The sequence below is a fragment of the Ochotona curzoniae genome, unplaced genomic scaffold (assembly GCF_017591425.1).
Source record: "Ochotona curzoniae isolate NIBS_2020 unplaced genomic scaffold, NIBS_Ocur_1.0 contig_2210, whole genome shotgun sequence".
Taxonomy (NCBI): domain Eukaryota; kingdom Metazoa; phylum Chordata; class Mammalia; order Lagomorpha; family Ochotonidae; genus Ochotona; species Ochotona curzoniae.
Genome location: NW_024465369.1, coordinates 13932461 through 14004549, shown reverse-complemented (window position 1 = coordinate 14004549; position 72089 = coordinate 13932461). Strand labels below are relative to the sequence as shown.

The 72089-nt window shown below is 38.1% G+C and overlaps 1 protein-coding gene and 1 long non-coding RNA gene across 5 annotated transcripts; one reads left to right on the top strand and one right to left on the bottom strand.

Annotated features, from left to right (window-relative positions):
- Positions 1-25852: 25852 nt before the first annotated feature.
- Positions 25853-32093, bottom strand: LOC121150591. Its single transcript, XR_005883002.1, has 2 exons — positions 31531-32093; positions 25853-27845 (listed from the first exon to the last, which is right to left on the bottom strand). It is a non-coding gene; the product is annotated as an uncharacterized LOC121150591 (long non-coding RNA).
- On the top strand, positions 31738-71359 carry ORC4 (origin recognition complex subunit 4). Of its 4 annotated transcripts, none has more exons than XM_040971551.1 (14): positions 31738-31755; positions 40353-40425; positions 43535-43611; positions 44417-44507; positions 48242-48317; positions 49068-49153; positions 51195-51243; positions 56173-56324; positions 59040-59213; positions 66259-66345; positions 66975-67083; positions 68133-68228; positions 68310-68377; positions 71068-71359. In XM_040971551.1, exons 2-14 carry the CDS (start codon positions 40369-40371, stop codon positions 71254-71256), a joined length of 1311 nt encoding a protein of 436 aa, XP_040827485.1. In that variant the 5' UTR covers positions 31738-31755; positions 40353-40368; the 3' UTR covers positions 71257-71359. The 4 variants fall into 4 exon arrangements, with proteins under 4 accessions (XP_040827485.1, XP_040827483.1, XP_040827484.1 ...); XM_040971549.1 differs by lacking the exon at positions 31738-31755 and adding an exon at positions 32479-32597; XM_040971550.1 differs by lacking the exon at positions 31738-31755 and adding an exon at positions 32489-32607.
- The last annotated feature ends 730 nt before the right edge of the window (positions 71360-72089 follow it).

Sequence of the window (72089 nt, the reverse complement as noted above, 5' to 3'; positions counted from 1 at the left end):
TGGCCTAGCAGCTGAAGTCCTCGCCTTGAACCACGCCTGGATTCCCACATGGGTGCCGGTTCTAATCCTGGTGGCCCTGCTTCCCATCCAGCTCCCTGCTTGTGGCCTGGGAAAGCAGTTGAGGATGGCCCAATGCTTTGGGACCCTGCACCTGCGTGGGAGACCCAGAGGAGGTTCCTGGTTCCTGGCTTCGGATTGGCGCAGTAGCGGCTGTTGTGCTCACTTGGGGAGTGAATCGTTGGATGGAAGATCTTTCTCTCTGTCTCTCCTCCTCTCTGTATATCTGACTTTGTGATAAAAATGAATAAATCTATTAATAACAAAAAAATTAATGCTAAAATGTTTGAAGCTCTTCTCAGAATCAAAAGAGAATACTAAAAAAAAAAATCGCTAAAAAAATCACAACAAAACTACAGACCTATATATATACAAATCTTAGCATGTTATGAATATAAATTCAATAATCTTCAGCAGAACACTACTAGAAACAAAAAGTATATATGCAAATGATGGCAAGTGGAATTTTCCCCAGAAATGCAAGGTTTCTACAATATATGAAAATCAGTGAATGCAACCACATTAAAAAAAGGAAAAAGAAAACCATAGGTTCACATTAATAATGAAGAAAATCACGTGACAAAATACAATATACTTTCAAGATTATAAATGCATGCAGAATGAAAACAACAGATCTCAACAGTCTCATAGAAGGAAACCTCTTTAATAGACCTTCAACCTAAACAAACTGTGATGAAAACGCGCAACTAACACATTTAAGGTACTCTAAGTTTCCCGCCAAATCTGGAACAAGCAAAAGACCTTTGCTGAAACCTCTTCTATTCAATATGGTGCAGAGCAGCCAGGGCAAAAAGAAATGAAGAAGAAAGAAAAAGCACCCATATTAGAGAGGAAGGGATAAAAACTATATGTGCAGCTGAAATCATGCTATTAATAAGAGACACTGAAGAATTTACTGAAAAATGAGCTGTAGATCAAGACTCAAACAGCAATTTTACTTCTAAATGCTGACAGTGAGCAAACCAAAGACAAAATTAAGTAAACAATTCCATGTACAATAATCAAAATTAATAAAATATTGGGGAATTTTAAAAAATACATATTCATTTCCTTGAAAGTGTCTGACCTTTCACAGAACTATTTGTTCTTATTATTTTCCATGATGAAGTTTTGTAGGTATAGGGATTCCTTCCTTACCTCTTCTCCCTCCTTCCCTCTTTTTCCATCCCACCATTTCCTCCTTCCCCATATTATCACAGTGGTGTAGTCCTTTAGTAACAGGTACAAGTTTAATATTCTGCTATTTCAATGTATCTTGACATTATAGTTACAGGTAAAGGGAGAATATCTAGTATTATATTGTCAAGGTGTATTTAACTATTTTATTGGGAGTCTTCCTTTAATTTGGAAGTAGAGATGTATATTGAAATAGATGAACTGTAATGACCTAGTTTTCAATCTTAGAAAACAAACTTCCAGGGGCCTGGCCCTGTAGCCTAGCGCATAAGGTCCTCACCTTGCATGTGTCGGCATCCCATGTATGGGTACCAATTCTAATTCCAGCAACCCCACTTCCCATCCAGCCCCCTGCTTTTGGCTGGGAAAGCATTCAAGGATGGCCCAAAGCCTTGGAACTCTGCACCAGCGTGGGAGACCCAGAAGAGGCTCCAGGCTCCTGGCTTCAGATCGGCACAGCTCCTGCCATCGCAGCTACTTGGAGTGTAAATCAAAGGATGAAAGATCTTCTCTGTATCTCCTTCTCTCTGTAAATCTGTTTCCAATAAAAATAAATAAATAAATCTTAAAAAAAATCCAGGGACCAAAACTAAGGCATATTAGGTTAAGGTTCTGCCTGCAGAGTTGTCATTCTCTATAGCATCCTGGCTGCAGCACTTCCCATCCAGATACCAACTTTGCAGCCGGGCAAGGCAGCAGACAGACAGACCACGTCCTTGGACCCTTGCACCACTTGAGAGCCCTGGAAGAAGCTTCAGGCTCCTGGCTTTAGACTATTCCAGCTCCTGCTGCTGAGGCCACCTGCGGAGTGAACAAGGAGATGGAAGATTGCTCCATGTCTCGCCTTCTATTTGTAATTTTGTGTTTAAATCAAAATAAACTGGATCTTGACCAAAAAACAAAAAAACAAAAAAAACAAAAAGCAAGATTGCCTAGCACAATGATTCAACTGGCTAATCCTCAGCTTTGCAGTGCTAGTACAGTTCATGTTCTGGATGTTCCACTTAACATGTAGATCCCGTTTTGTGGCCTGGGAAAGCAGTGGATGGTTGATTACCCAAAACCTTGGGACCCTGTATCTATGTGAGACTCAGAAAAAGCCCCTGGCTTTTGCCTTCAATTGGTTCAACCACTTCAGCCACTTGGGGAGTGAACCAAAGGATGAAAGATATTTGTCTCTCCTTCTCTATGTAAACCTGCCTTTTCAACCAAAATAAACAAATCTTTGGAACAATCAGCCAAAGAAAAATAGAGCAACTTACATTCCCTGTGAAGTGATGTAAGGGGAAAAAGCAATGAGCAAGGAGGCTGGAAGTCTAAATTGAAAACTAAGAACTCTGCAGGCTAGACTGAAATTGGGATTTTATGTAAACCAGTAATAATACATATTCTTGAAAGATTTTAATTATGGAAGTGACATGATTAGATTTATGTTTGGGAACAAGTAACTGAAAAATGACAATAGACAAAACAGAAGAAAAAGGTAGACTCAGATTAGTTAGCTTAGGAGACTAGCTCCTAGCATTTTCTAGTCACGAAATGGATTACAGAGGTAGTAATATGCATAAATAGAAATATAACTAAACAAACATACAGGTTACAAAATAGATATATTCTACAAGATTAAGGCTGACTAGTAAAATAAAGCAAGCCGTAAGGGACTGAGACAATTACAAATGCAGAATTACTGCAAACAAGGAATGATATTACCCAAAACAAGTGAGGTACGAATTGTTACTGAATGTAATTATAAAAATGCTAAGTTTAAAGGACCCTTGGGATTTACTACTACCTAGAGACTCAAGGAAATAATCATATGCTTAAGCATCAAATTATTTTGATGTGCTTATGTGGACTTCTCAAACAATGATAAAATCTTGGAAGATCTTGTGGTTCCTTTAAATTGCAGCCACTAACATATAGAGAGACCTTATTAAAACAACAAGCTCTGGTGAACTGATTTGATTCGTATTGACTATGATTGTACAGATAAATTAAGATACAACTTTATTATACAATGTAGGAGAATTAGTCAAAATTTCTATGTAGAATAAATCTGAATATACTTTAACAGCATACAAGTAACAAAGACAAACAAAACCTGAGGAATGACCTTGAGAAAGTCAAAAGAGGCTGTTAACTTAATCATATGTAGAAAAGGATATCACATGTGTCACAGAGAGAAAGATGAAATGTTATGCACAGTGCCTTACTACAATGGGCACAAAGTAAGTGGTTAGATCATTATCTTTCTTTCCTTCACGATGGCTTTCAGGGGGTGGGTTGGGATGTATGCATTCTCCTAACTATTCATTTTCAATTCTGCTTTTGATGTGAACACATTGGACATTGTATTTTATATTAATATTCAAAATTAGTAAAGTAGGGTGGTCCAGAATTCAGGTACTGAAACTAAATCTAGTTTAAAACGTATTAGTTGTATAATTATGAATCATTTTACCTAAATAAGTTTTGTCAATTAGAAAAAGGGGACAAAACACACTGCATTAAATCAGAAGCAGACTGTTTGAATTAAATGACAAATTACATTTGTAAAGTATGTTATTTATTAAGTATCTTGAATGGTTAAAAAAAAAAAGCTGCTATTATAACTAATACGCTTCATTTTGTCAAGTGTGTAAATATACAGTGCCTCTTACCAAAAAAGTTGAACAGAAGACTTGTGTGTGCATTTAGATGAATGTGTGTAACTTTTAGGAAACATGAGGGTAAATTCAAAAGGAATCAAGAAATCATGGAACAGAAACCCAAAAGTGTACCCCCAATATAGTATCATCTTCTAGAAAAACAATTTTTTAAAAAATAAAAGACAGTGGTAAATTTTAATCTGTGTAAGGTAACTTCTAAATCATGTTTTTCAGATAAAGTTAGATGACTACAAAAAAAATAAACATAAAACACAAAGTATTTTTTCCCAGATGCAATAGCCTTACGGATAACCTACTTAATGTGATAACTTTTCTCAGCTCATTTTAACTTGCTTCTAAGAAAGAAATGCACAGACAAATATTAATACACATCTTATTGTAAAAATGAACAATATAACGATGGCAAGTATTTTCCCGCACAGAAACAGTACTGATGACTTACGCACTGACTGCCTTATAATTATTTATTTCCCCTTAGCAATAAATGTCCTTTATTGAGCCAGCCACATCATTTTATCTAATCTCTGGTTCCCAAAATCATGATGAAGAAAAATGTGCCTAAAAGAGCTGGAATAATTCTTAAATAAACAATTCTCTTGGCTGTGCATAAAAACAATTTGTAAGAAGACTGGATTTATAACCAGTCTCTCAGTCCCACTGTACAAAAGATCTGATTATTTCCATTTGAAAAGCAGATATAAAGAGAAGCAGAGATACAGAGTGAAGTTTTCCACCCACTGATTATCTCTCCAGTCACAACCACCAAAGCTAGATTGATCTGATGCAAGAAGCTTCTTCTAGGACCTACATATAAGTTCAGCAGCCCAATACTTGAGTCACTTTTCCACTGTCTTCCCAGGCCAAAGCAGGGAACTCGATGGGAAATGCAGGATCCAGGTCACAAATTAGTGCCCACATGGGATGTTGGTGTTGCACGTAGATTAGACCACTATGTCACTGTGCTGACTCCATTACTCTTAATATTAAATTATTTACCTAAATAGGCATACTATCATAATACATTTCAATAATTTGATATTATGTGATGACATATTCCTGCTTAACTTAAATTTAATCCTGAAATACCTAAAAGTAAGTTAAGTAAGTTAGCAAAAATAAATTGACTATTTCAAATTTTTCACTGCCAATATCCATCAGTATGTGTTAGCTGGGACTGGGAGCAGGCCGGATTGGGCCAGTCCGTAGCACAGAGTGGTATGAGCAAAACACTGAATGGGTGCAGGCCAGGCTAGGATGAACTGCAACTCCCACCAATTCATATGAGAGCTGGGGGTGGGTCAAGTCAGGCAGGCTTTTGCTCCCTCCAGTGAGAGCTAGGACTGAAGGTGGGTCTGGCTGAGCTAGAGTGCAACACGAGCTGAAAATGCCAAGATGGGGTAGGCCATCTCATACTAGGCCACAGCATCCACTGGTACAAACAAGATCCAGGGCTGAGAGTGGGCCTGGTAGGGGAAGTTTGGGGACTTTCTCGCTGGTCCCATGCTTACAATGGTGAACAAGAAAGCTGGGACTACAGGTAGGTGAGTCTAGAGGCAGTGCTGGCAAGTGCTGGGACTGGGTGGGAATAATGTCTGGCTAGACTGCAGGACTTCTTGGTAGGCGCAAGATCTAGGGCTGGGAGCAAACCTAGCTGGGCTGCAGCTCCCTGTAATGAGCATGAGAGCCAAGAGTGTGGGTGAGGCAGGTTGGTCAAGGCAGCAGCACCCGCAAGTCAAGCTGCAGAGATGGTCTGGTGGTGGGTTAGGCTGAGCTAAGCTGAAGCACCCACAGGAGTGCATGAGATCCAGATGGGATGCAGGACAGACTGAGCTAGGCTGCAGCCAAGTCTAGCATGTGTAAAAACCAAAGCTGTGTGAGGACCAGGTGGGATTATTGGTGGTTGTCCCCACTAGGCAGTGACACCCACTGATAAATGTAAAGACTAGGCCTGTGGTGGGCTGGGCTGAACTAGGACACAGCAAATCAGTGCACATGAGAGATGGGGCTGGGCTGGGGGCTTAACTGACCAGGCAGCTGCATCCACCAGTATGTGCACTGACTGGTACATGTGAAGGACAACCCTGACCCTGCACTGGCTGGTGCACACAAGAGTCAAGTCTGAAGTCACTCCCAGCAAGGTTTCTTCAGAAAAAACTCTAACCCAACTAGAATGCTGGACTCAGGCAGTAGGAAAAAAATCACAGCATATGTGGTCTGACCTTGGAATGCATGCATGGATTGGGATTGGGTCTCCTCAGTGGCTGATGTTTGTGCAGTGGACAGCATGCCCAGATGCACATAGGGACATGACAGCTTGTTCATCTAAGTCAGCAAGGAATGTCAGCTGCTTCATTAGAGGACAGAAAGCAGAACAGGTTGGACCACTCTGCTGGCCAAGGTTTGCAGCACGTTCATGGGCCTTGGGGTATTAAAGTACAACCCTTGAAAAATGAAACCAACACCTTTTAAAATTATCAAAACCACTCAAGTAATATACTTGGAACACTCTTCCCCACATAGGGGTCTCTAAAACATTATCAAATGACTTTCCCAAAATACCAGGTGACATAGTTTGATAGCAAGGAGTGGATGTCTGCCCTGCCCCCTCTATAGACTCAGGGGGAAAAAAAGCCTGAAACATTTGTCCCCCTCCCCCCCGACTTTCTGCCATACCTGACCCTCTCTACCCTAACTGGAAACCCAAATGGTGCCTAATTCTTCTTAACTAAGTAAACAGTATCTAAAAAAAAAAAAAAGGATAAAACATTTGCTCAAATTTAAATACTATTTTCAAGCAATTTTTGAAAATCTATTTTAATTTTACTTAAAAGGCAGAAAGAGTGAGGATGTGAGGATGAGAGAAAAAGAGGAGTGGAAAAGATGGAGGGAGAAGAAGAGGGAGAGAGGGAGGGAGACACAGAGAGAGAGAGAGAGAGAGAGAGAGAAAATGAACTATTTTCCATCTTTCATTTACTCCCCAAAGGCAAGACTAGGCCAAGCCAAAGCCAAGAGCTAGAATACAACCTGGTATCTATCACCCCATGGGTGGTAGAAACCAAGTATTTGAGCCATCATCCGCTGCCTCTTACTGTATGCATTAGCGGGAAGCTTTATCTGAAGCAGAGTACCCAGTACTTGAACAAGTGATTCAAACCAGAAATGTGAGTACCCAAGGTACAACTTATACCCAGTGCCAAACATCTGCACCTCAAGCAAATTTTAGTCCAATCTTTCTAAGTTAATTTATATAGCACCCCTTAATACAGCAATGATCGTCTTGGAGGCAGCTCAAAGTACTCTGTACATTTGAAATACAGCAGAACACGTTTTAAAACAATTGTGTAAACTGTGCCTTTCTATTCACATTTGATTTGACCTCAATTATTCTGAGTTAGCAGAACTTTCAAGTAATTTCAAGCAGTTGTCATTGGAACTGCCAGTTTGATGTCTATTACATTTTTGAATATCTGAAGATACATTTTTAGAGTAAATAAGGATGCTTTCTGTAAGACTAGAAATAACTTAAACATTTCCAATTTCATATATATATCTATTAACAGCTGCAGGTTCTAAAATACTTATTTTTCAAACCTTATTTAATTAAAATGGTAATCCAGCATCAATAACTGTATTTCTTTACAATCTTAGTGATTACTAGCATCAGTGGCACAAACTCAACTCTGTGGCACACAGGGTTAAACTGTAGCCTGCAACACCTGCATCCCTAATAGGCACCATTTCGAGCCCTGGCTGCTGCACTTCCATACCAACTTCTCTGCTAACGTGTCTGAGAAAGTAGTGATGGATGGTGTAAGCACCAGGACCCTAAACCTACTTAGAAGACCCAAATGAAGCTCCTGGCCTTCACCTGTTCCAACCTCAGCTGTCGTGGCCACTGAACCAGGGGATGGAAGATCTCACCTCCTCCCTCTCTGTACCTCTTCCTTTCAAATAAATAAATAAATATATAAACTAAAACTAAAAAAGACACATAAGCAAGCAAAACATCAGTAGTACTCTGCTAACATTTTGTGGGTTGGTAAGAAAGTGTTACAGTGTGTCAAGTATTACTGAGTTTAGAATTAGAAAATATTTCCTAGGGCAAGAGCAGAATGGTATAATGTATAAAGCACTACAGAGCAGTGATTCTCAAACTTCAGTAATGAACGAGAATGAACAATAATCATTTAAAAAGGAAATTCCTGGGCCCGGTGTGGTGGCGCAGTGGTTAAGGTCCTCGCCTTGCACGCCTGGGATCCCATATGGGCACCGGTTCTAATCCCGGCAGCCCCGCTTCCCTTCCAGCTCCCTGCCTGTGATCTGGGAAAGCAGTCGAGGACGGCCCAAAGCTTTGGGACCCTGCACCCCCCGTGGGAGACCCAGAAGAGGCTCCTGGCTTTGGGATCAGCATAGCATCAGCCGTTGTGCTCACTTGGGGAGTGAATCATCGGATGGAAGATCTTCCTCTCTGTCTCTCCTCTCTGTATATCTGCCTTTCCAATAAAAAAATAATAAACAAGTAAATCTTTAAAAAAAAATAAAAAGGAAATTCCTGAGCCTAGGTCACAAGAAGCTCTAATATAGTTAGTTTGGAACTTAGCCCAGTTTCTGTATATTTCCGGCAACTCAAATGATTCTGATGTAGGTGGTTAGAGAATTTCCAGAAAGCTCACCAACTCACAAAACACATAACAAAGAGTTCACAACATTGTTGTTATCCCAAGGGTCCAACGATTTCATCAGATTTTCAAATGTGGCAAAGACCTAGAAAAGGGTCAAGTCCCTACAGCCTCAGGAGATTCAAAGTCCATGTAAAAATAATCCTGAGAAGCAACCAGATACCCACGAATTATAAAATTACATTTAGCACCATTGGTTTGGTGTCTTTTTCTTTCTTTTAGCAGATGTGTTCACCTTGCAGCTCTTATAAAATTATTAAATATTAGTGAGAAAACAATACTAGCTGTCGTTCTCAAATCATATAATTTTTTTAAGGCAGAGAGTTAGAGAGATAAATGGAGATCAAGATGTCCCATTCACTGGTTCTTTCATCAAATACAGTATCCCTGACATGAACAGATCACAACTAGAACAATCTGAGGCTCCATGCAAGGTAGCAGATACAGCTTCTTGAGCTATCACCACCCTGCTCAGGATGGACATCAGCAAAGAGCAGATGTGGTAATGGGGCTGGAACCCAAACCCAAGCAATCTTAATGTGGGACACGGACACCCAAGTGAAGTTTTAACCAAATGCTACCCCAACAGTGTTCTGAGAGATTTTGAGATACGTAAATGCTTTGTCTAACATATTGCAGCTTGTTTGTTTCTCATTCCTACTTCATCTTCCCAGGTTTGTTAAACTTTCTTAGTATTCCTTTAATATACATTGTAGATGATCTGCAGAGTTGCCTTCTCTTTCCAAAAACAATAATGCAATGAACTCCTTGTAATGCAATGAACTTCTTGATTTTGAAGGTTGGAAGAAATATCTATAGGTATTCAGGGGAATTATTTAAATATTTTTTTTTTAAAAGGCTCTTTGGCCTTTAGTTTAAGGTCCTTTAAATGCTACCAATAGCCATGGAAAATACTGTATCTAGATAGTTATAAACCCTTTTCTTCCTCACAGAGAGGATGCTTCTTACCAGTCATATAACACGAGGTGACACTTGAAAATGTTACATAGGCACTAAAGATAAATAACAGAAAAACTGCCAAGAGAAGATGGAGCAAGGAACTCTCTGAAGTTACAGAGCAACAAGTGCCTTCTCACCAGGGTCTTCATGGCTGCTTTGGTGACTAAGTAGAAGAGAGAAAGTGAAACAAGCTTATCTCTTCTGAACAATGGCAGCAAGGACCTAACCTTTGTGGTTCTATTAGTGCTCTATTTCCATCCACACAGTTTTTGTAAGAGAAATTCTCCATCTTGAGAGCAGGAGTTTTGTATATGCCAGTCATTTTTCTGCAACTAAAACAGCTCACCAGAGGTTCAGTAGATTACATGTACTTTTATGTATCTTTTCTTTTTTTCTGTTCAGGAACCAAGAAGTGGAAGACAATTTCCTCTAGAATGGCAGAGTTTTTCTATCCATGACCATCTTCTTCAGATGAAAACACAAATACCGGTACAGAGACATTTAACTTGCTAAAAGACTATACAGTGCTAAGACAATTTCAATAATTGCATTAAGGTTTTCATCTCAAAGGAACTGTTACATGAATTTCAGACACAAGGAAACACAAATTAAAGTTTGTGTTCATGCTTTTGGAAAACACAGACAGGCAATGCAGACAAGGCAGAATCTCCTGTTGCTCTAGCAATCAACCTCTGCACCAGGTATGTGTGCCTTTCTTTGCAGTAGATTAACTGGGGGATAATATATGTGAAATCAAGGTGTATGCCTGAAGGTGAAGGCGTGTGCAGGCTGTGCAGGTACAAGGGTGAGTGAAGTTACATGGACGACCTCTGACTACTTGGTCCTCATCGACTACCAGGTACTCTAGTGATGTTTTCTTCCTTGTGTCCATTCTACAGCACTACAGGATATAAACGGCTATAGTGGAAGAACCTGCTACTTAAAAATGTTGCTTTTCTGACAAATTCTAAACCCTTCAATTTCATCCAACCAGTCAGGAGGCTCTTCTCTTTCTTTCCTGGATTGGGCTGAGATGCAGTATTTGCTCGTCTATCTCAATGGAAATCTCAGAAGCACCTCACAGGGAGCCCAGTGCAGTAGCCTAGAGGCTGAAGTCCTCACCAGGCACACACGAGGATATCATATGGGCGCTGGATCCTATCCCAGCTGATCCACTTCCCTTCCAGCTTCCTCTTTATAGACTGGGAAAGCAGTAGAGGGCAGGCCCATGTGGGAGACACAGAAGAAGCTCCTTACTCCTGGCTTCAGATCACCTCAGCTCCAGCTGTTGCGGCCACTTGGGAAGTGAATCAACAGACAGAAGATCTTCCGCTCTGTCTCTCCTTCTCTCTGTAACTCTGACTTTCCAATTTAAAAAAAAGAAAGAAAGAAAAAGAAACACCTCACAGGAAGTTCTCATCACATTGAGTAGAATTCTCAAAACAAGCTGAATACAGACCCTACCACACCGGGATGCTGACCTTAGGAGATCCCTCCAACGTAAACTTTAAGAATGTTAGCACAGATTTTAGGCCTTCAACATTAATCCTCAACATGGTCTCACATTGAGTATCACTTGACAAGATTTTAAAAATAAAAATAACAGAGGACCCACCCTTAGAAATTTTGACTTGTAAGTTAAGTGGGAGGAGATCAGCACTGTGGCACAGCAAGTGAAGTGATCATTTCAGAAGGCCACGTGCATGGCGTATTAGGGTGATTCAGGTTTAGGCTACAACGCACCTGACCCAGATGTTGTTGCTGGGAGAGCCGCAGATTTCCCAGTAACTGAATCCCCCACATCACCCATATGAAGACGCACACTGACTTCCTGATTCCTGGCTCTGACCTGGCCTGGTCATTTAGGGAGTGCAAGCACACGAATCTCTTGTCTTGCTCACTTTCCCTCCTTCCTACCTCCCTCCCAAAGCTCTATTACTCTGCCTGTCAAATAAAAAATGAACAAAGCTTCACAAAGGAAGCAAACAGATATTAGAGTTTTTCCTGCATAATCTTAACATGCATCTAGAACTGCCATTCTACAACTAGGAGAGATAAAAGGCACATTAAAAAAAAAAACCAAAAAGTATTACTTTAACATGAAGTATGCAACTAATAAGTAATGAAGATAGAATTGTATTGCCAAAACCAATGCTGAAATTTGAAAAGAAAAAAAAAAGCAAAATGGCCAGTTGTAATTTAAAAAGCTATCATCGTCATTTACAGCAATGATCATATTTGTTGTGAATTTCAGTAACTATTATGAATGTTGAGAAATCAACAACAGTTTCATCTAATTAGATCACAGAAATATAGAATTAGAGCTGGATATTCCACATTGTCCATGTAATATCCATGCTTAGAATCAATGGATATGATTTGCTTATACTTTTAAAGAACAAAATATCTGGCATGCCAGGTAACATGAAACCAGGTCACCCGCATCCTGAATCAGAGGGCCTGGCTTTATGTTCCAGCTCTGTACCTGCTGTATATTCCAGGAGTTGCACATGATGAATCAACCAGTTAAATACCTGCTTCCATGTAGCAGTTCCCATCTATTGGTTCCCGGTTTAGCCCTAGCAATTACAGAAATCTGGGTTACGAATGAGTGGATATGTTATCTTTCCCAAATTTCTTTACCTTTCAAGTAAAAGGAAATGTTTTTGAAGTCTATTTCACATATAAATAAAAACTAAATTAGCAATTACCTGTGAACAGGATATTCTGAATATTAAACATTAATGTAGATAAAACTGTACTGTTATAAACCAGTGCATTAACAAAGTCATTTTTTCTCAACAAAACAACAGGTTTTTAATATTAGTAGAAATGCAAGTGACAGTCCAGTACTCTTACACTTGATACCCATAATTAATGCCATTGTAACATAAAATTCTTATACCAGAGTAACTCTATACACTATTTTCATAGATAAGGTTCAAACAAGTCTCAAAACTGGTAGCATTAAACTACATACAGTGGTAATTCACTTAATAAGATGGATATATTCAGAAGTAAGACATAAATAAAATTTCTTACTATAAAATAATTTATCTTTATAATCATACCATTAATTATTTGTTCATATTTTCAATTACTCTTCAAGTAGAAGTGATCTCTGAAATGTTCACATAGCTTTGAAGATGTATTTATAGTTCAAGATCAGAAGTGATTTCTAACCAAACAATTTTCCAACAAAAACTTATTTTATAAACTTTGTATGTTCTATGTTCATATACCAAATTTCTTTTTAATAGACACCATGATAGGGCCCATTGTGGTAGCCTAGCAGCTGAAGTCTTTGCCTCGCACGCACCAGGATTCCATATGGGTACTGGTTCTAATCCTGCCAGCCCACTTCCCATCCAGCTCCCTGCTTGTGGCCTGGGAAAGCAGTCAAGGATGACCCAAAGCCTTGTCACCCTGCACCCACGTGAGAGACCCAGAATAGGCTCCTGGCTTCAGATTGGCTCAGCTCTGGCCCTTGAGGCCACCTGGGGAGTGAATCAGCAGACAAAAGATCTTCCTCTCTGTATATCTGACTTTCCAATAAAAATAAAATAAATCTTAAAAAAAAAAGACACCACGGTAAAGTGAAAATCATATATTTTCCTGGGAGACAAAAATCACATATATATGAGGGAAAAATAAAGTTTATAACATACAGGAGAAATTATAGTATAACTACAATACAAAATCATGAAGCAGGATACTTACAGATCTTTCTTGTAAATTACAATGTTTCTATCACCATATTACATCAGGAAGATAATTTTTTAAGACAACAGTTTCTAAGGTTGTAAAGTGGAATCCTCAGTTTTTAACTACTAGCTATTATTTTTATCTGCAGTCTGCTGCACTGTCTTCTCCTTTGCCATATGCAATGTAGGAGGGACGCTTCCTGTCGTTACTATGTCTAGCTTTGCACACTCAACTTCCATACAGTTTATTTACTTCTCAAATTACGATCTTAGAATTGCACTTTGCTGCCCCCAAGACAAAGCAAGTAGCTAGGATGAGTAACTAGTTTTACTATTTAATATCCTATTTTTTGGAAACAAGAATCTAAACTTCTGTTAATCTAGATAAAAATAACATCAAAAGCCAAAGGAATGGAATAACGGGAAGACAGATGGACCTCAACCTTTATCTCTAACCACAAGTTTAGTCAAAACCTTAAACAGAGCAATTTATTAGGGACTCTTTTCTTGTCTGACCACATCCAGGATTGTTCTACAGTAACAGAATTTTTTAAACATGTTAGATCAAAATCACACTAGGAAAAAGCATGCCCTTGGTGCACTGGATTTCTGATTTTACTTTTCTCTAGCAACAGAAAAATAGTTAACCGAGTAAATGCATGATCATTAAAGGAAGCACCACTCATCTTAGGGGAAAAAGACCAAAACAAAATAAAAACTTATAATCTGGAAAAGTTTAGTAGAGATGAAATTTAGGAGTCCTGACAGCAGCATCCCCGGCTTCCAAAGACACTCTTCTACAGTTTTGTATACAAACATGGACTTGGCAAAAATCACGAAAAACACAGTGAATGCCAAAGCAGAAAGAAAAAAAATGTGAGGAATTCAAGTAAAACAGATAAAGTTTAGAAAGTGTGATTTCTCATGTGATCATTAAGTACATTCAAGTTCAAAGTTCATAGGTATCTTGCTTGACTTTCCTAAGATCTTAGCATCACTTCACATGGTAAATATAAGGAGATTAGGAAGTTAGAAAGTAGGTCAATAATTGATTTTATTAGATCTTACTGTCTTGTCCATAAAATTGACAAAATGAAAATTTACATGCTTTTGCTTTATTATTATTATCATTGAGATATGTCTTGCAACTAAACTTACACATCTCCACTTTTTTTTTTTTGGCAGCTATAAGAACTGTTCATTGTTTGGTAATGCATATCACTAGTAAAAGTATTTCTATTTTACTGTCTTTACTGTAGAGATCCTAAACTGCAAGACTCTTCCCTGTTTTATTCACTTTGCTGAATACGTGGCATATAGCAGGTATTTAATTTTTGTTGACTGAGTAACTCGATAAATATTTATATTTTTATCACTATCAAAAATCTTCAGGTTGCTTCTCAAGTCCTAGAACTTTCTTTTCCTAATGGTATTTATAATGTGAATATATCTAGAACATGCATACATTTTCACTTGGAGAAAAATTTCTGACTATGTAAAAATTACTATTTCCTTACATCTGCTAAGCAGACTTTTATGGTTATTGTTAATAGTTTAAAATGTCTATAACTCTTTTTGAGAATAATCCTTTCCGCAAGCCAAAACTTTAAAAAGTCATACATAAACACAACTTGATATCTTTAAGCAGAAATTTAAAGAGGTTTAATCATATCCAAATTTAGAAAATAATTTTAAACTGGAATTTTGAGTGATTAGCCTCCCTGAATCTATGCACCTAATCAGCAAAAATATTTTCAATACCAAAAAGGAGATTTTCAAAATTTGGAATAATGATTTTATAACATTTACACAATATTTCATGTGAAAAAATAGCAGGGACACTGTAAATGTGAAACCAGTTAATACCTTGTTTGCTTTGAACAATTAGTCATTTTTTGCTTTGTTTTCTAGGTTAAGCGGGACCTCTATACAAAGATCTATATAAATAACAATAATTAGAATTGAATATAAAATTTTGTTTATTTTTAATTAGAAAATTCAGTCCGCCTTTGCATCAGAGCCTTATTTTCCTTATGAGTATTAATTATAAATTTTAAATTAGACACTCAGTATTTAAGCAACCATTTACAATTCTTCTTAAAGAAATGATTCTGACTCTGAGTCTCTTGGTTACATTTATTTGTCAGTTTCTGAATTCTAACCAGTGACAAGAAGTTAATCATTTTCTTAAACTAATAAGTTATGGATATTATGCAATATTCTAAATAGTAAACACCTATTTACTATGCTCTTTTAGACATCTCCATAAAACCATAGATACTGTTCACTGTATAAAGCCAGTGCATTTCAAACTTCATTGTACCTTTCATTCTTCCGTATGTGAAAGCACGTTTAGAGAAACAAAACATAAAGAACTACTGTTTCTGGAAGCTTATAAAAGCAAACTGAACCCAAATATATAACATTAAAGGACTAATGACATGAGAAATGCAGAAGGAATTTTTACAATGTTTATCAAGCAGTAGTAAAAGCTGATTGATAGTTCACAAAAGCTTTTCAATTCTGAAATGTTTTGGGGCATACATAGCTTAACATTTGACTTTATTTTGTTTAATTACATGGAAAATAGATTATTTTCCATATGATATGGAGGAAATAACAATGTTAAGACAACGAACCCAAAGAAACCATAAGTATGTACAAATTTAGAAGAACCAGAATAGTGTGTGTGTGTGTGTGTGTGTGTGTGTGTGTGTGTGTGTGTGTGCGCGCTCATTTATCTTGTTCATCATAGGTTTGTCTATTGAATTCGGAAGAGAAAGTAGAGACAGCTAGGCTCACTAATCCTGGCACACAGAATATTTTGGATCTTAATTTTTAGCTTTTTACTGACTTTTGTATTGTTCTACTTTAACTTTTAATTTATTTGTTTGAAGGCAGAGAGAGAACGAGACAAGGGGAGAGCTGCACCCAGTGGTTCACTCCCCAGTCACAATGGCCAGGACACTGCTATGCTGAAGCCAATAGCCAGAAAGTCAATTGAGGTCACGCGTACAGGCAGCAGAAACCCAACTGGCTGAGCCAGCAGCCCTAACTTCCAGGATGAGCGGACAACTGAAGTCAAGGCCTAGAGCCCAGTACTGAATGAAAGGAGACACAAGTCTTCATTGGCTTCTTAAATTCCAGGCAAACTGCCAAGGCCTCCCATATTTAATATTTAATAGGTCCTAAACTTTCTGCATTTCTAGTTTCTTTATGAGAAACAAGAATGCTCTTTCATTTCCCTCAATATGTAAGATTTAAGTTTTCAAAAATTATGTAAATTAGCTGGCAAATATAAAAACTACATAAAAGTCTGACATACTTTTCAAAGAACAGCAAGCAAATGCATTTTATTCTACCAAGTGAAAAAAAAACTATTAAACATTAGAGACTTACGAAAACATACTAGTCTCAGTTTTCTCTCTGCATTACAAGTAATATAAAGATAATACATGGGCACAGCACAATAGTCTAGTAGCTAAAGTCCTCGCCTTGAATGCACTGGGATCCCATATGGTCCCTGGTTCTAATCCTGGCAGATCCGCTTCCCATCCAGCTGCCTGCTTGTGGCCTGAGAAAGCAGTCAAGACAGCTCAAAAATTTGGGATCCTGCACCCACATGGGGGCCCAGAAGAGGCTCCAAGCTTGTGGCTTCAGATTGACTCAGTTCTGGCCACTGTGGCCACTTGCAGAGTGAATCAGCAAATGGAAGATCGCCCTGTCTCTCCTCCTCTGACTTTGCAATAAAAATAAATACATCCTAAAAAATACATAAAATTATTCTAATAGTTAACACCTGCATTTCACTTATCATGTGCTAGGTATTTTTAAAGACATCGCAAACATCTAAACTCATTAAATAATCCTGGGGTGGGCACAATGATCACCTCCTTTTACAAACGAGAAGACTGAGGCACAGAAGTGCTGGAGTAGGAATGTGAATCCAGACAGTCCGGCTCTGAAGTCCATGCTCCTAACTTTTATGCAACAACTTTCATTTAGTATGAGGACATTAAGGCAAAGAAAAAAAAAAGTTTGCAGATTTGCTCACTAAGTGGTAACAACCTCTGAAAGCAAAAAGCTTTGAGTGGAATACTTAGGTTAAACAAGTGTGATCATTTATATAATTGCTTTTTAATCTGAGTTCCACAACATACACAGGTATTAATTTTATTAGTGAAATGCAGGACAGCACAAAGATAAAATGGATTAGGTCTCATTAACCATAGGAGTTCAATAAATTTTAAGTGGGCTTGAAGATTGGTATAAAAGTCTTCATGTCCCATTTTGTAAAGATTCTGAAATAAGTGCTAATAGAAAACACACTGAAGAAAAACAAAACAAAAAAAACCCAGTCTTCAGGAAATACCCTCAAAACACTTGGTGTCTATAAAAATGCTACCAAGTATTAGTTCAAGTAACTTCAAGATACTCACCACTCTATTGATTTTACAGACTTAAAACACACACACACACACACACACACATACACACACACACCTTAGAGCATTAACAGCTCACCCAAGGTTGCATAACAGAATCCAGCTTAGGGGCAGGTGTTCAAACTTTCTGAAAGCTAACATTGTCACTTAGTAACAAAAGGACTACAATGCTTATCATTGATCATCTGTGAATATTCTTGACTAGAATATGTAGAAACATACAGATCAGTTCAGCATTCAAAATTAAGGATAAATTACATGAGCATCCCCCCTCCACACACAAGATGCCAGGATGTAACAAAAGAAAATATTTACCCTACTATTACATTCTTTTACAGAAGTATGCAGATAATTGTTTATAGGTACTCAAATATAAAAAGTCCTTCAAAAATTTCATGGAAAATGGAACTATCTCACCAAGTAGATCTTTCTCCATAAAAACCCTCTTGATCCTGAACTTCTATCGCACTCAACTGTTTAACATTAGGAACCCTGTTCCTTCTAGTCTCAGAATCTTCATACATATTGTTCCTCATTTGCAGAAAACTCTCTTCTCCATCTAGATCAAGTTACCACTTACTCATTAAGTTATCAGCCAAATAAACACTTAAAGTTTCCCTTGATTTCACTGAAAGGCTAAATTCTTCCAGGCCACTCTGAATTTTCATTGTATGACTTTTTGATACAATACAAGTATCCTTTTCCATCTCTATGCCCAACTTCCAGAACACCAAGTCCCATGTCTTTTTGCTCCTTATCCCAGTGAGAACCAGTGATCATAACACTCATCCTTGTTGAAGAAAGACACTGGAAAATGATTAGCAAGAGATTTAACTGAGTAAAAAAGAGGCAACTACACTGTTTTAAAAATTTTAAAAAATCACTGTTTTAGGGCACCGGCGCGGTGGCGCAAGTGGTTAAAGGTCCTCGCCTTGCACACCCGGGATCCCATATGGGCGCCGGTTCTAATCCTGGCAGCCCCGCTTCCCTTCCAGCTCCCTGCCTGTGGCCTGGGAAAGCAGTCGAGGACGGCCCAAGGCTTTGGGAACCTGCACCCTCGTGGGAGACCCGGAAGAGGCTCCTGGCTTCGGATCGGCATAGTATCGGCCCGTTGCACTCACTTGGGGAGTGAATCATCGGACAGAAGATCTTCCTCTCTGTCTCTCCTCTCTGTATATCTGCCTTTCCAATGAAAAAATAATAAAAATAAATCTTTAAAAAATCACTGTTTTAAAGAGAAAAAAACAAAACACAGAACCACAGTTGGTAGAGCTGCTTAAACTCACCAGTTTTCAGAAGAAAAATAATGCTCAAGGGGTAGATGAAATGGTGCTTTACATGACAGGTGTAACAGGAAACAATAAGATGAAAACTTATAAAGTAAATGCAGAAACTATCTATAACCTATACTATTGCTACTTTTAGTATTTATTTATATGATTTATAGTTTTAATTGTATATATTCTCTACTACTGAACTCAGGTACGAACCTGCAGTTGAATTTTAATTGTGAAAGGACAAACAACCTCAGCTATTACTCTTGCATAACATTTTTGCTATTTTAACCACAGTAGTTTCATTTGTGATTTGGCTTACTTCAGACTTCACTGGAGTATTCATTTCCTAACATTTTGTACGAGTTATTTATCCTTTTTTTCTAGTTACATTTTGGATCTACATGCTGAGAAATAATTTCTTATAAACACAAAGGCATATGTACCTAACCATTTCCCTAACTTACCAAGTTATACTGAATTTTAATTCTAGCTTTCAGCGTAGTGAAAACAAGATTTCCAATTCCTTCATCCCATTGAAAGCTTTATCTTTACCTGAGTGCCATGTTCTGCAATAATCTAGTATCTCTCCTCTACCCCAACCCTGATTAACTACAAAATTCTAATTGCTTCTTTACTAGGCAAATTTACACATATAGTTTGACATTACTTTATAAAGATTTCCTAAAACATTTTTTTCAAGTCCATGTTTTAGTCACACAAAGAAAGTACTTAGTCTTCAACTAAGTTTTATTTTTGTTCTCCACCTAAACCAGTACCTGAATATAGAAAACATTACAGAAATGTTAAGTGACTATACCATCTGTACTTCAAGTGAACATATAATCTGGATCACTGATTAAAATGGCAAAAGTTCACTCTAGACCCATATATTACACCTCAAGTCATACTGAAGCTGATTTTCTATCTTTTCACAACTGACATCCATCGCCATCATTAGCAGCCTAGTGTGTATTTTTCCAGGCTAATGTTTTTCATTAAGAAGCAAAACTACTTAAAAAGTCAGTATAGATTACATTCATTGTTCCTTCCTGAACTGACTAGGTTTTCTACCCTGTTAGATTAGATCATTCTGTCTTTATTATTAAGTTATAGTAATTGTTAGCAAATACTAAGGTCTATTAAATATATTAAGGAATACATGCATGTGACTATTTGGCTAGGACTGTAATTTTCCTGATCACTTTTTCCCTCATTCCCTTAATAGGTATTTTTCATTGCAAAATTACTACATGAATATAAGCCTTTGGTTAAAAAAGAAACACTAGTATATACAGCAATCAGTTATACATGAATTATTATTGAAGTGATACATGTTCTTTTTTTAAAAAAATTTTATTTGTATTAGAAAGGCAATTTTACAGAGAACAATTATGTACCCTACTAGCAACCCACATATACATTTTCTGTATATCAATGATACAATCAGATGCATATATTTCAGATATTTTCTTAATATATTCATACATTCCTGAGTGCATTTTTAAAAGTTGAAGGAAACACACTGAGAGAAAAATTTACTCTGCTGAAAAAGTTGTAAAATTCATGCATTTTTTCCATGAACTTTCCTAAGACTTCATGTATGTATAGATTTCAATTTATATGTAAATCAACTTAAGAATAATCTATCTTTTCAAGAGCTTTTTGAAGTTTTTTCATATGATATAGTTAATGCAAGATGGTATAGATAGTAAAAATACATATTATATGCAAAAGATACAGGGTTTTCAAAGTATTCATAGAAAACAAATATTGTGAAAAAACTACATGGATGGGCTCAGCACGGTAGCCTAGTTGTTAAACTCCTCTCCTTGCATGTGCCAGGGTCCCATTTGGGCCCCGCTTTCCATCCAGCTGCCTGCTTGTGGCCTGGGAAGGCAGTGGAAGATGCTCAAGGTTTGGGACCATGCACCAGCCTGGGAGACCCAGAAGAAGCTCCAGGCTCCTGACTTCAGATATACTCAGCTCTGGCCATTGCAACCACGTGGAGAGAAAATCAGCAAATGGAAGATCTTTCTGTCTATCCTCCTCTCTGTATATCTGACTTTCAAATAAAAATAATAAATAAGTCTTTAAGATTTAAGACTTCATGGATTTTACATTTTTGGAAAGTGTATAGAAAATAGAATTAATGAGTAATTTTTTTTTTCTTTTGGTATAAACATTTGAAAATACGGGGGCAGGTGCATTTGGACTAGCAAGTAAAGCTTTGGCCTCTAATGGTTGTCCATCCCAGTCCCAGCTGGTCCACTTCTGATCATTTCCCTATTAACGCTCCTTGCAGAGTAGTGGAAGATGACTCAAATCCTTGAGCCCCTGCACCCATGTAGGAGACCAGGAAGAAGCTCCTGGCTCCAAACTGGCCCAGTCCATGCCATTGCAGTCATGTCGGATACGGACCACAAGAAAAAAGCTATCTGTCTCTGTCTTTCTCTATAACTCTGCCTTTCTAACAAATAAGCATTTTCAAATAAATTTTATTTTTTATAATGATTACCTGGTGGATCAGGGTAGGAAGGATTGAGACTTAGGGAAAACTGAGTATACTCATTGCTTCCAAATTTGCTATTTCTTCTTGTTGTTTCTGAGGGAAGGGGAAATACACAGGGAAATCACTCATGACTTTCCACACGTCCCGGTACCCAGGGATGAGTAACCGCCACCTCCTATGAACCCTGAATCTCAATGTGTACATATCCTGAGGGTTCTGTCCAAGTGGTTTGGGTAGTTCTGAAATGCTGCCGATTTCACCAATCCGAGGATGATGTCACCCTCCCAATGTCCAAAAGCTCCATTTTTTAAACATTTTTTAAACATGAAATCTATGTATACTATGTCACATACACATTTCATTTAGTGGTTTCATACTATATATGTTATTCTGTTATTTTCAACTTCTTGTGTTTAACTTAAAAATTTAAATCATGCATAGTTATTTTTAGTTTATATCGTCACATATCATGGTTGTTAATTTTCTTATATTGCTCCTAAATCAATGGATGTTTCTTTCAGTGGCCAGGAAAATGAATCTTGTAAATTTCCCCACTTTATTATTTTTAATTAAATGTGTGCTAGTAACAATTCATTTTATTCAGTAAGATTTTCCACCTTATTCTAAATGATGCTTATATTTGCCATAAACTATCATTCAATGAAGATAAGTATTACATAAGGGATATACGCATTTAGCCAATCTAGATCTAAGGTTCAATAAATTAGGTTTTACAAAAAAGAAATACATATGTATAAACATTTGGGAACATTTACATATATATAAAATCTGCCCGTGAATTAAAAAAATTAAACACATATACAATGCAAATAAATTTTTTTGCTGGAAATGGTTATTAGTGAAAAACAAAAAGTACTGCAGAAATATTTTAAAGAAGTCTTAATAACTTTTAGGACAACTGTACTGCATGTTTAAAAATTTTTTTTAAAGAAATCAAAATAGTAAGCCAGAAAAATGATAAAAGATTAAATTTAAATCAGTGTTATCTGGATCTAGATTCCTTATACACCTGAGAATAATGTGCCTGTTAGTTTTATTTTTTAATAGAAACATATTGCTATGTTTTTAAGCTGGAGTTTTCCAATCATCTGGATAGTAAAGTAACACTTAGTATAGAATATATTAACTTAAAAACAACCAAGTTGGATCATTTAAACTGAAATAAGTAATAACACACTACTAGACTTTTATTGCCTAAAGACATTGTTAAAGGAAAATACCATACTACTTGTGGCAGAAAAACAAGCCTTCTTTTACATGTATATGAAAGAATTAATGTTAATATTTCATATGTGAAATACTCTCAAGGAGTGGGAAGGCCTACCAGTGATGCTTGCAGCTAGTATGAGCTTTCTGATAAATGCTAAGCTGAATACTGCAGCTTTAATTGAAGTTTGAATGTTGTAAACAGACGTCTGGCTCTGGCCTGCATTCTAATACCATCAGCAGAATAGGGATAGGAAGCATAAACAAACCTTTTAACTAGATTACAGTCTCTAAAATGGCCAAGAAATCCTTCAGCACAAACTCCAGTGTGATAAATGTGGAAGCAAGAAAATGACTTCAGGATAATGATTTAAAAATAGATTTCTGGGCCCAGCGCGATAGCCTAGTGGCTAAAGCCCTCACCTTGAGTGCTCCAGGATACCAAATAGGTCTCAGTTCTCATCTCGGGTGCCCCACTTCCCATTCAGCTCCCTGCTTGTAGCCTGGGAAAGCAATCTAGGATGGCACCAAGCCTTGGCACCCTGCACCCACATGGGAAACCTGAAGGAAACTCCTGGCTCTCTGGATTGGCTCAGCTCCGGTCTTTGCGGCCACTTGGGGAGTGAATTAGTGGACAGATCTTCCTCTCTCTCTCCTCTCTGTATTTCTGACTTTCCAATTAAAAAATATCTATATAAAAAAAAAAAGAGCCTTCCAGTTTCTTTCATTAAGGGATGATTTTCTACATATTTTGATGTCATTGAATATTAATGATAAATTTTACATTTAACTTTTTTCTTACACAGTAGCTACTGTTTAGATTACTACATCCTAAGGAATCTATCTAAAATCAACATTTCCTTCTGCTGAATGTGGTATGCTACCCATCCTCAAATTCGATGAATATATACATACAGTTTGAATTGTTGTTTTTAGATGTTAATATTAAGAATACATGGATTAAATTGAAGGCCAACAGATTAGTAGAGAATTCATAAGGCATAATTTTTTAAAAAACTAGCTGTGAATGTAACAGTGAGACAAAATGAACGTTACACTCAATCTTAAAAAACATTTTAAACTTACTTCTAACTTCTAAGATAGTTATTCAAGTTAAAAAAAGAAAAGATAGTACAGGGATGTAAGTATTAACATTAGCACATAGCAGAAAAAAAAAATTCTTTTTAGTGCTGTACTCTTGGTTAATTGGAAAAAAAAACAACTCAATAAAACATGGATATATAAAAATATTTCCCCACTGCAGAGTAGAGAAGAACTGACATAACTCATCTGAGTCTTTCAAAACAGTAAATCCTAACAATCTACTTAATAATACAGAATGTAATTGTACATTCTCTTAGAATGTTTTATAGATCAACTGAAATAAAGACTCAGAACCTATCACACACACAACACTGCTGAAGTGTTAAGCTTCGTACCAGGATCAGTACCATGAGCAACTTCTTTTCCAAGAAGACCAGCTGCATTATGAGATATATCTGTCAACCTTGGATCCTCCTTGTTTGTTTCAGACTGAAATCCACACATTCTAACTTATCAGATCTTGCCAATGAAAATGCTGAGAAAGCAGAATCTTTAATTTTTAACTGAGTTATCTTTAGACAATCTAAAGCAAATTATTTCAGATTGCAGACAAACTCTATCCCACTGGCTACTCAGATTGTTCTGGTAAGCTAGAAACTATTTATAAAAAAAATTTTTTCTGAAGTATAATAGTATAATTTATAAAAGTATAGATTCTTCAGAGTTTGCAACTATTTCCAAAATATGTAGGCACTAATGTTTATATGGTAACAAACATAAACATACATAAAACAATGATCATCAAAGGTAATATCAAAGGATAATTGTAATTATCAGTGGGTTCACGGATTCAATAAAAATTTTAATTAATTTTTTGAGAGAGAGAGAAAAAAAAAAGCTCTTCCATTCATTGGTTCCCTCCCCAGATGGCCCTAATAGCTGGGACTGGGTAAAGACAGGCAGAGCCGGAAGCTTCTTCCAAGTCACCCACATGAGTGACAGGAGCACTGAGTCATTTTCTGCTGCTTTTTGCAATCCACTAGCAGGAAGTTGGGCTGAAAGTGGAGCAGGTGAGACATGAACCTGGGCACATGTGGGATGCTATGATGGGGAGGGTGGCTTTACCTGTCATACAATACTGGACCCTATGTAAAAGGTTTAAGGAACAACTAATTATGGGCACTTAGTTATCTAGATAATTCAAAAGTTGTCTATTCTTCAACTATTTCTAGAGGCAATCATTTAGCACTGTGGCCTCCGTGCTGGTTAAGACATCTGTGGTCTGGCGCCTGCTTTGTGGCATTGGCAAAGCCATTACCTGTGATGCCCACATCCTATATGGCCACTGTTTGCTTTCCAGCTGCTCCAATGCTGACCCAGCTTCCTGCTAATGGCCTGGAAGAGGCAGCAGCAGGTGGCTTAAATATTTGAGCTCCTGACACCCATGCGTGAGACCTGAAAGAAGCTGCTGGCTTTTGGTTGCAGCCTGGTCCAGCCCTGGCTATTGCAGTTACCTGGGAAGTGAACCAGAGAATGGAAGATCTCTATTGCTCCCTTTCTCTCTTAATCATTCTCTCAGGGCCCAGCGCGATAGCATAATGGTTGAAGTCCTCGCCTTGAACACAGCAGGATCCCATATGGGTGCTTCTAATTCCGGAAACCCTGCTTCCCATCCAGCTCCCTGCCTGTGGCCTGGGAAAGCAGTCGAGGACGGCCCAAAGCTTTGGGACCCTGCACCCACATGGGAGACCCAGAAGCTCCTGGGCTCCTGGCTTCGGATTGGCTCAGGTCCAGCCATTTGGCTGCTTGGGAGTGAACCATTGGCTCCCCAATGGATGGGAGATCTTCCTCTCTGTCTCTTCTCTCTGTGTATATCTGCCTTTCCAATAAAAAATAAATAAATCTTTAAGAAAAAATAATTCTCTCAAAAATTGAAAAATTTTTAAATTTTAATTTAAAATTTTTTTTAAAATTTAAAAAATTTTTAATTTCTTTTAAATTTTAATTTTTTAAAATTTGAAAATTGAAAAAATTTTAAAGAGTCTATGTTTTCTGAATACTTGAGTATGATATCTGAGATCTAGACTCTGTCTTCCTACAGTAATGACCCTAATTACTTAAGTTCTACTACTGCTAAGGGACACCTTGATTGAGTTCCTGGATCTTGGCTTCTGCCTGGACTAGTCTCCAGCCATAATGAGCACTAAGGAGTGATTCAGCCACAGTCTTTATTTCCTCTTCCTCTCAAATAATTTAAACAAATTTTTTAAAAAAAGATTCTTTCTGGAGTACAAAAAAAAAAGTGTTAACCTTAATAGTATGCATGAAATGAACATGAGAATGCTCTGTGACAGACTAGAAGGTGATATTTGTACATATACTAATGCATTAAACAGATTACATTTCTTTTTGTTCAGTGGTTTTCTTCTTATAGTATAATTACATTAAAAATTTACAATAATTGCTCAATGGGTCATATATTGCTGAATCCTCCAAACATTATGTAACAAAATGCTAAATCCAAATCCTTGCAAGTTAAAATTTAATCTTGAGAAGCCTACTTGACTGCACTAACATTCCTTATAGAAACCTGGATTGCTGCTTGTTCTCTGTCCCTGTCAACGAGTAGAGATTTTCTATCACTCTATCAATAAGCTACTGATGCCATAACTCCATAGCTTCATTCATGTTTACTGGAGTACAGGCTAATAATAGTTCTTCATTGTGACCATGTTTTCCATTATTAAGTGTCATGAAGTTAACATGCTAGGGTGCTTTGCTGCTATATAATGATAAAATGAGGTGGTTAGCAATTGATTTCCAAATTTTTAACATGAGGAACATGATGAAAAGTTCACAAAGAACATACTGAGGACAACAGGAATTAATGTATTTATCACAATGCCAGGTATACATATAAGTAAAAACTATGGTTATTTACAAAACAAAAATTTAAGAAAGAATGTGGAAGAGATCAGAATTTATCATTTACAAATCTGTTTTTCTTTCCAGTACACCATACTGGCATGGACATTCCTATCTTTTCAAAAACTATGCATCAATAGTACCCTACATGACTTTAAGGAAGACAAACTCAGATTAGTACTTCATTCTCTTAATAAATGGTTCTATTACTTGTAAAAACTATGACAAAGAATGACATGATGCTTTCGAATACCCATCTACTGAAGAAACTTCCAAGTTAAATACCAAAGTTATAAAAACAGTATCAAGCAATAAGTTTAGAACTAATACTGGGAAGTTCTTTGTAAGGATCTTGGAATAATATTTCTAAAGTATTTCACATATCCCAAAGCTTCTACGTACTGCACACTAATTACAACACAATAATTTAATAATTGTTATATTTGCATGAAATGTGAAAATATTTTAAAAGTCCAAATGAAACTATATAATATCCTCCAAATAATCAGGTTATGACAACCTGGTAAATGAAATATAAAATTTAGTTCTGAGAAGAAAGTTCATGTGTGGAGAATATGCATTTCTTGTTTTGGAAAAAAAGTAATGACGTAATGTAATAACTGGTATTGATCATCTTCGAATTTAAGAGTTTTGTCTTGTAATAAAAATTGAGCAATGGTAGTCACATGGGCCTTATCATTGTCTAAAATGAATGAAGTGCACAAAGAATAAACTTTTTAGAATATAGCAGTAAATTGAAAAAAATTTTAATATTTTTCTATTTTAACACAATTAACCTATTTAAACACATATTTTCACACCTAACAATATCCACTTAGTTAATATAACATTTATTCATGTAGAACGCCAAGGTAAAAATATGACAAATACACTTGAAGAATACAATTATGATATCTTTTCACATCAAACTGTAAGGATGATCCTCGTTTTCAAAAGCCTAACACAATGCCTGATAGACATCAACAGACACGGAATGAATAGCTAAACATAATTTGTTTTGTAACATACATTCAAAATCCACATAGCTTTACAAAGATACAAAGGTTGGACATAGGTTTTCTGGCTGACTTCATGGGGGTCCCAATGATGACTAGGAGTAAATCTTCAGAAAACTGGAAAGCTGTTAACTGTCTGGGTAGGGATCAAAAAAACAAAGTCAGGGAAATGTGTCACCTAAATAACAGTTGCTTTAGAGAGCTGGTAACACTAGCCTAATTTTTCAATAACCTATTGTCCAGGATGTCAATGAAATGAAATTTCTGTGCATCCTGAACAATTACATGTATATTTTTAAATGACTTTTTAAAATCATTGTTTATAGAAAACAAAACACTTGTTAAAAATTATATTCTGTACAAGGATTAGAAAGGAGTATGAAATTTACTTATTACAAGTACTACATTGTTAAGAATATATAATTTGGTTGTTAATCAGGAAGAGACCACCACAGCAGAGACTAAAAAGTTTCTTGAGAAAAATTTTCACATTAGCGAAACTACAGCCAGGAGAGAAAAGGAATCTCACATATAGCGATGTAGAAATACAAGGCAGTCCAGTATCGACATGTTTGGTGAGAAACAACCAGTAAGGCCTATCATGTTTTAGGCATTGTCCCATGTCAAGAGTCACAAATAAATGTTTTAAATGCACCTTGAATTCTATTCATATACATTATACACACACACACACACACCCTTAATAAGACTAGCAAGTATATTGAGTAAATGGAAATGCAGGGAGGAACATTAATATCAGAGAAAGTTGAAATAATTTCTAAGGGAATCACCCAGAAGAAGTGAAGTTAGTAGCCTTGAAAATTAGCAAAGAATTATTGACTTACAAACATAGCTTTAAATCTATTTACTTTATTCCTACATTCTTAGAATACAAGAATATTCTTACATTCTTAGAAGAATATACGTCCACACAAAGCCCATAGGTGCTATATACAGAAATCACACATGGTAGTTTTAAGCCTGACAAAGCAGAACGAGATAATACAGCATGGTGAGTCAAGAGACTTGAGTCATGTAGGCCTTCTCTGCCCATCTGCAGACTTATAAGCTCGGGCAAGTTCTTCAAAGTCCCTGAACTTCAACCTTACCCAAAACAAGGCTGGATAGGAGTAGTCTTGGGCACAGCAGTTAGGATTTCATTTGGGATAATTGCATCCCATACTGGAATGCCTAGGTTCCAGGCCTGACTCCACTTCAGATTCCAGCTTCCTGTTAAGGCACACCCTGGGAGGCAGCCAGCAATGCTTAGAAAATAGGATCCATGTCACCCACATGGGAGACTGAGACTGAGTTACAGCTCCCTGACTGTACTCTGGTCTGGCCCTGGTTCTTAGGGGACATCTCAGGAGTGAATCTACACATACAAGACATCTCCCTACTGGCTCTGTCCCTCCGTCATCCAAAGATAATGAAATAAGTAAAAGTTTAAAAATCAGCTGGATCCGTTGACCTCCAAGATATTACCTAGATGGAAAAAAAAAAATCACCATCCCAAAATATCAATTGTTCTTACTATTTTTAAAAATAAGCTGCAATAAAAATACAATAAAAGGGTTCAAACATAAGTCATTATTTCATTTAGAGAAAGTCTAGAATCTTCCAGCCATAAAGGATTGGGGAGAGGAATGGAGGGGAGGTAAGAAATGTTTTCAAAGGAAAACAGAAACACAATAAATAAAGGTATTAGAGTAAATTTTTTATTCAGCTGCCTGTTAGGCAACTACCATTTCAATTAGCTACACAATTCACTTTAAGTTAAAATTTATTCTTCACTAAATTATGTTAATGTTAAGGTAGCTGAGGGTTTTTTCTTTTCTTTTTTTTTTTTTTTTTTTGCAGGAGGGTGAGGGCGGGGAGGAGGTGAAGGCTAAGAAATGTTACGTGGCCTGGAATTGGTATTAATGTTGGGAGAAAAATTTGAATTTGCCAGTTTTCTGCTTAAGCACACCAATTACACCTCAGAGAAAGATAAGAAACGGTTCAAATTTATAACAGAAAAATAAGACCACAGTATTTACTGCTACCAGCTCCCCCCATGTATAAATACCTAGTTTTGCACACTGTTTGTAATTAAAATTTTCCAGAACACATTTCCACATATGAAATGGTTTTCTGACATTACAATATGAGTAAATGTTTTCTTGGCTTTACCATGAGGAAAATAAAAATCTTCAAGTATTATGTGTTTATCATATTTGTATCAAATATCCTTCTAGACATCTATTTCTTCAATCCTTTCTTGCTGGTGAAATTGCTGTTTTCCATTTGCAAGGCTGATCACAAAATTGCTGCTTTACAGAGGAATATTTTTTTGCTGACATAAATTATGGGATCAGAGATACCAATGCAGTTACAAAAAAGGAGGGAGAGGGAGAGGAGGAGGAAGAGAAAGAAGAAACGGGAGGGGGGAAGAAGGGGAGAGGGAGAGAGGGAGAGAAAATGCGCATCCATCTTCACAGAAAGGATAAAGGAATGTATATATGTAACAAAATGACACTTTGCACCATAAGCCCTGGCCAAAGGCCTACCCCAGAAAAAACACTTTCCAGCATTTCTGAAATGAAACACAGCACTGAACGAAACTCTGCTAAGAACATACCAAGTGAAAATGGAGAACAGCGATTTTTATCAAAACTGCTATCTTAGAATATGTAGACTCACCCTTCAATTTCTGTCTAACTACCATTACTGTACCACCTGCAACTTCATGGTATTGTGACCCATACAAACATCTTGAAAATCTGTCTCCTTTCCCATAGAGTGAGCAATTTGGTTCAGTATCCTGAGAGATGAAAAACTCATCTCAATTTACAACAGTAAAATAAATAATTCAGTTAAAACTGAAAGTGGTACCAACCCAGCAAACTATTGATGGAGAGATCTGGCCGTCCATGAAGGCAGAGCAACATGAAGTTTTCAATGAGGATTACTTGCTCAGACAAGTTACACACATGATAAAAATGCCCAGATGAATTATGAAATAGCTAGCCTCCTCATTTTATGGAAAATAAGTATCAAGAACCTACATGGGCAAAGACAGTTCCAGTGGCATTTCAACTTTAAGCATTCTGAGCTCTTAACTTTATAGACTGAAACATCAAACAACCATTTACCCAAAAAAGCCATAACACAAGTCAAAACCTGACCAAAGGCCTCTATCAACTAAAAATTGGCAATTTTTCTACGCAAGTCCGACTACATTACAAGAAAAACGGAACATTCAAACCCTAAAGGCAAAACCAATCGAGTCTTCCAATCCTGACGCCAATATCCAAATCTCACACAGGACCCAACGGGGGAAACCCTCAGGGCTACAGATAGAGAAGCAGTTCCCAAGCAATCCAGACCCCGACATTTTCCCACTCAGAAACAAACGCAGTGGAGCTTTTGCTAGGAAAAAGAGAGGAAAAAATAATAATAAAACAGCTCTCCGAATGAATTTTGTCAGTGACATCCAGAAAGTGTGCCTCTTTCCGTGGCGCCTCATTGGAGGAAGGAGGGGGTTGTTTTTGTATTCTCCCCCACTGGAGCAAGACACAATCAGATGTGAGCTGGAGCAGAGAGACCACTTTGGACAACAGCAAATAAAAATAAAAGTGCCCTTCCTCCCCTGACAGGATGGACACCCCACCTCACACGCCCCTCCCCACTCCAACCCCTCCTTCCCTCACCTCCCACCCCCCAGGACCACCCCCTCCTCACCCCGGAGCTCCACTGCGTCTGTGGTTTGGTGCTACTGTTGCCCCGGAGTGAAAGTCAGAGCCAGAGGAAGGCAATGAAGCCCCCCCACACACACTTACCTTTCCTGCCCCCCACTTTGGAGTGCCTTCCCTGGAGCTGTGGAGGATGACACAAAGGGTAATAAAGGGGGGGAGTGGAGGAGGAGGCGCAGGAGGAGGAGGCGAGCTGGGTGTAGTGAGATGTCTCCAGCCAGGGCCAAGCAGCAGCAGTAGCAGCAGCAGTAGCAGCAGCAGTAGCAGCAGCAGCAGCAGCAGTAACAGCAGCAGCAGCAGCAGCAGAGGAGGGTCTGTGTTGCTAAGAGGCTTTTGGTCTTTCTCTCCTCCTCTCACGGCCAAAGAGGAGGGGGGTGGAGGGGGCTCGAGAGGGAGGCGAGTGGAGGGGTGAGGGGGTAGGAGTCGTGGATGGGGGTTTTCGAAGAAGAAGAAACTCCTTCTTCTCTCTCTGGCTCAATCCCCCTTCTTAGGGCTCGGGGCTGGAGGGTGGGGGAAGGAACTCAGTCGCCTTTTCCCCCCACCCCCCCTCAATTCAAGGTTGAAGTGGGGTGAAATGAGTGTCCTGTCCCTTTAAAAATAGAAATAAAAGGTGCCCCCCCCTCTGCCACTGCCTCTCTCTTCATCATCAGCTGCTGCTGCTGCTGGGGTCTCTCTGCTTGGGGGGGAGGGGGGGCTCGGGTAGAAGAGCCTGGAGGCACTCACTGCGCATGTCCCTCTCTGACGGGAGGCTGGTTGGTGGACGGCAGGCGGAGGGGGAGGGGAGGAAATGAGATGTTTTCCCAGAAGGCTCTGAGGCGCTGGCGACCCGGAAGCCATTGTGGCGGGGGGTAGAGGGGCGGGGGCGGGGAGGAGGAGGAAGTTGCTACTCTTCCACACCACCCTCCCACCCCGCCCTCCCTGCTAAGGGAAAGTGGAGGGACGGAAGTGGGCGGGGCAGAGCCCGATGCGGGTCACGTGGTCGGACGGGGGCGTGCGGGGCGGCTTGCGCGCGGGGCATGCCGGGAAGGGCTGTGGACCAGTGGCAGCTGCAGGTGAAGCCGAGGAGAGGACGCGGCGAGGGCTGCTGCGGAGCAGTGTCTGCAGTCGCTGGGTCGCCGCTTTGTCTTGTTGAAGACCTCGCTTTTCTGCGCGAGGTATCACGGGGTGCGCAAGCTTCCAACAGGGAAGCCGGTGGATAGAGGCTCCCCGCATCGGGGAGGATGGCGGGCTGGAGGGAGCTGCTGTCGGGGAGTGGGCAGGCTTGCGTAGGCCGTTCTCTGCCGTGACCTCCCCGGATTCTGTCCACAAGGCGAGAACAGTGGGCCGTGTGTGGGCCCGAGCACGGGGACAGCCGGGACCGGGTGTGCGGCACGGAGCAGGTCGGGGCGCCTGGAGTGCAGTTTCCCTCGGTGTTGGAGTGGTTGCTGCATCTGAAAGCTTAGGCGTGTTTTTGCAAGACGGGTGTGCAGTGCTGTCGCTGCTAATACTGTTTTGCGGTTGTTGGAGAAGGGACATCAGCAGATTTTTCCGACCGTCAGCGTGGAGGATAGACTTTTTTTAAGGGTTTGTTCGTCTTGTTTCTGTGGATGTGTGCAGCATTTTAAGCTTTAGGCTTCTCATTTAAGTGTTACTTGTTCTACTTGAAATAATGTATCAACCTGATCAAAACTAAAGTCATGTAAGAAAGGATTCATAGTATTTACTTTCATAAGGACTTATTAGTAACAGTTTATCTCATGGACTCTTAACTTTGAAAAATCCTAATCTTTATAGCCGTGCTTTGAAGAATCATCGCATATATGTATGTGTATATACATGTTCAAACGAAGAACTTGAAACGCCTGCTGTTCGTTGTCTTGTGTTTATTAGTGCTGTCATATGAGCTTTTTAAGGTACACTGTTGAAGTCCTGGTTTACATACTGTTTCCTGAAGATTTGGGCAGTGAATCCCATTTGTGCAGTGTGGTTTAGAGCATACTGCTTTGTGTTGGCCCAGTGTCATGTCAGAGGGATTCAAAACTAGACCCCCATACTGCATATTTTCTTTACCTTGACAGAAAAAAAATGCAAGGCACATAATGTGCCATAGATAGGATTCTTTGTCATAAAATATTAGATATACAAGAAGGTGCCTCAAACGTATGTAATATAATCTGTGAGTCAGGTGAACTCTGTAATCACAACCAATGTCAGGAAGGAGCCCCCCAGTGGCTCCAGGAGAGCACCCCTCCCCCAACCACTCCCAACAAGGATGCTGCACATCCTAGCTGGACGCCGTCTTTGCTGCTTTGGTAATAATCACAGATCTCACCGTTAATACACGGAATGAACTTTCCCTGATCAGATAGTTTCCTTGCTATGTAGTGATGTTAATAGTATAACAAGTGTTACAGTTCTTTTTAGGAATCAAGTAAGTAGAGACAATTAGTGTGGTGATTGGTAGACATTTGGGTGATGTTCAATTTTAGACTGATAAGAACGATGCCACAAGGAAAGTCGTTATACTTGCTTGCCTACAGTTATAATACAGTTATAATCCTCTATTTTTGTATGTTCACCTTCAGCATCACTTTTTTTTGTCGAACTTCCTCTAAAACTGGATGTAACAATTTATTACCCCCACAACGGTATATGATAGATCTCCTTATGTCTGCTGGCTCACTAACAGTTTATTTTTCGTTTTTACCATTCTGATAAACATAGCTGTGTCTTGTTTTAATTTGTACTGCTGTGGTTACTAATGACATTCAAACCTTTCTCAAAAACTCTGGGGGCTATTTGGATGTCCTGTTTCTGTATTTACTGTCTTTTGAAGAGCCTCACAGTTTTTTTTCTATGGAGTTATCTGTTGTATTCAAACATGTGTGGCAATGTGACAAGTACCTTTTCCTTGCTTTGAGCATCCTTGTTTTCCTAGATCATAGCTGTATCTCCATTTAGTCCCTTGCTGGCTTATATACTGCTGCTGTTAATGGAGCTCTGTGTGTAGCCGTGATGTCATGGGAGCAAGTTCTATGATTCCAATACCCTTTCCAGTGCAACTGGCACCATCTGGCTTTGAAGCATTTGAAATGCATGGTATATCTGTTGGCTGACACTATTTGTTGCCATCATGTTATTAGTTTTCTTACTATCCCTTTGTTCTTAATTCCTTCCTGCATTCTGAACTTTTATTTGGGATCTTGCCATTTTCATGTAAATATAGACTTTAGAAATATAGTTTTGAGGCTCATTTTGATTCATTTTTTGCTTCTAGTGTCTTTGCTTTCATATCTAGAGGAATATATTTGGGGTTTGAATTATGCATTTGTGGTTATTGCTTTTTTACTACTCTAATGAAAGCTCCCTACCTTCCCATGGTCATTGTTTTGGCTTCCATCATTTGTTTTGAAAAGTCACCTGTCAGGTAGGTTCTTACTGTTTTGAAGAGATTTTTTAATGTAGTTTTTCTTCCATTTCTAGGAGGTATCTTTTTTCCTTTTAAATTCTTTTTCCTGCTTTAAGTTTATTGAGTTTCTTAAATCGTTGATCAGTGTCTTTTAAAAAATTGATCATGTCCATCCTTATATTTCTAGTTATCTGCTGGAAATACTGGCTTTTACTGATGTATCTGTAGTTGGCTTATTGTGTATACCCGACAGTTGCAGTTTTTGAAGAGTCTGCAGAGCCTGTGCTGGCTCGTGATATTTGTATGTGTGTACGCCTTATGCTTGTGGACCAGTCTCCATCAGACTGTATGATTCGTAAAAAGGTGCACTTTTCTAAAAAAGATTCCCGGGGATACTACCAATCTCAGTGCTTTCTGGATTTTCTAAGACATGGGATTCCTTCTGTTAATACACATGACATCAAGCAGACTTCAAGTTCATACAAATCCTGCCTTACTTCTAATTTTTTTTTTTTTTTATCCTGCTGTTGTCCTTGAAGACTCAAAGCGGGTGATGTTTTATCAGTCTCCAGCTGTACTGGGTGGGTCCTGTGCTTTAACTTCTTATGGTATCCTAGCAGAACCTCTAACAACTCAGCCTTATTTATCAACTTTTTCTTCTGTGTAGACAAACATTATTGGAACAAAAGTAGCAGTGTGGCTAATTTTTGGTTTACCTTCCAGACTTGAGTATATAGTTCCACACTGCCTCCCTACTTTCATCTTTAACGGGACTGTTGGTCAAGTATTACATTACCACAAATAGGACACTTATAACTTTTTTTTTCTCAGGTTTCATTTTAAGTTCTTTGTGATTCTAGCCAAAGCTTAATGTTTAAACTTATTTATTAGTCTTTTTAGTCATGTTTTTCTGTGCAGTTTAAGAGGTGAAGTAAGTGAAAAACTAATAGTTTCAAGGATAACTATTTGTTGGAGGTTGAATTCTGAAGAGTATTTCCTGTTGCATTTGCTTTGTGGTAGGCAGAATATTTGAGGCTTTATCCTTGTATTTTGCTTAGTCCTGGGAAGAATAAGATGTTGGATGAAGTAGCTTCCATGAGGTTCATGGGCATCCATGCCCCCCCCACACACACTGAGGCAAACACTTAAAAATTGGGGGCTGATTGTTTTGATCTTAAGGCTTCAAATCTCTAAATAGCATCTTATTGTGCTGTTTCTTTTTTTCCAATTGTAGGTGTTATCTGTTGAATTGATACTATGGATGGTGCACAAATTGATTATTTCTTCCATATTCCCTTATCTTACCAATGATGACATGGTTTCGTTAGGTGACTTTTCTGTATTTGTGCAGTTTACAAATAGCATTAGTTAGGTCCTAGACTGTTAACTGCTTTTCAGCCTGTCGTCTCCATTTGCTCAGAAGTATCAAATCCACCATTGAACTGTCATGAATTTTTTTGCTAGAAACTTTTCTTGATTTGTTTCCACTTTTAGCCCTTTGCCAGATACCATGGCTATTGTGCGGTCTTCCATTGCATATCCTGTGTCATGCATTTTGTATAATCCTTTGTCTTGTATACTCTTTCATTTGGATCCTTCAACCTTTAAGTGGATTTTTATCTCAGAGTAGTTGTTTGGCCAGATGTAGAATTTTAAGTTAGAAGTGTTTTTCTTTGGAATTATGAAAGAATTCTTAGCATTTGTTTGAAGCTTATGGAATATGCTTTTCTGTACTGAAGTTCTAAAATGTAATATGTCTTATATGTTTGCCGAGCATTTAATGAGTCTTTTCAGTCTACCAACTTAATCTGTCAACTCAGATAGCTCCTGATTTTTAAAAATTAATATTTATTTGTCTGTTTATTTATTTTGCCTGTAATTTTCTTCTGTGAATTTGATTTTTAAACTTTTAAGTAACTGTTTTACTTCCTGGGCCTTTTTCTTTTCTACTATTTTTCTCTCTACTTCCTAGAAGTTTTACTCTACTTTTTCAGTGCAAAGTGCCAACTTGAAATGAATTTTAAAACAGTTTATTAGTAGCTAGTATTTTCCTTGAATTACCTCTCATTCTTTTGCTAACATTGCTACATTGCATCTGCTAAGGCATATTTTTCCCATAGTGGGATTTGTGCTTCATTGTATGTATTTATTTATATTTACTTATTTATTTGAAAGTAGAGAGAGATCAAGGGAGATATAGCTATTCCATCTGCTGGTTCTCTCTGGATGGCCGCAGCAGTCAGCCTTGAGTTGGCTGTGTTTCCTACATGGGTGGTAGGGATTGAGTTCCTTGAGACATCATCTACTGACTGCAGGAAGCATTAGCAGAAAACTGGATTTGAAATGGAAATGCTGGGATTTAAGCAGAGAAAATGGGCCTCAAACCAGCTATCCAACATTTCATACAGATGTTGGAGACAGATTCACCCTCTATGACACTAGGCCTCACTCCTTCTGTGCCGTTATTTAATTGCATTCTTTCCCTTCAGATCTTTTAATATTTACTTCATAAATCATGGCACACTGATATTTGGTACTTACATATTTACATGTATTTTCTCCTCATGAATCAACAGTTATTCTTATACATTGACCTTCTTTACCTGGGTTTTTGACTGCAAGTCTGCTTCCACAATGTATAGCTAGCCTCAATTTCTTTGTGTTTCCATTCAGAGGCAGAATCTTTAATTCTTTCGCTGTAAGTGTGTGTATGTCCTTAAAAAGTGAAGAGCGTTTCTCTATACAGAGCTGAGTCTTACTTTTTAGGTGTATGTCTGCTCCAACTTTTGGTTGAACAATGTTTCATTTACCTTCAAGATAATTATCAACAGAATGAGAAGATACTGCTGAGGTTTTATTCATTGTGTTCATAGATCCTTTGTTCCTTGTGTTTTGTGTTGCTTCCTTTCTGATTTGATGATTTTCTGTAGAAATTCCTTTATCTTTTGTATGTCTAATAGAGTTTTGTTATATGGTAACCGTAAGATGTAGATGAAACATTTTTCTAGTTAATCATTTTATATTAAGCTAACAACATCTTAACTCATCATGTACAAAAACTCTACACTTTCACTGCCTCCACATTTTGAATTTGATGACTCAGTTTACATTTGTTTCAACATTTCATTTTTCTGACTGGTTAGTTTTAACAATGCTTATTTTGGATGGACTTGATTTTAACCTTATCCTAGGAAATAAGGGATTTACACACCACCAAAACAATAGTAAGGGTAGTCTAAATTTGACTATTTTATTTTGCCATTTTTTCAACTTCAAATTTTTATTGTATTGATTAGCATTATTGCCAACTTGAAGGTAATCCTCGTGTTGTTGGAATGTCTTTTTATCACTTTAATTTCTTCTGGGATAGTGCTCTGGCAGTATTTTTCTGTCAATATTCTGACTACATCATCACCTTTCTTTCTAACTTGGGATATTTTCTGCTTAGAAGCCCTCTAATAGCTTATGTGTTTTAGACTGCATGTATGTGATATTTATGTTCCTCTCAAAATCTGGAATTAAAAAAATTGTTTATTTATATGTTTATGATGCAGTTCCATAGACTAAAGGATTTCCTACCCCATCCCAATTCTCTTTGCCTTACTGATTGCCCTCATAGTATTATAATAGTATAGTCCTTCAAAAGCAGTCGTAAACCTAGCATTCTGCCATTTAAATGTATTGTGACATTGTATGTATAGTTAATGGCAGAAAGCCCAGCACCTTATTATCAAAGTATGCTTAACAGTTTCATTTGGAATGCATCTCTGATTCAGGAGTATAGATGTATACTGCAATATATCTTCACTTCTCGATATGATAGTCTCTATTGTACAGTTCCTCTAGGTGAAAAAATATATATATATGTGTGTGTGTGTGTGTGTGTGTGTGTGTGTGTGTGTGTGTGTGTGTGTTTACCTATACAGCTGTTGATCTTGTATTTAGTATGAAAGTTGCCTTATATCAAAACATATGATAAATGTCCTTTTAGGATTGGCTAATTTCACTCATTGTAATAGGCTGTAGTTGGAAGCATTCTGTTGCAAGTTCTTTTCTCATTTTACTGGGACGTTCTCCATGTTTGCCTTTGTTTTGGGTTTTGGCTTTTCTAATAATAGGACATCTTTAAGTAACATTTGTAGGCCATATCTGGAAGAGGTGAATTCTTTGAAATTTTCTTTACTGTGGAAGATTTTTTTCTTATTTTCAAAGACGAGGAAAAGCTTTGCTGGGTAGGTTATTATGGGTTGACAGTTTTTCCCTTTTAGAATATGGAATACATTACTACGTTCTCTTCTAAACTGTAGAATTTTCTGTGAGAGGTCAGCTGTGAGTCCAGTTGGGGTTCCTCTGTAAAGTAGTCGATTTTTTTTTCATATACATATGTATGGATCTTTATGCTCAACTGAAGTGAGCTTGATTATGCTGTGTTGTGACGAAGATTGGTTTTGATCAACTTTATTGGGAGTTCTGTGTCCCTTCTGTATTATGTGTTTCTCGGTTCTTTTTCCTTGGATTAGGGAGATACAAGCTGTCCTAAATCACGGGATTGTCAGTGGTGCTAGTTTGCCAGAACGTGCTCGAAGTTAGGTCTGGGGACCACCTGGACCTATTTTAGATGGGCTTGTAGGATGCCAAGTTGGTACTGTTTTCCCTGTGGTGTCAGGGCAAGTGAGTTCTCTCCTGGCTTAACACATGCATAATTTGTTGTAGTCCCACCAGCCACCACAGTGTTTTCCTCAGTTTACAAAATGGCACCTTGAGTGGCACTGGTGGGGGTCTAGGCTGAGAAATCCACCCTGTTCCTGCACCTGCCTATTTGAGCTCTGCCATGCTACTTCTATTCATGGTCAAATCAAGTAAATCAGCAGGGCAGGCAGTGTCATGCCTGGATTCACCTCCTGAGTTCCTGGTGAACTCCCCTTCCCACTTGGCAGCTGGTAGAGCTGCAATCACAAATCATCTTGGGGTTTCTGATCACTGCAACACCAGTCTGCTATCTCTGCTGTTTCCCCGTGTCCAGGTTTCCCTTTGCCATTGGCCTGTCCTCTCCTATTTCCTGGAATCTTATCCTCTCAGTATCATCCTAATTCTTTTCCATCTGTTTAAAGCTGTCCTAACCCTCTTGTACCATCTTTGCCCTTGATAAAGTATAGTATTTTTTTTTCTGTCACTTTCTTCTTTCTGCAACTCCCAAAATTTACATATTCCAATGAATTCATGTGTCCTAGAATGCCATTTGTTTTTCCACTTTTCTCATTCTTTGTTCTTGTAATTGGCTCATTACAAATGACAGGGAAAAGGAGGAGTAGTTGCAAGAAAGATGAAGTTTAGTATGGGCATGCCACATTAAGACCAGTTGTACAAACAGGACCCAATGAGGATTTTTTTAAAGCTTGCTAACTAAACTTTTTCACACTTAAAAATTTATACTTGTTTTAACTGTAGATCGCTAAACCCTTAAATATCTTCATGAAGCCAATAGTATGTATTATATTCACACTAAATTTTCTTCTTTAAGGGTTGGACTTGCTGAAATGAGTGGTCGTAAATCAAAGAGTAACAACTTAAGGCATGCGGAGTGCCTTTCACAGGTTAGTACATGTTAAAATTTCAAAGTCATTTACCATATAGAGGTGACCAGAAAACCATGATCTTATTAAGCTGAATTTGTTACTTAGCACTTAGGAAGATCACTCTTTCCGTTTTTAAGGAGATAACCCATGCAGGAACCTAAAAGAGTCATCTAGAATCAAACCTTTTTAAACTATTTGTTAAAATTAATTTTTGCACCCACAAATTTTATTGTTTTCAACCCCTTTCAATGAATATTATTTGTGGTTTATTAATGCTACTAGTTAATTTATCCTAAGTCTTTGGCTAGTTCATAAGCTAACTTTGTTTTCCTAAAAGCAGCTTAATTCCGATTTAGTTAAATATTGTCTGGATATAAATTTCACAGTTCTTTTTAATAAATTTCTATTTATTAGTGTTTTATTCCTTGTAATACAGTTGTAAACAGGATTGTTTTCTTAATTTCATTTTCTGTTGGTTCATTGCTGCTGCATTGATTTCTGTTGTTTATATTGAGTCTCACAACTTTGATAAGCTAACAACTAATAATTTTTTAGTTTATTCTAGGTTGGGTTGTTTTACTTTTTTTTTCCTAAGGAACAGATTGAAGTTTGTCTTTTGATTTCTAGTCTGTGTAGAGGAACACATTGATTAATCAAGTCCATGTGTATGTGTGAATAATTTAAAGCGTGGGTATTAGCTACTACCTGTACAATTTCTTTTCCTTTTTTTTTTTTTAATGTTTATTTTATGTGAAAGGCAGTGTTATTGAGAGGTGAGACAGAAAGATCTTCCATCCACTGCTTCATTCCCCAGATAGCCGATGCCTGAAGTCTACAGCCAGGAACCAAGGATTTTTTCTGAGTCTCCCACATGGGTGCAGGGGCCCAAGCACTTGTGTCCTCTGGTGCCTTCCCCAGCATATTAGCAAAAAGCTGGGTGGGGAGTGGAGCAACCTACACTTGAACTGGGGCCTTTCTGGGATGCTGAAACTCTAGACATAAACTTAAGCCTCCTGTGCCACAGCACTGACCCCTACCGTTTATTCTGTTAAAAATCATTTTAATATTTAAGAATCTAAAAGGTGCTGTTGCCATTTTGTAATAAAGAAATTGAGTATTAGAAAAAAACTTAACCTTCTTAAGTTCATAAATTTGTCTCTTGTATCACCAACCCTTAATCTTCCCCTGCCTTTATAATGATAAATGTGAATTGTCTTGTTCCAAGTGAATTGGGTTTATTTGGTTGATTATTTTGGGGTTTTTTGTTTGTTTTATTTTGGTTGGTTGGTTGATTTTTTTGGTTCGTTGGTTGACTTTTGTTTTTTTTACCCTCTGCTACATGTATAGAAAAATGTAAGATTCATCTCTTAGGATCCTCATATTACCAGTCTGCAGAAGCAGATAATTTTGGAGTTTCTTTCATTCCATGTGGTCAAATATGAAAAAGTCCTGCCCCTTTCAGAGACACATAAAATGTATTTGCAGGAGGTCCAGAACATATGAATTTAATGATTCCTATCTGACATAATTCTTTACAGATAAGTAAGGATCATATTCCAAAGTGAATTCAGAATACAGGTCTGTTTCAAAAAGTTATTTGGAAAAGTATGAGAGACCCAGATAAACTAGTGACTCTAGGCTTTGATGTGGCCCAGCCCTGACCATAATGGCCACCGAGGGGTGAACCTACTGATAGAAAATTTCTGTTTCTTCTCTCTGTGTGTATAAGTCTTTTAAAGATAAAATAGTGGGAAATGTAATTAAAAATGAATTTTGATGAAAAAAATTGAAATTCACACATAGGTTTTTCATAATACACATTTCTGTGAACTTTTTAAAGACTTTTCGTGGGCACAGATTTCAATTTTTTTTCACTAAAATGAACTTGTTTTTATCTTGTAAAAAATATTTGAAGACAGCACATGAGAGAACACATACCAGGGAGGGAGAAGGAAAGGTAAGGAAAGAGAGAGAATTTTCTGTCCCTTATTTCATGCTCAGAATGGCCCGGATGATCCCAGGAGCCAGGTACTCTGATTGGGTAGGAAAGGCCCCAAGCCCTTAAGCAATCACCTGCTGCTTTCTAAGCACGTTGGCAGGAAGCTGGATCAGAAACAGTGCAGCTGGTACTTGACCCAGCACTCAGATGCAGGATTCAGCTGGTAACCAGTAGCTTTACCTGCTGCTCTGTAATACCAGCCTCTAAACGTGTTAGTTGTCTGGTTTTCCATGAGCTTTTTTTTTATATATAGATATTCCTTGTATGTTCCTTTAAGTCAATTTTTTCTTAGTTCATGTTAATAATTTTCTGCTCTGTATCATAGTTAATTGTGATAATTTTATCATGTATTTGCTTGTATACATGACTGCTACATTTTTGTGATTTGTTCCTTGAATTTGACCTTTTTCTGTAAATGTTATCTATTTGAGAGACAAGGAGGGAGAGAGTGTACACACTCTGAAGCACTGGTTAACTTCCAGATCTCCAAGCCATGAGCTGGGATCTCAATCCAGATTTCCCGTGTGGGTGGCAGGAACCCAGTTCTGTCAGCCATCACTGCTGCCAGAAGGTAGTGTTTGGAGTCAGAGGCAGGACTCAGTCTCCATCCAGGGCACTCTGTTTTAGGAACATTCAGATTCAAAATTTCTTTTCTATTGTTTTGAATTTAACAAGTCCTTAAGTACTATATGAACTTTAAATTTATTTTCATCAATCAAAAGATTGACAGGGATTGATCTAAGTCCATTTATATGTGGTACTCTCTAGAGATTGATGATGCAGTTCATTACTATTTTAACAATGCAGCAAACTATTAGATATTATTCTTTGGCCTTTAGCTGAGAAGTTATATATTTGCATGTATTAAAACAGTCGTAAAATTGCTTATGTTCAGATCAATAATTCACTATGTTTTTGAGATGTTCACAGAAGTATTCTCATCCTCATCTGGACCTTCAGTTTTAGACTATGTATCATTAATTTTATAATGCATCAAAATGGTGCCCACATTCTTAGGGAGTAATTTTTAAAGAGGATTCAAATTGATACCAATTGCTGTAAATGTACCGTCTCTTGATTTTAGAGTACATGTCTAATATTTATATTTATTGATTTTAATTTTGTCAGGTACAAAGAATTTTACGTGCAAGATTTTGTCATCAGAGTCCACATGGTAACCTGTTTGGATTACAAGTACAATACAAGTGAGTCTTTGGTTCTTTTACTTATTTATTTTAATTTTATTTTTGATGATATTTACATAGTTGATTAGGGTAGGAAGAGTGGAAGATTAGGGGAAAGCGGGTGAAATAATTGTTTCCAATTTTTCTTTTTCTTCTTCCTACATCTGCGAAATGAGGAAAGATAACAGGAGAAGGCATACCCAACAGCCCAGCCACCTCAGTACCCAGGGATTAGGAATAGCTACCCACCATCATCCCATGGTCCCCAATGTGGAGCACGCTCCCAGGGTTTGGCTCAGTTGGTTTCAATAGTTCTGAAATGCTGTCTCACCTATCCAAGGATGAGGAAATCCTTCCAAGGTCCATTGGCTGACATAGTCCACCTGTGCTTTGAATATATACACTAAATATATTGATGCACGAATAGATAAAGGTATTTTCCTAATAAGAAGGTCTTCGAACCCTTTATCTTATTTTGTTTCTGTTGTCTGATTTTGGAGAAAATTCTTAAATTTGAGCCCTGAATCCATGGCAGCCAGCTACGAGATAAAAGCCAGAGTGTCAGTAGAAAAGGGGATATGAATACAAAGGTTGTAAAAGTGCCACTCTTGTCCATTACCATCATAAAATGCAATATAATCCTAGCTTAGTAGATTTTCTCTTTGGTTTCCAGAAAATCAATGTGTTTTCCAGTGTCAGACTATTTGGAGTATAATTCACGTGCCCAAAAGGGAAAGAAAACAAAGAAAGGAATTTGTACATATTCATAATCAGTTCTTAAAATTCAATTTTTCTGACTTTTTTTTTCCTGCTTATGTCATTTTAGGCACTTGATTGAGCTGCTAAAAAGAACTGCTATCCATGGAGAAAGTAACTCTGTGCTCATTATTGGACCTCGAGGGTCAGGAAAGACCATGGTAAAAGTCGTTGATTTCCAACATTTCTTTGTGTTGGTAGAAAAATGATGAATCTTGTTTCCTGCAACTGTGACAGTGTTTTCATTTCATTGTTTTGTTGTCCATTTGTTCTTTAATCACTGAAAACATGGGGGGAAAAAAGTTAGCAGATTTGAGTGAGCATGCCTTTGGTTTTTACCATTTTTCCTCCACAACAACAAACTTTCTTCCATCATCATTTTTGTCCTAATGGAATTAGAGATTTATCTGTTTGTTTGAAAGAGGGAGAGAGAAAAATCTTGTAACTGTTTGTTAACTCCCTAAATACCTGCAACAGTCTGTGCTAGGCCAGGCTAAAGCCAGAATCCACTTCCTCCCAGGCACATTAGCAGGAAGCTGCTTTGGAAGTTTGGAGAAGCTGGGAAGCAATAGGCACTACCTGATCAGAGGCAGGCATCCCTAATGGAAGTTAAACTCACTGTACTACAACATCTGCCTCATCCACTTTTTATAGGTCTACAGGCTATCATAGCATGCATTTTTTGACCTTTCAAATCTAATCTTTAGTAATGTTCTCATAAATACACTCACCTATTTAACTCATACTTTTCCTTTTTTTTATTTATTTGAAAGATAGAGACGTCTTTTGTCAAGTTTACTCCCCAAATGGCTGTAAACAGCTGGAGCTGGCCCAGGCCATAGCCACCTGTTATAGAGAGCCAAGGACTTGATATATCCTCTGCTGCTTCCCAGGCCATAAACAGGGAGCAGCTGGTGTTTGAACGGCACCCAAATGGCACGTTATTGTCTCAGGCAGCAGGCTTCTTTATCACATTTGCTTAGTTACAATCAAAAATCTATTTCCGCCCTCATTCATTCTTTCTCAGATCTTTACTGAACATAGGAAACAAATAACTGAATGTTAACATTTCAGAGTATTGTGTAGTTGGATAGATTATGCAAAATCTAACATTCTGTGCAATAAACTTAAGTTTCTGATAGGCCTTTTAAAATGTTTAATGTAAGTGAAGTTATCTGTTACATTTTAAGCAAGGTGTGTTGATTCTGCTGTAACGTAAAATTTGGATTTTACTGATATCACCCATATCTAGTTATTTTAAAATACACAAATTTGAAATTTAGCTGATTTTAAAATTCAAAAGTTTTTCTCATTTATGTTAATTATATTTAAAATAAATTTGGGGTTTTGATTTTATTGTGCCCTACTTAGAACAAGTCTGTACATTGAATTCTTGGGTCAGTTTTCTTTCTTTGGAATTACATAGATTTTACTCAGCTCGTGAATTGTGAAGGAACTCGAAAGAGAACATTTCAGTGACTTGGCACAAAGGACAACTCAAGATGAGGTTACCTCAGTGTGGGATTCCACAGGTGGCCCTCTGGGGGAAGGAAGCACAGCCAGTCATGGAAATGCTCTTAAAGTTTTTACCAGTGTTTCTGGAAGTGACCAGTTTTTCTCTTCACAGTTGAATAGCTAGAGTGAGTTACCTGGTCATGTCTAACTTCAAGAGAGCAGGTACCTGGAGAAGAGGTCAATCGAGTGTTTGGGAAATTAGTAATAACTGCCATCACTAACATTCTAGATTTGTATGTGATTGTTCCCTTTTTGGGATGCTTATAGAATTACTCTAACAAATGTGAAAGTTTTAAGAGCTGTATCTTAAGAATTAATGTAATAGTTCTTTAATATTTCAGTAAACTCCATAATGAGAATATTGAATATTTCTTCCTTTATTTAGGTATTTCATACCTTCCTTTATTTAGGTATTTCATACCTAAATAAAGTTTTGTTGTAGTAATTTTTGTGATACAGAGCTTATTTTTTTAAGATACATGCACGTTTACATTTTTGGATACTAATATGAAGCATACTGTTTTTTATTTTCTTTTCCCAAGGTCTGTACCTGTATGTAGGCATGTAATTGGCTTTTGTATATTGCCTTATTTCTTCCAACTTTGTTTGCTATAATTGTTGGTCAGGTCCAGCTAATTATCTGATTCATTCTTTTGGATTTTCCTAAGTAGGTGATCAGTTATCTGTGTTTGAAAAAAAAAAAGAAAAAGAAAACAAGGAAACAAAAGAAAAATGCAATTTTATTTAATCATATCCTGTATGTTTACCTTTCGTTCCTTTTCCTGTGTTATGTGTTAGTTGTTTATAAGCTTTGTATGAGAGTTGATCATAAAATTAACTAATACTCAAGAAGCCTTGGACATTGTGGTACAGTGTGAACTTAGCTGAAGTTTGGGGAGTCTGCCTGTGAATCAATACTGGGTCTGGTTCTCACTCTTCTGCTTCTGATTGACTTTCCTGTCAATGTATCACAAGAGGCAGAAGATGATGGCTTAGTTCCTGCCAGCCTGGCTCAACCTTGACTGTTATAGACCTATGGGGAGTAGGCAAGTGGCTTATATCTGACTCTATTAGTTTGTATGTATTGCTCTCACTTTCAACTAAATAAAATGAGTAAATATTTTAAATTAGCTGATATAACAGCTGGAAAGAATTAGTTTTTTCTTACTGAAGAATATTCTTTCGAGTATTTGCTTTCATTTTTACCCCATCAGACAGTTTCCAGTTATCAAACTTTTGTTTTCATTTTTCTGTGCCTACTATTTCTTTGTCCTTTTGGCATTCTATGATTTGACTAACATGATTTTCTTCTGATGGTCTGTTTGCTGCTGCTTTTTTAAAAAAAAAAAAAACTTTTTTATTTGTGTAATGTAATACTGCATTTAAGTATTCTGACAGTTCTTTTTTTTTAGATAGTTCCTTGTCTTGAGTTTTCTAGTCTTGCTTTTTCTTGTCTGTTCTAAGGTTTCCTTATTGCTCTCTGTCTGTCTATCTGATCTAATTTTTTGGGCTCCAGAGCGACCCTGATGGTCATTGTAAGAGAGGGGCGAGAGCCAAAGTTGGAGCTAAGTAAGGACCAGAGAAATCTCCTCTCCTGAGTCCCGAAGGAAGTTTACTGTTCTGTTTCTGAGGACTGCTCAGGGCTCCTGCCTGTTGTTCTGATGACATTAGATCCTGTGAGGAAGGATCTGGGCTTCTTCCATCCTGTGTGGAGATCCAGTAGGGAATGGGTGACCTCAGAGTTCTCGGCCGACAAGGGCACTCCAATTCCCTGTGATCTTGGCAGTTGGGATATAGTCCTTGGTGCCCATACTGATAGTCTTTGGTGAGGATCCCGGAGTCTCCAGAGTTAGGATACAAGCCTCCTCCTGTCTTCCTGTTCCACTTTGGGGGTCCCCTCCTGCTCTATACATATGACCTTCTGTTAAGAGACTGTCAGGATTGCTCTTGGATCCCACCATATGTCTTTGTAGTTTTTTGCTGATGTCTAATGCTGATTCGAGTCTGCTGTCTATAAGTTACCTGTTATAATCTTGATAGAAGGTGGAAGATTTCTCTGCTCTCCCAACCCATTGAGGGTATTAAAAGCATAGTAGGCTTTTCAGTTCTTTGTTGTAGTTCATAAGCAGTCTTTCTCTCATTGATTATTGGTTCATTTTCATAGGTGATTGAGAGAATATGGTAACAATACTTGCTCTGATATCTTAAGGAAACATATATTAATGTTATTCAATGCTTTATCTATAAAGAAAAAAAGTAGACAATTCTACTTATTACTTAAAAGGAATAATTTGTCTATGTTGTGTTTCAACCATTGACAGTTTTTTAAAGAATCTTTATCTTTTACCTATTGAATGTTCAATGAACTTTTCTTATTTAGTTAATAAATCATGCTTTAAAAGAACTCATGGAAATAGAAGAAGTGAGTGAAAATGTATTACAAGTTCATTTAAATGGTAAGTATATCTTTTTGCCATTGAAAATGATGCAAATTACATGGGATTCTTACATTTTGAAACTAAAATTCATTTGGATGTTTTATATGTCATAATATTTGGCTTTTAAAACGTACAATCATGTTTTAACAACCTTTAGAATATGGGTTGTTAAATTTAGAGGTTAAAATCATATTAGTGGTAGACGTCTGATCTGTTTGTTGAGACTCCAGTTAGAACAACCAGGCCTCATATTGGAGTGCCTAGGTTCAACTCCAGTTTTCAACTAGTGGAGCCCTTGGCAGGCAGAGGTGATGGCTCAGGTGATTTGCTCCCTGCCATCTACGTGGGAGGCCTGCGTCAAGTTCCATATTCCTGGCTTCTGCTTATCCTATCCTCAGCCTTGGCTCCAACCTTTGCAGGTGTTTGACTTAGTGATTCAGTTGAATGGAGTTCTTCAGCCTCTGTGTTTCTTTCAGTCTCTCTCTACTCTCAAACTATAAAAATAACAATTTAAAAGTGAGACACATATGAATTCTTGATTTTGGGTTTTTTCCCTTTAAAATAATACCACCGCAAGGAAGATTTTCTTTTTGGTCTCTATGAGATGTGTCTTTATTGTTAGATTAGAAGTTCTGTGAACAGGTTTTAATAAATCTTTTCAGTTAAATTTTACAAAACATTAGAAAGTAGGCTTAGCTGCAAAGAAATCAGCTATGTCAAATGCGTGTTTCATTTAAATTAAATACTCCTAAATGGCTTTTATTTTAGGACTCTTGCAGATCAATGATAAAATTGCCCTAAAAGAAATCACAAGGCAATTAAATCTGGAAAATGCAGTTGGAGATAAAGTGTTTGTAAGTATCTTTGCAGTTATTTTATTACATAAATTTCAAATTAAAGTCTATATAACAGATATCTTAGATAAGAGTTCTGAGATTATGAACTCAAATTTACCAGATTCTTTTCATTGAAAATATCTAATGTATTGGGATACAGTCACCTGTATCTTGTGTTTGAATTTTTCTTAGTCACGCAACATCTGAGAACTCCAAGTTTAAGTTGGATTCTCTCTGAGTCTGCTTATTTATAGAATACTCTGATTCTCTATCCTGTGCTTTCTGATTGAAAATGTGGATAGCAGAGCATAGGGAATAAATGAATTTAGGTTTTTTTTGCCTTACTGTGTATACCGGCTGACTTCTTGATAGTCCTGGATTAATGGATGTCTCTAAGTTTTAGCTTCTTCCCATGTTAAATGCTCATTGTGTTACTATACTTACTTTACAGGACTATAAGAATAAAGGAAACATGAAGCATGATTCAAGCTTTCTAAAGCAGTTCTTTGGGTAGTAATATGCTGTGAAATTACCATTTTTCTGTTACTACGATGTTTTTATGAACTTCCCCATCTTGCTGTAACAGATTCAAGTCTTAGCACAATGGACATGAATAAATTAAAAGAAGAGAGATTTAGCTATTTTATAAGCTTTATTAAACTTCTTATCCTGTCACTTCGTTTATGAAGTCTAAGGGAACCATTACTATAGCTGCCCTGATTCTCACAGTGAGGTTACCTCTTACAGGTTTTGCCGTAGTCGTTACAAGTTCATTTTGTGGTCATTGGTAATCATGTAGGTCGCCATTATAATATTGCAGCATTGTGCCCTCTCTGCAGTGCCCCAGCCATACTGTGCAAGCTTCACAGAATTTAGAAATCTTATTCTCTAACGTGCATAAAATTTGAGTGAACCATTTGTTCTCATTCCATAGTTTACAAGTCCTTGAAGTACAAGCTCAGATTTTCCCTTCTATAAATCTAATAGTCCATCTCTTATTTTGAAAGCAGTTTTGAACTTAATGCTGTGTGAAATCACAGGGAGTTCCTGTACAAGGAAATGATTTTGGAAATGATTTTGGCTTTTGGTGTCCATGTACTCTGGACAACTTTTTCTGACATTCATAAATAAGCGTGAGGAACTTTAGAAATAAAGTCCTATCCTACCCTAATCATCCTGTACTAGTTCTGTTCTCCTCCTTCATGAATTTTAGTTGACCCTTCATAGCTACAGCTAATGGGACTGCAAGTGCAACGTAACTGCAGGTTAAAAATATGTAGGAAATAAATGTATGTGTACTCTCTTGCTTTGCCATTATTACCTAAACAGTACAGTATGAATAATACAGCTGTTTATAAAACGTTTACATTTCACTAGGCATTTTAAGTAATCAAGAGGTGATTTATAGTGTACCAGAGAATTTCCCTAGGCCATTTTATATGAAGGATAAAATAAAATATTCCCAGAAAATGCATTTGATAAAAAAGTACTGATTTAAATTTTTTTCACCAAAATAAATTGGAAAATTTAATTTTTCCATAAACTTTATAAAATGCCTTCATGTGTGAACTTCAGAAGTCAATATATTCTTAGTATTTTTAAATAAAAAGCATCTACCTCTTGAGTAACTTTGACCATTGATTTCCCAACAGATTGAGCCTTTATGATATTATTGTAAACTATGGCAGTACCCCTTGTACTATCAACATGAAAGCAAACAGTCATCATAATATATGAAAATTCTTACTCTACTTTTAGTCTACAACATTTCAATAATTGTATCTGCTACTTTGTTACATTAAATTAGAATATTTAAGTTGTATTCTGAAGTCCTGTATTGGTATCTAAGTAAAGTTATAAAATGATATACATTGCCATTTTTGATGCTGTGTCATCTCTACTTTTAAGCTTCAGATTGTATTATACATTCTCAGTTTAAAGTCTGAGCATTAATCCATTGCTAGGGAAAAGTGCTGCATAGTATCTCCATAAAGTCAAAGAGTCAGATATCCCTCACTTAACAGCCAGTCATATATATATATATTTTTTTGCTACTCAGGGAAGTTTTGCTGAAAATCTTTCATTCCTTCTGGAAGCCTTAAAAAAAGGTAAAGTATTCACAGGTTTGGGTGTCAAAATATACTTGTTTTCAACTTTATTTTTCTCCTAATAATAAAGGTAATATATATGTTTAGGGAAAATAATTCAAATATACAGATACTTTAAAAATAACAGTACTGTTATCCTATTTCTGTAATGGTGATTGTCTCAATTAACAGTTTTTAATTTTTGTTTACCTACATCTTAACACTGATACATATATGCATGTATAGATACACATGCATTTTCTGTTTGTTTAAATTTTATATGATTTTTATACAGTTGATTCAGATGGGAAGGAGTGAGGGTAAGGGAAAAGTGAATATGGGCATTGTTTCCAAATTTTCTGTTTGTCCTTCCTGTTTCTGGGAAAGGTGGGAGATAATGGGAGAAGCAATACCCAGCTTCCAGCCACCCCAACACCCTGGGATGGGAAATGGCCACCTGATATCAATCCGGAGTTCTGATGGTCCCAGTATGGTGCAAGCTCCAAGCGTTCTGCCCAAGTGGTTTGTATAGTTTTGAAATGCTATGCATCTTGCCAATGCAAGGATGAAGAAACCCTTCCAATGTCTGTTGGATGACATAGCCGACTTTAGAATCTCTTTTCGCCCAGATATTTGCTGTCATTGTATGACTGGAGTAATTGTCCAACTTTTTCTGTTCTACTTTCTCTGCTGCTACCAGATGTGTTCTGCAGACCCCAATGTGCTGCCATATCCTCCATGTGCATCAGGATCTGATGTCCACTGCTTTGAGTTTTCTACTAAGGAGGGCTAATTCTCTCAGATGGGCTTACATATCTGGGATAGGTGACCTGGGACCCCCTGGACACCCCCACCCCCAGAGCTTACGGTCCCTGCACCCACCATGCATGTGGGCCCAGGGACCCAAGCCAGGTGACCCAGGGCTTATGGACTCAGCACCCACCACACCCAGACTCCCCTGGCTTGCCTCAGCTTGGCATCCACCAGTGGGTGCTGCAGCCTGGCTGTCAATCCTGCCTCTAGTTCCAGATCCTGCTGGTGGTTGTTGCAACATAGGCCAGCCCAGCTGTCCCCCAGTCCCAGTACTAATGTGAACTGGCTGGTGTTGTGGCCCAATCCATCCCCTCCTGTAACTCATCTTGGTTCTCAGATCTGAAAGTGGGTATTGTGAACTGACCCAGCCTGGCCTGCACCCAGACCTGGCCCAAACATATGCCAGCTAATACTGTAACCTGCCTTGATCTGGACTTTTCCCAGCCTTGGCTCCTGTACTTACCTGCAGGGATTGTGTCCTGACAAAGGCGTTTTCCAAGTGCCTGTATGAGAATCCTCCCAGTGGCAGATCTCATGCACACTAGTGTGTCCTTGGGCCAGTGACTGCCCACTTCCTGTCATGGCAGGAACAGTGTACTTGCCCATCTGGCCCACACACATTCCAGTTCTTACTGTTGGGTGTTACAACCAGCCACACCTGGTTCAGTGGGAACCAACACCTAGCCCATTCTACACCCACTCTGGCTCTCACGGGTATCAGACTCACTGGAGTATAGCCCAGTCTGGTGCTTCCAAAACCCACTCCATACCCATGCCAAGGGAGACTGCAACCATGTCCAGCCCGGCCTGATCCTCCCATTCTGGCTCTAGCACTCACCAGTGGGAACTCCAATCCAGCCAAGGCATTCCCATAGCTCCCCAACCAGTCCTGCTCCCAACCATAGATTTGAGCATACCAACGGAGGTTGAGTTCCACAGGGATGGGTTCACATATACCACTACAGATTCTTCCGCCAGCCCTGATTCTCTCATGTGCTGACACATTTCCCACCCTCTGTTCCTACTCTCACTGGTGGGTACTGTGCTCTAGCCTTGCCAGGTAGGCCCCCAGCCCTAGATTTAGTGTGTGCCACCGAGTGGTATTTGGTGATGGCGAATGATAACTAGCCTAGCTTAGGTCTCCCACATGTGCTGGTACTTCAGTTTGACCCTTAAAGGTCCTCCAGTTTCCCCCTGCAAACCGCTCAGTCTCAGCTCCCTCACTTACCCGTAAGTACACCTGTCCATGGAAGTTCCTCAGTAGTCATTCATCACCTGGACGTAAACCCTCATGTCCCTGCTCACCCCCATCTGTGCCATCCCTAGAGTTCCTGTAAGTGCATACCAAGTCCCCAGAGCTTGCCACCATGCAGCCCAGGGCCTTACCCAGTGCCACTGATACCTGATCCACCTAACTCAATGTAGCTGCCAAGCCAAATGTGTCAGAGTTCCCCAAACCAAGCCTGACTTGGGACCTTCTGCCATGACTGCCAGGCCAGTAGTTCAGAGGTCCCCAAGCTAGGCCTGACTTGGGGTTTATGGTTTTATATATATTCTATGTAATAATTATACATTAATTTTTTAAGTTACAGATTTTTCTTTATGATTTTTAACTAAAGAACAAATACTTGAATAATGATGCAAATACTTTATGAACTTTAACAAGAAGAATTTTTAGTCATAGGCGTGTTATTTAGGAGAAGCAGTACTTCCCAGCTCTGCCTCAGAAGGTTCATTGTGTAAACATATTTCACTATATCGATTTTCTTACAGGATCAAAAATATTTTATTGTCATGTTTACCTCTGATAGAAAAATTAATCTTATTTGATTTGCATAATTCCTAATGTAATATGCAACTTTTTTTTAATATTTCCTTTTCTTAGAAAGATAGATTTACAGAGAGAAAGATCTTCCATCTGCTGGTTCACTCTTCCAGTGGCTTCAATGGCTGGAACTGAGCTGATACAAAGCTAGGAGCCAGGAACTTCTTCCAGGTTTCTTAGGTGGATGCAGAGTCCCAAGGCTTTGGCCATACCCCACTGCTTTTCCATGCCCTCGCAGGGAACTGGATGGGAAATGGAGCAGCAGGGACATGAACCAGTGCCCATAGGGTATCTCAGAGTCTGCAGGATGAAGATTTAGCCATTGAGCCATCATGCTGGGCCCTATAATATTCAACATTTCATTTTTTTAGTACTATTCATATCTCCTTGGTTGTGTATTGATCTTGATTTTTCAGAATGTGTATTTTTTACTTAAAAGGGTAATTCTTATGCCTAGTAGCTTCCCTTAAATATGGCTTGGATATGTCAACTAAACAACTTTAATAATAACATTTCTAGATAACATTTACATAGAAAATTTCTGTCCTTTAGATTATGTAAACATTGAAACATACTCTCATTATTTGGTTTCTAGACTTTCGAGTAGTTGGTTTTGTGCCAGTTAAGCCATTGTAAGCTTTTGTTCTAGTTTAACTATTCTGTGGACTAAGTCTCCTTTCACCAGATATTCATTGTATCTTTTATTCTACTGAAGTTCTTTCTGTGTAGTAATTAAGGAAAATGTAATGTGTCTTATTAAATTTCTCTCTGTGTTTAAAATGTTGAAAACTATCCTTAAGAAGTGGGTTTTGTTTTGCTTTGTTTTGTTTTTTAGGGGATTTTAGTTCATTGTGCAATAAAAGAGGCTCAGTTTTTGGCAGCTACTTAGCACTTTTCTCACAGAAGCCAGGATGCTTCTCAGTTCTGCTTCCTGTTAGTGTAGTATGTGATGAACCAGAGCACTTGTCCTTAACACCCTTGATGAGCTCCGTCATGCAGCACAACTGCACACTTTCTGCATCTGGTCCTGTGGGAAAGTGAGTGTGCTCAGTGAGACACCCATACTCACATTCCTGGCCCTCAACCTCAACAAAGACTGCTGGTTTTCAGTGACGACCGAATGAAAAGACTAGGAATGGACATTTGGCATAGCAGTTAGGTCCCCAGTGGGTTGCCCACATCTCATATCAGTGTCGAAGTTCACGTCCCAGCTGCATGGGCAGTTACAGGTTCCTGATGTTTACCTATGGAGGCAGCAGTGTTGGCCCAAGGAGCTGGGCCCTTTCCACCTTCGTGGAGGCCTGGTTTGAGTTCCTGGCTACTGGCTTCAATCTGACCCAGCCTCAACCATTGTTGGGCACTTAGGGAATAAACCAGCAAGCAGGGGATCCCTATATCTGTGCCTCTCTTCATTTTGTATCAGTTAAATAAAAAGCAAGTTAAAAATGTTATGGTTAGAAGAAGGAAAACTGCTTAAACCTCATTATTATTTGTAAAGTTTTTTCTAAATGAGAATATTTAAATGAACATCAATTTTTAAAATTCTGGTTAAGAGAAGTTGAACTTTACCATTATTTATTAAAAACATTTTCTGGGCCTGTCATAGTGGCTTAGCGGCTAAAGTCCTCACCTTGAACAAGCTGGGATCCCATATGGGCGCTGGTTCTAATCCCAGCAGCTCCACTTCTCATCCAGCTCCCTGCTTATGGCCTGCGAGGGCAGTAGAAGACAGCCCAAAGCCTTGGGTCCCTGCACCCACATGGGAGACCAGGAGGAAGCTCCTGGCTCCTGGCTTCAGATCATGTAGCACCAGTCGTGGCAGTCACTTGGGGAGTGAACCATCGAATGGAAGATCTTCCTGTCTGTCTATCCTCCTCTGTATATCTGACTTTCTAATAAAAATAAAGAAATCTTTTAAAATTTTTTTTCTATATGAAAATATTTTGAATTTTTATTGACTAAGCAATTTTCTTTTGAAGCAGAAAAGTAATCCCGTGAGTTTCAAGTCTATATGAGTTGAAAAGCCTTTGCTAATTTTGTGATTTCTGAAGAGTTACATTTGCGTAGTCAGTCCCTGAAAGTATTTTAAAGTTTTTTTTTTTTTTTAACTCACAAACTGGATTCTAGTTATTGGACTGTAAATGACGGACAGAATAGTTGTTTATATTTCATGAGTGTTAAGTATCCTACCTAAAGTGAGTTTTCAATGTGTGTTTCTGGTCTTGAGGTTTAAAAGTTGAAATGTAGTAAATAGCTTGAAACTTGAAAAAAGTTAATATAAAAGTTGATGTGAAGATTTTCTTTTATTTCAGGTGACCGAACTAGCAGTTGCCCTGTGATCTTCATATTAGATGAATTTGATCTTTTTGCACATCATAAAAACCAAACACTCCTTTATAATCTTTTTGATATTTCTCAGACTGCACAGACTCCAGTAGCTGTTATTGGTCTTACGTGTAGATTGGTAAGTCTTTCTACTTAAAAATTTACAGAATCCCAACTTAACTGATCATAAAATTAGTCTTTTTTTTTTTTGCTATATGTTAGTCATTATATTGGGATGTTCAACATCTTGTTCCAACAGTACCTGGTGCATTGATCCTACCTTTCAACTAAAGTAGAAAATAAGAAAATAGTTACATGTGAACTAATAACTCCCTCTTTCTAATTAACTAAAGGAAAAAAATGTAGTAAAATTATGCTAATAAGTACACTTTCTGCATTGGGAAGTAAAAAAACAGTTAAGTGATCTCACTGATACATCAGAATTAATAATATTAAGGTTCTTTTAATTTTTTTGAAAGCGCTTGAAACCAGCTCAAAGAGCAACTGCCCTAACTTCTTAATCACACATCCCCAGAAATGGTAAGGATTCTTACCATGCAACAGTCAGCAGAGTGGCTTTGTTCTTTGGAACTTTAGAATTGTTTTAAACATAGTCTGAATCATTGTCACTTTGTTCAATATATTGAAGCTTGTGTGTCTTTGGATAAGTAGACTGGTCCTTTCGTGGTACCTCTTAACCTCTCTCTGAGTTCAGGTAAAACTTTTTCTCATACTGTCACTATGGTGTCTCCATAGCTCTTTCAGTTTTTTCACTCTGTTGCTGGCAGGCAAGCTGTATCAGCTCTTTCCCACAATTATTTGTCTTTATTAGGGAAGCAGGAATCACCTTTCAGTAACCCTGTGAGTGCATTCATCTGCAGAGGGAGTGTCTGCACCTCCCGCCCTTGCACTCAGAATTGATGATGTAAACCTCAGAACGAGCCTACCTCAGTGAACGTCTGCCTGTGCTCCGCCTGGTCTTCATTTCCTCTGGCCTTAAAAATCACAAGACAAAGGAGTCCCTGGCTTTCATGCTAGACAGAGTCCTCCTTCAGGTGGAGGACTCAGTCAGAAGTGTTACAGACTCAGAGTAACTTACACTGGTATCAGCAGTTTTTCATTTTTTTGTTTACTTGTATGTATATAATTCTCCAAGTGCGTAGTTCTCTTTAGGGTGATTGTGTTTGCATTTATACACAGAGAACAGATTTGTAGGTGGAGTAGTAGTTGCCTATGAGAAAACAATCTATTCCCCTGGAAGGAATTCCTTTTTTTATTGTTGTTAGCTTATTTAAGGCATAGACACAGACAGACACACATTTTCTCTGTAGTGGCTTTCCCCAAAATGGCCGCAAAATCTTGGGCTGGTCTAGTTCAATGCCAGGAACTAGAAATGCCATCCTGGTGCCCCCCCATGGGTAGGTAGCAGGAGTCTGAGTCCCAGGCCATCACCTGCTGCCTTCCAAGTACACCAGCCGGGACATGGATCGGAAGCAGAGCAGCCGATGCTGGAACTGACACTCCAACATGAGTTCTTGTGCCGCAAGTGGGAGCCAAACTCAGTGCAGTATAATACTGCACTATCCCTCCCACCTCCGCTTTTTTAAACTGTTCTCTATATCCCTAAATCTCCAACTGTGTCATTACTGCTGCCCACCACTAAATCACATTTTACTTCTGCTTTCATTATATTCCTGTTGGGGCTGTTACTTATTGGCTGCATAGAATATCACTTTTGCTACCTTTTTACCATCTATGCATATGGTAAATTCAAAAATATTTTATGTACAATATTCCTATCTCTGATAGGAGTATCTTAATTCTATTTCAGGTTTTCCATTTCTCCTTCCCCTAATTCCTACCCTAAGCTACTCATCCTCCTAGCTTTTCTTTACAAATTTACCACGATCCCTTTTGATCATTTCAGTTTTTGTGTGTTTGTGCCTGGTTTATTTACCTCATTATTATTATAAAAATTCCCTAGAATTGTTATAATTTAGAAATTTTTTTTCATTTGGAAATTTTAATTCCAGACTTTACTACACCCCCTTTTAAAACAATTCATTGTGCAAAATTTCAGCAGTATACATTCAAGAGAATAATGTAGCAATCCCTGATTCACATAGCTTCAGCAGTAAAAAGAATCAAATTCCTTTTGTCTTGTAGTGTTTTCTGCCCATCCCTTTATTATTTTGAGTATAAAACCAGTCATAATATCATTTCATGAGTGATTTAGGAGATAAGGTGTTTTTGACTGGCTTCTTCACTTATCATTAAGTGGAAGATTTACCATATTGCTGCATTTATCAGTTCTTCATTCTTGTGCTGCTAAGTAGTCATAGTCTGCTGTACAGTTACTCTACATTTTGTTTATCCATTCGTCAGTTGATGCACATTTGGGGTCTTCATATGTTTCAAGTTATTATGAATAATGGTATTGTAAATATTCTTGTATATGATTCTGATGGATTTACTTATACATTTCTCTTGGTTATATATGTAGGAAGGAATAGTATTATTAAGTGATATAATTATTGGATGATAAAAGCAGTGTGCCTTAAAATATCTTGGAAGATTGCTCAGGTTCAGTATTATCAATATTCTTATCCCTCTATTAGGAGACTTCGTTAAGTTCATGGGAAATGCATATTAGCTTTTAGTTGCATTTTTCCCTCAGTGAAGTTTTTTCATATTCGACAAAGAGAATTCATGCCTGAAAGTGTTCTATTTAGTTTCGTTGAAGTTTTTTTTTAAATGCTTAATCATATGTTATAAAAGAAATTACTAATTAATTTGAGGTGGTAGTCAATTGTTTTTAACATTTCTCTTATAAGGATTTCTGTTTGTTTTTAAGGATATTTTGGAACTCTTAGAAAAAAGAGTGAAGTCACGATTTTCTCACCGGCAGATACACTTAATGAATTCCTTTGGTTTTCCACAGTATGTTAAAATATTTAAAGAACAATTATCTCTGCCTACAGAATTTCCAGACAAGCTCTTTGTTGAGAAATGGAATGAAAATGTTCAGGTAACCCAAAAGCTTAGTGACTTGTGTCTTTTGCATACAAAAAAATTAAAGTTACAGATTTAAAAAAAATTTTTTTTATTAATTACATTGCTTTATGTGACACAGTTTCATAGGCTCTGGGATTCCCCCAACCCCTCCCCATGTCCTCCCTCCATGGTGGATTCCTCCACTTGTTGCAGTATTACAGATCAAATTCAGTCAGGATTGTTTCATTGTAAGCATATATCAAGCAAAGAGTCCAGCATCTAACTGTCCAGATACATTCAACGGTTTCTTGGGGAGACCATCGCTGGTCTGAAGGTAGAGCTGGCAGAATATCATCCCAATCAATTAAAAACCCCAGCATAACATCAACAACAATTTACAACATTATGGAATTAATTGACATGGTATTGAGTAACCAGTATGTTAAAAAATGCAAGTTCTTAACCGCATCCTTTGACTACTTCATTGACATTTCAATTTTAGTTTATATGCAACCACCTTCTATACACTTTAAAAATAGATATAGGGTACTATTCAGCTGTCTCGTGTCTATCCTCATTTTAGTATTTAGCAGTCTATAGCGTTGAAGCATAATTCTACTGAACTTGGCAGATTTTAGGATAGTCTAAACTGGCTTATAACTCTAGCAAGGCATATGTCAACAGTTGAGATGTAGAACTGTTTTAGGAGGGGTGTGCAGAGAAATCCTCCATTCCCCAGTGAGGAGTAACTAACTCTGTACTACCTAATAAGGTATATGTCAATCTACGCTGACCGTTTCCTGTCTAGTTCTAAGCTTTCCTTGTTGTTCTCTGTCTATTCTAATTTTGTTTGTTTGGGGGGATGGGGCTCTGGAGCAACCCTGATGGTCATTGCAAGAGAGGATGGGGATCCAAAGTAGGAACTAAGTAAGGACCAGAGAAAGCTCCTCTCCCTAGTCCCAAAGAAAGTTTACTGTTCTTCTGTTTCTGCGGTCTGCTCAGGACTCCTGGCTGTTACAGATTTTTAAAGTTTGAGTCTTGGCATAAACTTTCTATTGTTACTATGGTTTTAAAAAAAATAACTTCAGGAATATACTATGCAACTATGTTGTTGTTTTCCTCTGTAAAATATAAGTAGAGTATCTTCTAAGTTAACACTTGGAAATGTCAGTAACTTCAAGTACATTTGTGTATTATCTGTATCTGCTTTATGCTGTAGATCATTTTATTAATGATTTTGGAAATTATTTTCTATGATTTGCAGCTTTAGCAAGTTACTCTGTTGTGAATATATACCCAATGTGGTTTTTTCCTTCAGTTTTTTATAAGTAACTTCAATGGTTTTTAAAATAAGATTTATTTATTTGAAAAACAAAATTAACAGCAGGAGGAGAGACACAAAGTGAGGTCTTCCATCCACTGATTCACTTCCCAAATGTCTAGTAGGGTTGAAACTTGGCCTGGTCAGAGCCGAAAGGCAGGAGCTTCTTCTAGGTCTGTCAAGAAGGTGTAAGGGCACAAGCACCTGCACTTTCTTCCATTTCTGCCCCAGGTTCATGAGCAGGTAGCTAAATCAAAAGTCCAGCACCCCAGACTCGAATTGGTGTTCATATGGGATGCTGGGATTTCAGAATGCAGCTTAACCCAGTATACCACAGTGCCAGCCCCCACCTTTTTTTTTTTTAAGTCCTTTTTGTTTTAAATATTTATTTATTTATTTATTGGAAAGCAGAGTTAGAGGGCAGGTGGGAGTACTAAAAGAGCAGGATCTTCCATACCCAGATTACAGTCAGGAGCTTGGCACTTGGGTCATTTTCTGCTGATTATCAGGGAGTTGGATCGCAGCAGAGCAGCCAGGTGCTCTATGGAATGCAACACTACTCAACCCATTGCACAACTGGCCCCACAACTTCAGCTTTTGTCTTCCTGGATTTTAAAAAGGCAGTTCGAAGTCTGGTGCTCATCTGCCTGGGTGTTCCCATCTTGGAGTCCCTAGAGCCCTGAGAGTTATATATACAAAGGAAAATTAGATGTTGTTTCAAGATTTACCAAAGCTAGTGGACTCTCGAGTTTACAAGTGCTTAAGTTGAACAGCCTGGCTTGCTCAGTCTGTTGATGTATCAACACAGCAAACTAGTATCAGTCCCATTCTGCACTGACAGTTTCAGTTGGTGGGGAGGACAGAAGTATATTTTTCAGATTGTGTTTAGTAATATAATTGATAAGTATTGTTCCTACGCAAGAACCTCATGGTAATGTCTTTCAAAAATACGAGTCTTGGGTCCAGCACTGTGCAGCAGGAAAGCTACCCCATATTAGAGTACTAACTTCAAGCCTAGCCACTCTACTGCCTTCTGGTTTCTAGCTTGTGTCCCTAGACAGGCAATGGAAGATGGTCCAACTACTTGGCTCCTGACACCTTTGCAGGAGATGCATTTGGAGTTCCTGCCTCTGATGTCATCCAGGCCCAACCATGGCTGTTTGCATGCTCTTAGGTCGTAACCCAGCAGATGGAGGATCTCTCTGTCTTGCTCTATTTTTTCAATAAAATCTTAGAATAGATAAATAAAATGAGGCTTCTTAGAGTGGAAAATAACATGTAGAGGTTGTGGTTTTTCAAGAATTACTTGAAAGCCCTTAGACCTTATTTCTCTGCTTTCCCAGGCACATGAGCAGGGAGCTGAATCAGAAGTGGTACGGCCAGATCTCTAGCCACCGTCACAGCAACTTTAACTTCTATGCCATAATGCCACTTATTTTTCTAAAGTGATTCTTGTTTTATTATAAAATACTAATAGTATTCTCATTTGAGCAATATTAATGTAGATGTTTTATTCTTTTAAATATAGAAATTTATTGTACAAATATGATTGTAAAACAACTGCATGGTAAACAGTTGAAGTTTTCCTTTTCTCTATTCATTTTCCTTTTAGTATACGATAATTATTTATAACATTTCAGCTTGACATACATACTGAATTGGTTGATTTTCTGTAAAGGATTCAAATTTTACATTTTTGTTATGCTTTTGTTTTGATTCATACTTCTCTGTTTTTCCTAATGAAACTATATATAATTCAAATGATCCTTAAAATTTTGATACTATGCCTTCATGGGTTGAGGTGTGACTCTTCCCCTGGCAACCACTTTCGTCCCTAAATTAATCTTGCTTGAAGACACAGGTCTTGCCATTAGCTCAGACAAATGTGCTTTCATAACTCTGTAGAGTTGGGATTCCATTCCCTGGAAACAGGGTCTCCCAATACCCTCACATTATCCCTCTCTTATTTAGGCTTGGAATCGTGCTCAACTCTGCATCTTTAACCTCTACTTTTCCATGCCTCATGGACTGTGATTTGCTACAACTTGTTGTCTTCTTCCATTATGTTTGTCTGATTGGTAGAGACTCAAACAGAACCCTTTTGAAATGTTTAACCTCTCCCAAGGCTTTAACTTTTATCCCTGCTTACTCTCTTGTTCTGCATTTACTACACAGCATTACATTTTGTAGCAATGGAGAGGTGATTTAAAGCTTATGGATGGAACACGTGTTATGTGTAAATACTGCATTTTATATAAGGGTTGGAACATTCACGGATTTTTTTTGGGGGGGTGGGGAACTAGTGCTCTTTCTCCCCTTTCTGCCAGGATACCAAGTAATGACTGTTTATATAATGGAATAAAGAGGGCTTACTGGTGAAGCACAACTGGATAACTTACAAAATAGTTACCCTACACTTAGGATGGCTCAGCATTCATTTTCTGGGTCATTGTTACAGGCAGTATCCCCCTAAACTTGGAAGATGCTGGGAATGAAAGTGAGGACTGTCCTGTTCTTTCTGTTTGTTTCAGTCATGTAATCCGGTTTCATAAAGTAGGACTAGCACCCCTGAAGCTTCTTTCTCTTCCTTCTAAGATGGCTTCTTTTTGTGAGGCGAACATGATAACCATTACACTACGGAAATGGAGATAGATGGTCTCTTTTTGTAGTCTGATCACCTTGTGCTACCTTAATCTCAAAAGTGTGTCAGCACCATGGCCAGTGTCCTTGCTGTGTGATTAACCACTGCGCTGCAGGAGCTGTCCTTCTCTCAGTGCTGATTATCCAGCAGTTGTTTTTAACAACAACGTTAAATAGTTGTACATATTACACATCATCCAGGAAGTCTCATCCAATAAAAATATTCCATGTAAGATTGAATCTAAATGTCCTCTAATTTCAAGATTTATTTCACCCTCAGATGAGTCAAATAGGTAGAATAGGCAGTATCCCAGTATGGTAAAATAATAACAATAGAACTCCTTGAAAAGATCATTTTAGAAAATTATAGCTAAGTCTCTTTAAAGGAAATCTACCGAAGTACTCAAGCTTAATTCAGATGATGATTAACAATAACCCTTTTCTCCGATAGTTTATAAAGTGTTTCAATACAGAAGGGATTTTAAAAAAAAGTGAAAGAAACCAGGCAGTTTTATTTTTCTTAGTAGTAGTTTGCATTTAGATGACATGAAATGTGTATTCTAAACAGAGTAAGTAATTGTGGCACCAAGGTAATACCTTCTAGAAAAGTAGTTGTAGGCAGAGAGCTGAAAGTGTAGAAGTAGGAACATGAGAAGGGCTCAGATTTGACATCAGCCTTACAGGGGACTTGATGTGAACCGGTGACTACAAGAGCTAGGAATATAGTTTGTCCATGATATTTGGTTACATATTTCTTTAGTTTCGTACATATTAAAACTGAAAGTTAGTTTGAAAAGGTAGGAATTTGTATTTCTAAAAAGCTTTTTAAACTTTTTTTTTTAATTAATTCATTTTAAACTCAGGGAAGAAGAGATTCTTCTCTCCTCTGACTCCCCACAGTGGCCACAGTGGTCACTGCTGATTCACAAAGAAGCCAAGAGCTTTATCCAGATCTCCCACATGAATGGTAGGGTTCTGAGCACGTGGGCCATCTTCCAGTGCTTTCCCATGCCACTAGCAGGTAACGGGGCCACAAGTGGAACAGCGAGGATACAAACCAGCATCCCTGTGGTGCCTGCCTTACTAGGACCTGCTGTGCTGCAACGCTCATCCCTTCTTTCCTTATTTTTTTTTTAAATATATATTTTTGTAAGATTTATTTCTTTTTATTGTAAAGGCAGATATAACACGGAGAAGAAATAGAGATAGTTTTCCATCCATTGTTTTACTCCAGCTGGCCGCAGCAGTCAGTGCTGAGCCGATCTGAAGCCAGTAATCAGGAGCCTCTTCTGGATCTCCCACGCAGGTACAGGATCCCAAGGCTTTGGGCCATCCTCGTCTGCTTTCCCAGGCCACAAGCAGGGAGCTGAATGGGAAATGGAGCAGCTAGGACATGACCTCGCACCCATAAAGAATGCTGATGCCACCAGGCTGAGGATTAGCCTGACGAGCCATCTGACTCCACTTTTAAGATGTTTTTATTTTCTTTTTATTGTTTTATGTTCATCCTGTGTACTTTCAAAAGATATTTACCTTTATTTATGTTAGAAATGATGAGTCACCTTAAAATGTAAACAATAATAAGAAATATTAACAACTTTAACCTAGAATAAGAACTATAATTATGAACTAGAATTGATCTTGGATAATGTATTTACTGAGAGCATGAAATTTTGTGCAAATGAGGACTGGAATTTATTGCTGAATCCATTCTGTCTTATAGTGGAAAAGGTAAAGCCATATAGTCATAGCTATAGAAAATACAGAAGTGCTCAGGTTTCTAGGCTTTAAAAAAAATAAGGAAATGCAATCCTTATTTCCTTATTCCATGCAGATAAGGTTTGGAAATTTACATGACACTTTCCCCTGCCCTTCTGTTTTTGCCACTCGGCAAGTCACTCTGCTTTCATCTCATTTGTCCCTCATTGCCAGTGTTCCTCACTCTCACTCAGCCTTGAGTCCCTGCCGATGCCAGGCTGCTGTAGAGGCGGCTTTCTCTGGGAACCTCATGCTGGCTGAATTGCTAAGGCCTCTTTCTCAAACACACCTGTATTCAGAGCAGCTTACGTTGTTCGCAGTATGTTGTGGTGTTCCGCATGACTGTTCTCTGGGATTCTCTTGCAGTCATCTTTGCTCTTTTCTCCGTGTGCACCACACGTATTGATCTTCCAGAATCCGCTCTTTAGCTCCAGTGCATGGTTCATCTTGCACCAATACCACCGACTTTTTGCTTTCCCCTTCAGACTTTCCCTTCTCCTCTCACAACCAGTTGATTTTCTGTCAGAGATGTCTTCTACAATGTCTTAGCTCTCCCTTGTCTTTCTACCACCCTTAGTTCAGACCATCGTTCATCACGTACAGAAAATTGTGGCTGCTTCCAGTTAGGTTTTCCTACCTTCTTTCCACATTGTTACTTTGCAAAACTTTCAACTCAGAAGTATGTATGGGTCAGTACCGAGGATCGTGCCACGTTGTTGATGTAGTTCCTATAACTGTGTGTTCTTGCATTTTCTCCTATTGACTCCTACAGCTTGAGCTTTCTGGTCAGACGCTTCCTTGTTTTCTCAGGTGCAGCCACTTTGTGCTGCAGTTTGTTCACCTCATTAGTATGACTGTAGTTTCCCAGGTTACACTAGAAGTTCTGGAGTAGCAGGTTCATGTTAACATGAGGAAAATCAGTGGGCTTGAAACTTGATTTTAGAGTTACATTAATAAAACCAGCATATATAAAAATTGAGTAAATATCAGATATAGTTAATAAGTATAGCAACCAATGAAGTACAAGCTTATGTTTAGTGGGATTTATTTTTATTTTTGGGGGACGAAGAGAAAGAATGCAGTTGTGTGCAGGTTCACTGTTGAATTGCATTAAACCCTTGGGGCTTTGCTGAGCCAAGGCTAGGAACTCATTCTGGATGTCCCATGTGGTGAGTGGCGGGACCTGTCACAGGCGCCTCCAGGGTCTACGTTAGCAGGAAGCTGAGATCAGGAACCAGAACTGGGTTAACAAATGCAGATGCTGTGTATTAGTCATAGAACCTTAACTGCTAAGCTAAATGCCATCCCATATGCTTAGATTTTAAAACACACTGTTCCATTATTATTTTTTTTTCTTTAGAGTCTCTCAGAAGATAAAAGTGTGCGAGAAGTACTACAGAAGCATTTTAATGTCAGCAAAAACCTGCGGTCATTGCACATGCTATTGGTTAGTATGGTTTGACTTATCACTCACTGTCTTGCTCCACGTAGTTAAATAGAGAGATTTTCCATCAGCTAGTTCACTCCCCAGATGGCCACAGCAGCAGGCCTGGGACAGGTCAAAGCCAGGAGCTTTTGGGCTTTCATAGGGGTGCAGGGCTCTAAGCACTTCAGCCATCTCCTACCACTTCCCCCGATGCATGGAAGCCTGATCGGAAGTTGAGCAGCTGAGATTCAAACCAGCACCCATGGAAGATGTCAGTGTCGCAAGTGGCCGCCCCAGTGACACTGGGTTTCATCTGCTAACTTTAAATGAAATATACACACACACACACACACACACACACACACACACACCCAAAAGAAAAAAAAAAAAAAAACCTAGGTATCTTTGCGACAATGCTGGTTCCAGGAGCTGTTTCATGTTTAAGAAACGAAAATGAAAGAGACTGCTTTCAAGCAGCTGTTTGTCACTATGTACCTTTTGTTTCTTGTACCATCAAGTGGAAAATAACTGACTTCTAACTAATTATATTAATATTTAGCTTTCTCTTAAACACTCAGAATTTTTCTTCAGTCATATGTCCCAAATGAACCAGGCAATAAGTAATCCTTTCTCTGCTCCACATTTGCTAGATGCTTGCTTTAAATCGACTGACAGCGTCTCACCCGTTTGTGACTGCAGCAGATCTCATGGAGGCCACCCTGCTGTTTAGCATGGATTCTAAAGCCAATATTGTACATGGTGAGAAGCCAGCTTTAGAGTTATTTTCTAAATAATTTTTTTTTAAAGATTTTATTTTTATTATTTTTTTATTGGAAAGGCGGATATACAGAGAGGAGAGACAGAGAGGAAGATCTTCCATCCGATGATTCACTCCCCAAGTGAGCTCAACGGCCGATGCTATGCCGATCCGAAGCCAGGAGCCTCTTCTGGGCCTCCCACGCGGGTGCAGGGTCCCAAAGCTTTGGGCCGTCCTTGACTGCTTTCCCGGGCCACAGGCAGGGAGCTGGAAGGAAAGCAGGGCTGCTGGGATAGAACTGGCGCCCATATGGGATCCCGGACGTGCAAGGCGAGGACCTTAACCACTGCGCCACCGTGCCGGGCCCCTAAATAATTTTTAAAAGCTTAAATTTAGACGATATTTTTCAAAGTTTTAATGAACAATGGCCATCATGCTTTTTGAAAAGAATCCTTTTGCATTCATGTGGAACCTTGAGCTCAGTTCTTTAAAGGACAGTACTACTGTTTAAAGTAAAAGCAGCTTGGCTCTGCCCTGCCGCTTGGGGAATCCATGTAAGATGGTATGGCTGATGTTCTAGTGATACCAGCACCACTGAAGAGCATTCACTGGCTTTTCACATTGGGGTTTACGATCCCTTTGAGACTCTGACAAGCCTTTTGTCTGCTGGGTACTATTAGACAATTTGCGGTATAATTTATAGAAGTAAGAAATTTTCTTAAAATCCAACCCCAGGTCCTTTGTGGTGTAACATCATAATTGCAGTTCCAGTGCAATTTACTGTAGACTACTTGAAGATTGCTAGGGAATTTTGTCTCTAAGCCTTTTAATTTCTCTGTAAGTTTAGAAAGTGCCTTATTTGGTAGATTATGAAAATTTTAATCCAGAGCCATTAAAGCTTCTTAAGTTTGTATCAGTAGTAGTGATTGAAAGTATTTGAAAGAACCCATGAAACTCATCTTTCACCTCTGTATACTCTTAGAAGACAGTTTGATTTAATCTTAATGTCTCTTTAAACTACAGTTCAAAGTTTGGTTTCCTTTAACTGTAGGTCTCTCAGTCTTGGAAATCTGTCTCATAATAGCAATGAAACATTTAAATGACATCTATGAAGAGGAGCCTTTTAATTTTCAAATGGTCTATAATGGTAAGCTGAGACTGACAGTTTTTTTCTCTCTTCTGTTGGTACTTTGAAGATTCTGATTTTTTCATTGCTTTCTCTATCCAGAGTTTCAAAAGTTTGTTCAAAGGAAGGCCCATTCTGTTTATAATTTTGAGAAACCTGTTGTCATGAAGGTAAGACTGATTTACCATTTTCTAGAGAAAAGTATAGGTTTTGCATCTAGTTTAATCGTGTGTATCAGAGTTGCACTTTCATTATTTTTAAATATTAAGTACTTGATATTTTTAAAACAAAGTATTTTAAAATGTGATGTCTCAATAATTCTTATGGCAGTTAGTCCTGTTTCAGTTTATAGTGTTATACTGCCCTCTGCTGTCTATTCACAGCACTTGCATCCTGAGAAGGAGCTACTCATTACAATAGCTGTAACCGTAACCCATCCCAACCCAAGGATTGGTTTGTCATCACACCAGTAAAAGAAAATAAAGTGCACACAACGGCCAGTAATAAAAGACATAATCTCACTGGTTGGTGCAGGATTACATAAAGAGTTCTTTAGGATAAAAGAACAGCCATGAAACTTAAAACTTGAAAGCTTTAATTTCTTCGAAAGAGATTTCTCCGGCCAGTTATTCACTGCACAGACACCCACAATAGCCAAGGCTTTAGCACATCAGGTTTCCTACCTGGGTGCCAGGGGCCCGGCTCCTGGGCCTTCACCCTGCCTCCCAGGGTGAGCAGGGACAGGATGCTCGGTGTGAATAGAGGTGCAGCTGCGACTCCAGCACTGGAGCGTAGGTATCCTAATGGCTGCTTCAGAAAGATACTGTGAGCTAGATCCCCCAGTAGCTGTAAGACTGGGGGAGATTAACTTGAATTCAGTATGTAAAAAATAACTTAAAATCTATAGTCAGTATGAGAAGTTATTACTGAGCTATTTAGTTTTACTTTGATACTAAATCTTTGAAAGTTGGTTATATTTACATTTATAGTACATCTCAAGCCTCTGTTCATTGAAAATGCTGGCTGTACAGAAGCAAAAGGTTTACATATTTCATTTCAGACATACTATTTTCTAATTGAGCCAAGTGGTGGTTTTTAAATTTAGTGACTATTCTATCAATTTTAAAAATGAGTTCTTCATTTCAAGAGATTACAATGAACAGTAGTATTTAGAGAATTTTATACAAAGGAGTGCTTTTAAAAAAGAGAGAGATCTGAAAGGCACAGAGGGAGGGAGTCAGAGAGAGAGACAAATAGTGTGCCACCCACCAGTCATTGCCCGGGTGCCCGCAGCAGCCGCTGGGGCTGGGCCACCTAAAACCTGCAGTCAGAAACCAAGTCTCCCACACGGGTGGTGGGGACCCCGGTCCTGGAGCCATCAGCTGCTGCTGCCCTCCAACACCTGGGGAGGAAACTGAGTCAGAAACAGATGCATGGACTTCACACAGCCCTCTAACATAGACAGTAGTAATCAGAACTTCGTTGTTTGTGCCATGAAGAAATGTGAGTACACAGAACCTTGCCATTTATTCCAAACAAGGATGAATTTAGCATAATATCAATTGTTTTTTCCAAACTCCGTATCTGTCACAGTTTATGGGAGTTGTTAAAGTGTAAAATTTACCTATATAAACAAAAATACAATGATTAGGGAAGGTTTGAAGCAGAGAGATCTTTATTTGATTCATTCTGCAAGTATTCTGAACCTTCTGAGTTACGGCAGGCTGACTGGGAGCCAGGAACTCCACCTACATCTCCTATGTAGGTGGCAGGAGTGCAGGTGCTTGGGCCCTCTTGCACCACCTTCCATGGTGTGTACAGAAGCAAGAAGCCGAATTGGAAGCACACAGTAGCTGGGGCCCAGAACCAGCACTGGACAGGGAACTCTGACACAGGATGGAGGCATTGTTGGCAGAAGCTTAAATCACTGAGCTACCTGCCCCCTCAATTCTAAATTTTAAATAAGGCAAATATTTTTGCTATCTAGGGATAGTTTGAAATCCTGCTTTTATTCAGCTCCAATATCTGAAGCCTCCAGTATTTTCTCCACTCTTTGAATGAATGTTATCTGAGCTGTTTTTTCTCTGCAGGAGCATTGTATGATAGAGAATATATTTCAACTGCATTTTTTTTAATATAGTGAGTTATTAGAATTGACTGCTTCGGAATCTGTTTCATTGTATCACTAGTGGTTAGTATGTTGTAATAGTCGAGGTTAGGAACCACCTGAGACATGACTGTTAGAGTAATAGTGCAGACAGTGAACAGTACTAAGATGAGCTTGGTGAAAGGAAGGGATGTTTGGACCAAATGTTACAAGGTGAACTTGGTTTTAGAGCATCAGCAGTCTGTTAGCTCTCATCCATATGGACCTTAACAATGCTGCAGAAGTTACTTTCACGACTAGCTGAACAGGCCTGGCTTTCCTGCCTCCCTTGTGGCACTTTTACCCACACTCTCATCAAGGTAGAAACAAAATATAAACGCAGATTTGAGCAGTGTCAGTGATCAGAATGTCTTTTCAGATTGTTGAATTCTTAAAGAGAACTAGAAAAGCTGTGAACGTACTAGAAGTAACTGATTTAGAATGCAATCAGGAACAAAACCATACTATGCAGACTGAATGGGTTTGTCCTATTTACACTTAAGGACTAGACACAGAAACTGCACTAATGATTTTGCCACATGTGAAGAAACTTTCATGGGATTAAGGAGAATTGTTTTTAAACATAGTTGATTTCCGCTGATTTTTATTTCCCAGTACTCTATTCAGTAAGTGCCCAAAGCATAAATGTTCCCCAGGTTATATTTCTTACTTTCTGCCTTTATTCAGTCTAAACTATTTCTTTTCATCTTTCAGGCTTTTGAACATTTGCAACAATTAGAATTAATAAAGCCCATTGAAAGAACTTCAGTAAATTCGCAGAGAGAATACCAGCTAATGAAACTACTTTTGGACAATACTCAAATTATGAATGCTCTGCAGAAATACCCCAACTGTCCTACAGATGTTAGGCAGTGGGCAACGTCCTCACTGAGTTGGCTATGAATGTAACTTCAATCCTTGGCATTTTGAATTGTACTTTAACAAGATATGTTACAACATTTTCTTGTAAACATTTTTTTATTTATTGGACTGTTGGACATCTAAATGGATTGCCTTTTTCTTACCTCCAAATCCTGTGCAATTGTATGATTTATAATTTGAGTGATTTTAGCTTATGCTGTGACATTTTACTCAAAAGATAAAATAGGGGATTGTGTTCTAGGGATTATACATAAATATATATATGTGTGTGTATATATATGTATGTACACACTTATATAAGTGTATATAATACATACATGTTATATGTATTGTATATATTATATATACACACTTATATATATAAGTAACACTTGTGTTTATTTAGTCCATTTGAAGAATTCATTTCAAACTGGTAGCCAGATAAAGGTGTAGAACTGAGCTGTCAGAAGTAACATTGTGGTGTTGCAGGAATTGCTGTAACTTTTTCTTTCCACTTTGAAATCATGGATTCTAACCCTGAGCAGGTCTTTAGTTTAGGAGACTAGCCAGCTAAGCCCAAAAGTGATTCACATTAAGGAAACAACTCCAGAAAGTTTGAGCACTTTTATGTGTTCATATCATGCGCATTTGAATCCTTTATAGACTTTCTTCGTATGTTCTTGAGCCTCCCACGAACCAGAGGATCACTGTTTGCCTTATGAGATTTCTAGAAAACTACTCCTATGATTAATACAAAGTGTGGGCAATTAGCTGACTGGTAAATCACTAGGATGAATGTGGAAGTACAAATCAAAGCATGATTTTTAAAATTCTGGGATCTAAGCACTAACACGTTTATGTTAAAAATTAAGTTT

What these genes read in the sequence shown, in the direction of transcription:
- ORC4 (XM_040971548.1), top strand. Translation starts at nt 40,318, where the DNA reads ATGTATTATATTCACACTAAATTTTCTTCTTTAAGGGTTGGACTTGCT. An exon ending in ATTACAAGTTCATTTAAATG is followed by an intron (nt 48,318 to 49,067) that starts GTAAGTATATCT and finishes CTTTTATTTTAG; the next exon opens with GACTCTTGCAGATCAATGAT. An exon ending in TAAAGCCAATATTGTACATG is followed by an intron (nt 67,084 to 68,132) that starts GTGAGAAGCCAG and finishes CTTTAACTGTAG; the next exon opens with GTCTCTCAGTCTTGGAAATC.